This window comes from Gobio gobio, assembly GCF_949357685.1.
Source record: "Gobio gobio genome assembly, chromosome: 9".
Classification (NCBI taxonomy): domain Eukaryota; kingdom Metazoa; phylum Chordata; class Actinopteri; order Cypriniformes; family Gobionidae; genus Gobio; species Gobio gobio.
Genome location: NC_137115.1, coordinates 43,103,091 through 43,156,171, shown reverse-complemented (window position 1 = coordinate 43,156,171; position 53,081 = coordinate 43,103,091). Strand labels below are relative to the sequence as shown.

The 53,081-nt window shown below is 37.5% G+C and overlaps 4 protein-coding genes across 6 annotated transcripts; 2 read left to right on the top strand and 2 right to left on the bottom strand.

Moving 5' to 3' along the window:
• The first annotated feature begins 7,342 nt into the window (after positions 1-7,342).
• On the top strand, positions 7,343-21,823 carry cUnh15orf39 (chromosome Un C15orf39 homolog). Its single transcript, XM_079826070.1, has 4 exons — positions 7,343-7,613; positions 9,257-12,190; positions 14,327-14,363; positions 19,694-21,823. The coding sequence occupies exons 2-4, from the start codon at positions 9,298-9,300 to the stop codon at positions 19,743-19,745; spliced, it is 2,982 nt and encodes a 993-aa protein (XP_079682196.1). The 5' UTR covers positions 7,343-7,613; positions 9,257-9,297; the 3' UTR covers positions 19,746-21,823.
• A 468-nt stretch (positions 21,824-22,291) lies between these two features.
• Positions 22,292-43,272, bottom strand: arih1 (ariadne ubiquitin-conjugating enzyme E2 binding protein homolog 1). Of its 2 annotated transcripts, none has more exons than XM_079825899.1 (14): positions 42,785-43,272; positions 40,891-40,958; positions 40,624-40,768; positions 37,207-37,299; positions 35,953-36,008; positions 35,365-35,431; positions 34,949-35,055; positions 34,571-34,613; positions 33,067-33,138; positions 32,845-32,975; positions 30,401-30,458; positions 30,040-30,300; positions 29,824-29,936; positions 22,292-24,754 (listed from the first exon to the last, which is right to left on the bottom strand). In XM_079825899.1, the coding sequence occupies exons 1-14, from the start codon at positions 43,067-43,069 to the stop codon at positions 24,670-24,672; spliced, it is 1,584 nt and encodes a 527-aa protein (XP_079682025.1). In that variant the 5' UTR covers positions 43,070-43,272; the 3' UTR covers positions 22,292-24,669. The 2 variants fall into 2 exon arrangements, with proteins under 2 accessions (XP_079682025.1, XP_079682024.1); XM_079825898.1 differs by having other exon boundaries at positions 30,392-30,458; positions 42,785-43,255.
• arl2bp (ADP-ribosylation factor-like 2 binding protein) lies at positions 42,525-48,449 on the top strand. Of its 2 annotated transcripts, none has more exons than XM_079825901.1 (8): positions 42,525-43,280; positions 44,149-44,288; positions 44,567-44,636; positions 44,717-44,778; positions 45,470-45,576; positions 45,668-45,753; positions 46,779-46,875; positions 47,136-48,449. In XM_079825901.1, exons 2-8 carry the CDS (start codon positions 44,168-44,170, stop codon positions 47,241-47,243), a joined length of 651 nt encoding a protein of 216 aa, XP_079682027.1. In that variant the 5' UTR covers positions 42,525-43,280; positions 44,149-44,167; the 3' UTR covers positions 47,244-48,449. The 2 variants fall into 2 exon arrangements, with proteins under 2 accessions (XP_079682027.1, XP_079682026.1); XM_079825900.1 differs by having other exon boundaries at positions 42,531-43,303.
• On the bottom strand, positions 47,673-52,797 carry pllp (plasmolipin). The gene is made up of 5 exons (XM_079825902.1): positions 52,747-52,797; positions 51,796-51,956; positions 50,228-50,401; positions 50,020-50,127; positions 47,673-48,783 (listed from the first exon to the last, which is right to left on the bottom strand). The coding sequence occupies exons 2-5, from the start codon at positions 51,925-51,927 to the stop codon at positions 48,676-48,678; spliced, it is 522 nt and encodes a 173-aa protein (XP_079682028.1). The 5' UTR covers positions 51,928-51,956; positions 52,747-52,797; the 3' UTR covers positions 47,673-48,675.
• Positions 52,798-53,081: the final 284 nt, after the last annotated feature.

Genomic DNA, 53,081 nt, shown 5'->3' with positions numbered 1-53,081 from the left:
TCTCCTATTCACAGATTCTCCATATCATATATTGATACATTTGTACCTCTCTTTATAATAAGAGTGTTGGGGGGATTTCGAGGCCCCTATTATTCTTACAATATCCTTCACAATTTTGAAATTTGTATTCACTTATTTCAGATGTGTCTTTTAAAGTGCTCTGTAGTAAAATTATCATGTGTGATAAAACATTGTTGAAGTAAATGGATAACTGATGTGCCTTGTTTATGTGTGTGAGGTAAATGAATTAAAGCAACTTTGTCCTTCCAAGCAATGTTTACTTTCGCTTATCTGGGTCAAATGCTTACAAGACATCATTCTATGATTACAGAGAGCAATTTTCATAAGGATATTTATAATTAGAGGAAGTGCTGCAGAAGTTATTGAGCATTCATATTTGCGCTCAACCAGGATGATACAATATATTTGATACTGGCACGCATATTGACAACAAAGCTCTTGACCTTTGCAAGGACAAGGAGGTAATGGAACATACTGCGTGAAGGCTGGGAATTTACCTTCCATGGCAGTTCTAACAATCACTGCAAAAGTATTTATATATATATTTCAAATTCTGTACATTAATTCATATATTTCTGGAATCATTATGAAAGGAGGTGTGTATCGAGTATTTTCAGCAGATCTCTTGTAGATCTACAGTACATGGATTTGAAGTGCACAAACATGTAAAACTCATGCTCCAAAAAGCATTTTGCACCTCACAAGAAACAGTATCCATACATTGTTGACATAAACAGTTAAAACAAATTTCAGTGTCTTATTATGTTCCGTAGAAGAAAGTCATATCAGCTTGGAATGACATGAAGGTAAGTAAATAATGACATTTTTGGGTAACCCATTTCGAGTTATTGGATTATGATGTATATATACAATTGTAACTGAGTCAAAAATAAGGCTACAAAAAATATTTAAAGTCACCATGAAATCAAAATTCAGATGCAAGGAGGAGATCCAGTCAGATGAAGGAATGCTGATGAAATCAATTTATTTCTTATAAATGAAATGAAAATGAAGTCGAAATTTAATAAAGAAAGATACATAAACAGTTAAACAACACTTCTAATATCTCAAAGTAAAAATCTATGTAAAATATGATTGTATATTTGAGTAAAAATATAAGTAGAAATCTGAGGAACATATACTTCCTGCCTAGGAAAAAAAGTGAAGTGGTCGAGAGCTCTCTTGCAGTAAGCCACAGTGCTAAAAGAAAAGGTTGAAGTCAAGACAGTGAATGACTTGACAAGGAGATCTGTCATCCTTTATACTTGTTAAAATCAGATAAACAAGGCCAAGTTCCTCTTTTGTAATGAACTCATACAATGTGACCCCGGGGCCAAATGCAAAATTAGATATCTAGCAATAGTGGTTTCGACACATTTGGGGTAAAAGTACAGTTGAGTTTATCATATGTCAATAGACCATAAGTGAAGGACATTTGTTGGATATAGACATAGACACATTGCACCTATGCAAATTAGTATCTAAAAGAAGAGGTTCTTGGCTCTTTGCTCTACAATGCATGTTTTCTCTGTAGACATGGTGCTTAAATTATACCGTAACACTTGGTTTAGGGAAAACCTTTAAAAACTGTTGCTCATACAAAAACACCAACATTTTGAAGCCTAAACGCAGTCACCAGAAGTAAAAGGCTAAAGGTAGGCTTTTAACGGATTACACCACTGTCCCACAAATTCAACGTCACCATAAGCTTTCTTATCTCTGTCAGTTTTTCTCAAAACATTTTCCCATTTTGTTCGAGAAGCTGAGAAGCATACGCATATAATAATAATAAAATGTGAGCACTGAGATTTACATACAGTGCAGTTTCAAAATGTTCTGAATTCTTCTACGCACATTTTAGGAGAGGATGTCTATTTTAAAACCATGGATACATGAAACCATGCTGGGGAAGATTACATGCTCAACACTTGGTACTGCTTTTCTTCAATAAACATTGGTTTATTTAATGCACGCACACATGCACACACAATACCCTTTCATAGAGGCACTTTTTCTTGAGTATTATTAATAAGAATGCTTATTAAATTTCATACTCTAATCAGTCTGGCTAAACCTTCCCTTTTTTCTCTAGCTGCAACTTCCCGATAAGCAAGAACCCTTCAGTGTAAACACTGAATGGTATTATCATTCCTAAAGGCAATGTTTGGACTACCTATCAGCACTGTTATGAGTCCTAACAGGGGGTGATGGTAACTTTGTGGAGGAGCACATGAGCAGTAAGTCTCAGTAATAAGTTACAACTTCTCTAATTTATGGTGCCCGACGATTTAACCTTTCGGTTGTGTCGGTTTGAAGAACAGTCTCTAAGGCATAGTTGTGTCACTCCTGGTCATGGGAGAATCATGACGGCTGATTTCCTGTTTCATTTTCGTATCTTTTTAGGTCAACGTGATCTATTGTCCTGAAATTGTGTTAGGGTAAGCATGATGACTGGAAACATCTGCGTCTCAGGATAGATAAAGGGAAGTATTTAATTCCTCTAGACAGGCATGTGGAAAGATGCCAGTGCTCTGAGGAGTATAGAATGTGTTTTCAGATCACTTCTAGGTGTGGGACGAAAGACAAAAACCTGTTAGTAAAAAAAATGTTGCATCAGTGCCTTTGTTCTGCCACTGATACTGTATATTCCTCTGTATTTTCTCTTTTCTTCTGAATATTGACTTGCATCAGGAGTAGTTTATTGAGCAAACACAAATCCAGCAGAGCAGATGAATTATCAGGTAAATAATGTCATGAGTTTAGTCACCATTCCATACTAGAGTAAATATACTGAACACATTACCAGTTGGGCTAATGAGTCGTGGTGAACTTTACATATATCAAACAACAGCCTTAAACTGAATAGCAAACAAACACACCTCTTCATACTTATTATGGGCTTATAATTATAATTTCACACAGTAAGTATATTACTCACTGCATTTGTCATACAAACTCTTGCTTGTCATAGCACTTTCTAACCAAAATATTAGAGAAAGTCGTTTGTACACAATTGCAATCATTTTTAAATCAATATGGTTTGCAAGAAGTGTTTCAATCTGGTTTTAAATCACTTCATCATAGCACAGAAACAGCCATGTTAAAAGTTTTGAATGACCTGTTACTTGCCACTGACTGATTATGATTATTCTGATCCTATTTTGAACCCTTAGCATTTGATCCTGTAGACCATAACATCCTTATTTCCTGTTTAGAGCAATGTGTTGGCATTAAGGGTACTGCGTTGGAGTGGTTTAGATCTTATCTGTCCGACAGAAGTATTTCGGTCCATCTTGGGGATTTTGTGTCATCGTCGGCATCTCTCTCGTGTGGAGTCCCTCAGGGTTCCATTCTTGGGCCTATTCTATTTTCATTATACTACCTCTAGGGCAGGGGTGTCCAAAGGGGTGTCCTCTAGGGCAGGGGTGTCCAAGACTTTCCTGGAGGGCCACTGTCCTGCAGAGTTTAGCTGGAGCTCTAGGGTCTATATTCTAGGAAATATGGCATCTTGTGTCATTGTTACGCAGATGAAATACAAATTTATCTGCCTTTGAAACGGAAAGATGCAAACTCAGCACCACTGTTGGACTGCCATGAGGATGTTAAAGCCTGGATGGCCTTAATTGTTTTAAGTTCAACGAAGGGAAAACTCAAATCATGGTATTTGGACCTGGCAACGCCTGTGAACCAGCTCTGGATCTGGGTGCTTTAAAATCATACGTGAAGCCCAGTGCTAAAAACCTGAGTGTTATGGACAGTGACTTTAAAATGGATTAAAAAATCGTATGCAGTAATTAAATCCAGCTTTTTCCAGTTGAGGCAATTATCCAAAGTCAAGTCTTTTCTGTCATTTAATGATTTTGAAAGGGTCATACATGTCTTTATCTCGACCCGCCTTGACTACTGTAATGGCCTTTATGTAGGTATCAATCAGAACTCCCTTAAACATTTGCAGATACAGAATGCTGCTGCTCGTCTGCTCGTCTGTTAACGCGCAAGCGAGAACATATTACACCCATACTGGCCTCCCTTCGCTGGCTTCCTGTTGGTTTTAGAATCGATTTTAAGGTTCTAGTTTTAGTATTTAAGTCATTAAAAGGACTAACACCAAGCTATCTGTCTGATTTAATACAGCCGCATTGATAACCACTAAGCTCTCAACTTCCCCGTCCGTTGTAGAAATGGAATGGTCAGAGGTGTTTATCAGTTTCTATGTCCATCCTGACTGGTACTTTGACATTTTCCATGAATGAAATAATGGCATGACGAAACTTGACAAAGAAGCCCAGTCTGTCTAAGCATGCCTACATTTCCATTTTCAATCCTTGTAAGAAAAGCCATTCAGTTAGCCGAGCCAAACAAAAACAAGGTTTTGCTGTTATGAGTTTATCTTCTTCGTGCCATCTTAAACTGACAGTTGGTGATTTTCCACGCAGAGGTGTGTGAATAGACATGTCAAACTTCACAAACCACATATAGGCCTGCAGGATATGCGTGTTCTTGCTCATGAGGCACTGTTTGATAGTAACGTCCTTTTTTTCAATTAGTCTTCTGTAAACCCGAATAAGCTGGCAAAACTCCAAAAATAACACTTGAACATTTACTGTCTCTTTTGAGTGTCATGGCAAAGCATGCTGGGAAATAGAAATCCCAGGTCGCAAGTTTCAGATAAATTTAAAGGATTAGTTCACTTTTAAATAAACGTTTTCTTATAATTTACTCACCCCCATCTCATCCAAGATGTCCATATGTCTTTCTTTCATGTCTTTTCTGCAGTCAAAAATAAATTAAGGTTTTTGATGAAAACATTCCAGGATTTTTCTCCATATAATGGACTTCAATGGGCTCCAAATGGTTCAAGGTCCAAATGACAGTTTCAGTACAGCTACAAAGGGCTTTAAACGATACCAAACAATACCAGACGATGAATAAGGGTCTTATCTAGCGAAACGATAAGTTTCTGCAAGAAATTGAGCAGTTTTTATGTTATTATTTTACCTCCTAACAGACAAACGTGATCATCTCTGAGCTCCGCCATAACTTCCGCTAAGTGAGGTCAAAATACGAGCCTGGTCATAGATGTATACGTAGATGCCTCATTAGCACCTATACGGATCAGTAGAATGAGGCATCTACGATCGATATATATGACCACGCTCGTATTTTGACCTCACTTAGCGGAAGTTATGGCTGAGCTCAGAGATGATCACGTTCGTCTGATAAGAGGTAAAATAATAGCATAAATACTGCTCAATTTCTCGCAGAAATGTATCGTTTCGCTAGATAAGACCCTTATTCGTTGTTTGGTATCGTTTAAAGCCCTTTGAAGCTGTACTGAAACTGTAATTTGGACCTTGAAAGGCCATTATATGGAGAAAAACCCTGGAATGTTTTCATCCAAAACCTTAATTTATTTTCGACTGCAGAAAGAAAGACATGGACATCTTGGATGACATGGGGGTGAGTAAATTATCAGCAAAAGTTTATTTAAAAGTGAACTAATCCTTTAAGTTTGTCTAAGGTCCTGTCCACACGAACACAGGTATTTTCAAAACCGCAACCTTTTCTATGCGGTTTGGCCGTTCGTCCACATGCAAACATATCCGGACACTGAAACCGAACTTTTCTGAAAACTCCTGCCAGGGTGAACATTTTCATAAACTCTGTTTGCAGTGTAGTCGTGTGGATAGTGAAACCGGAGATTTTGGCTTGTTACGTCAAAACCGGAACCGGCAATAACTTTTTTCCATGCTTCTGATTGGCCAACATGACTTTAAGATTAGGGTTATATTGCCACCTGTTGGTTTGGAATGCTCTTGATAGCGCTTCATATCGTGTTTTTGCGTTTTCATCTGGATACGTTTTGTTTTTTTTTTTAAACGGAGGAAAAACTTTTTAAAAATGTATAAAAATACCCGTGTAAGTGTGGACAAGGCCTAAATTAAAATAAACAAGTTCATAAAACTCAAATCAATGAAACAATTCAGGTTATTTCAAATCTGTCCGTTTTGAGAACTCAAAAGAAAAGGAAAGTCCTAAATACTCATAAAAGTTTAATTGATTTAACTAATTTGTTTAATTTGAGTTGGCTCTACTCAAACCAATTAATTATTTTTAGTGTTAGGGTTTACAGTGTGTTTCCTATTAAAACTAATGTTGCTTTACAGTTTTATTGAGTTTTTTTGTGACTTTTAAGGGCAATAAATATGCTGCCTCACTTATACGTCACAATGTAGCAAGAAATATACTGTTGAATCCATAAACCTAATTTGTATTATTATTTAAACCTGAAAAATATAAAACTGTGGGGATTTTTAATCATGTAAGATGTAAACATGTAAAATGAAGAAATAATATTTCACTTTTTTTCTAGGTCACATTTGTGACATTGACCATGTGACCATCCTTATACATATGGTCAGATGTTTTTTGCGCAAGATGCTCTTTGGATCATTCTCAAATCATGCAGAACATCATCATCAGGTTTGTTTGTCACAAACTGAACTGTGGAGTTCATTTCGAGGTGGATCCTTGTGGATTTTTCCTGAAACACTTGATCACCTATTCTTTTACTGTGTGTGAGGTTATAAATGTTGGTTCGATATACATAGCTGGTTGTCAGTAAAAATCGAGTCAACTCCTCCTATAACCTAACAAGATGTCATCTTTTTTAATTGTGATGTAAAGTAACCATTCTCTGATGTTATAAAAAAAATGTTTATTGATGGATAAAAATCATATCAAGCTTACTTGTAAATGGAAAAAATGTATCCTTAATATATTTGTGAGGTTGTTCAAATATTTTAGAGCTTGAAATGCCTCAAAAAACATAACAGAAAGTCTGAAACTCTATATTTCTCTTTGTCAATTTATTGTTTATTATTTTAGTATGTTTTTCTTTGATGTCTTTATCAGCTAAATGTTTGTTCTCAGCCTTGCTCCTCACACTTTTTTTTCTATTCTTTTGTTTGTTTTTGTTTATTCCTTCTCAATTTAAAACTCTGTGTTTTGTCCCAATGGAAGTGTCTCACATTGTTGTTTGTTCCCTGTCTTGTTATGTACATTATGCAATAAAATAAAAAAAAGGAAAAGGAAAAGGAAAAGAAAAAACACTCAAGCAGTTTCAGTGCTGCTTTCATTAAAACTAAGAGTGACAACGAATACCAGGCATTCTGCAGTGTTTTCCAGTTAAACTTTGCACTCAATTTGTTTGGCTGATCATTCACTAAATATAAAAAAATGGTAAATAACGGGTTAAGGCGTTGTTGTTTTAAGTTGAAATGTTCCATGTTCTTGTAGCCTAACCATCCAGCCTACCACCACTCACGCATGATTTAACTGCTGCCGCCTGTGCTTTGAAACCCCGCCCTCTTTTTGTATTGTCACCGTTCGATTGGCTATGCGTGCTGCCACCGACATACTTCGACTGCTTGTGCCAAATAACCTTTTGGAAAATAAGTGCCGACGTTAAAGCATGCTTCTCTGCTCTCCTGTACAATACTTCATCCGCTCCCAAAACATTTGGGTTATACTTTGGGGTATTTCGGTTGTCATGGATTTGTTGCGGACGGATAGGAATTTCAGTTCACGAGGTAAGTTTTGCTATATAAACAAAAGTTGGTTTTAGGGATTATTACAACGTAAACTTGTTGGCGAACATTATCAATACACAGACGAATGTTGATAACTGTATTTGGCACGGGTTTAAAGTTTGTCATTGGACTGTGAGACCGCTTTTCAGCTTATTGTGTTGATGATCAACATTATCAAAATTATCCGAAGTAAAAACGGTGTAGTATGTTAAAAACATAGAATTTACAGTTTATTTAAATGTACGTTGAATTACGATGAATCGTCCACGTATGGACGGCTAAGAAAGGTTTTGTAGCTTTCGTTTTACCGGTTTACAGAAGTGTCTAATACAAGTATTTAGCTCATGTAAATGTTGACGGAAGTTTACCAAAACACCCCAAACGTGCCAAATGGTGTCTTTTCTAAATGTGGATTTGCATGAATGAATTTGCATGTTCGCCTCGCGCCCACAATAGACTATTGTCCTCAATTTGTCAATGTGCTATAAGGTTGTGTACGTTACACAGTATAATTTTAATGTATGCTCTCATATTAACATTTTGTAACTGTTTCGAAGTTGCAGTTCTTCACATTATTTTGGCTTCATATGCACATGCAGCATATTTGGATATTATGGGCGCGTCCAGAATGCTGCACGCGCCTATGATGCTCACAAGTGCTGACTACGAAGGCAACTCACTAGGTTTTTACACACAGCCACAGTATGCTGAAAGATGTTGGGGTTTATTTCATCACTTTGAAACCTCTGGGTGGCCTCACCTTGGGACTCCCTGTCTCCACCACTGATAAACCACTTAAATCCCCTTCACTGCCACTGTCAAGCCTAGTGTTACCCTCCTGTGAGCATCATTATGCTCTCTTTGCACATTAGGGAACATCACTGAAGGGAATGAGTGCATCTCCCCTCTATGTGAACACACTTCAAATGGTAGCTATTGAGTTTTATAAATATTACGTTTTTAAAAATATTATAAAAGACTGATTCAAACGTTTTACATTATAAAAATATAAGGGTATGTAAAGAAAATATGGCTATGAATATGACATATGTACAAGTATGAAATGTCAATGCATAATTCTATTTTTTTTTTTTTAAATCATTCACTAGATACAAAACCACTTTATTGATAGTTAGAGGAAGTAAAATGTGTGTGTACTGTGTATACATGCATATCTAGATCTTAAATGATGTTATTATTTCCTCTGTCCTAACTGAACTCAAAATGCATGTGACAGGTGGAACATTTGTGCATATTCGCACATAATTAACTTTGATATATTTGCCAAAACTGCAAGATGCTCTTGCATGCAAAGGAAGTAAGGGGCACCCCCTGTTCCGAAGCATAAACGTGCCTGTTTTTTTTTCTTGTTGTGGTTACCGCTCAAACTTTTCTTCCTAATGTTTGGAGGAACATGTCACGTGACATTTGTCAAAATAGAATTGACAGAAATGTTTTTACCAAACCACAGAAAGGAAGGTATTGCTAAGACGATAAATAAACCATAGAAGTGAAGCTGGGTGACTGTTTGTATAAATATCTCACTCTTGTCAGGGTACTTATTCCAATGATTGTACAACATTGATAATGCTAATTTAACATGTAAACTCAAAATGTTTTTTTCCTTTTTTTTTCTTGTATAGATATGATTTAGCTGGGTCCAGCCAGAGCCTGGGAATCCAAGATGAGCAGTAAGCAGGGACGAAGCTGCATCAACCCTCGTGTTCAAAGTAATATGGAAGGTGCCGTGGGCACCTTAGTCCCCGTGGGGCCCCCTAAAGCCGACAGCCTACCACACTATTCCCATCACAAAGCTCTACCAATCAGCAGGGCTTACTTCCCTTACCCTCTCAGTGGACAAGACACTCTTGACTTTCCTTCTCCATGGGGCAATTCAAAAACCTGTGTGAGAAATGGGCAGAGCCCAGGGATTAATTCATCAGCCACTGAGGGGTCAATTACAATTCCAGCTGTTTACAGGCCTGATAAAGCGTCTTTCCCTGTGGATGCCGGTGGTGGCCGGTGTGCTCTACCGCAAGAGTTGGCAGCGAAGCAAAGATTGGCCTATTATGCCAGCAGTCCCAGACAGCACAGTCCCAGAGCAGCTGGGGTCATCTCACCAGTGGCAGTTCCTAAGGGTCACATTAGAGGGTCAGATGCAGAAAGCTGTGTTGGGCTGGCTATTCCAAAACCTGTATATAGTCATAGCCCCTGCTGCACTGAGCGTGGATGCACCGCAGGGCAAAACTACGGCATGGAACATGGGCCTCATAGGATGTCCCCTCACATATATGATGACGAATGGGCTGCTCATTTCAGCCGTCTTGCTTACCTGCATAAAAAGGGCCAGGAAGCATTGGCGCAACAGAGGGCTTTACAGTTAGAGCATGGCGTGGAGGCTATAAAGGATGGGAAGACAGAGGGCTACCATGGTATCGGATCAAACGGGCCCAGGAGATCTCTTCCTTTAATGGAACCGAGCTATACTTACAACACTGGACGTCCATTTATGGGCGCCACACCAGAGTACTGCCAGCGTGCCCCAGTTCGTGCACCACTGCACACAGGTCTTCACTATACTTATGACCCAAGGACTATGGCACACCGCGGAGTTCCTTCAAAAGTATATCAGAATCATCCACACATATCTAAATACACGCAGATGCCTCCGTGTCCCAATGTCTATTACCCTCAGAGTCACCCTGAGGCTTACCGAACCGATCCCAATGTTATTACAGATGAGCATGGTCAACATCATCATATGGATCAGTTCCATTCCCCTCGAGCTGACTTGATGTCGCCGTCCTGCTCTGTTGCCCCCCCACACCATTCTCTGATCTCAAAATATCCAACTTATCATCCTTATGGAGTGCATTTAAATAATAACCAAGCACCCATGCATGAGCAGCCACGTCCCCCTTTCCCAATGCATCAATCAGAGCGACCACTTGATTTTTCAATACGAAGGGTGCAGACACCCGACTCCCCTCGGGAGCTTTGTAGACAGTCTGGAACTTCTGGGGCTTTCCATCCTACTCCAGCCCACTACAGACGTCACAGTAACACCACTACTCTTGAACACTCGGAGAAGTCTGAAACTGGGTTTCTTGTTGGCGGCTCCAAAGAATTTCCCATTAGGTCCTCTGAAGAGGTATTTAAGAACAGGCATCATGTTTCAGATCCACCTGACAAAGATGTATTAGATAAAAGACCCAGAGAGGAATTTGAAACGGACCTGGCCAGTAAAAAGCAAAAGATTGACTTAACCCAGGAGTTGTCAGATAATGAGCTTCAGTCACCGTCCTCCCCACCAATGCCAGTTATTAATAAAGTTTTTAGCTTGGCTCCTTATAAAGTCTATTTTGAAGCTACTGGCATGTTGTCTTCACTAGGAGATTCAAAAAGTCCAAAGCCACAGCCTGAGGTGACACGTCTTAAACAAGAGCCGGAAATTAAAAACTGTGATCTAGAACCAAATTCAGGTGAAAGTGGTTCACTCAGGTTAAAACAAGAAGCCCAAATGTCACCAGCTAGCAGTGACGGTCAAGTTGAAATGCCACATACTGTAAAGATCAAAAAAGAAAAATTGGATCCAGATGACGAAGCTTATCAGTCAGAAATTAAAGTGAGCATTGCTGAGGAGATGAATCATCAGGCTCATGATTCTGTGGTCAAAGAAGAGCAAAGGGAGTCAGACACAAGTATGCCTGGCTCTCTTCCTTGTCATGTTGTAGTAAAAAATGACTTTGAAGAAGAAAGCAATCCACGCTTAGTAGAAAAGTCTGAATCTTCAGCCACATGCAAGACTAAGAATGCTGTGAAAGATGACACGGAGTCCATTTCATTTACTACATTGCCCACAACACCTCCAGAGCCGCCTCCAGTGACTAAATTCTCTCTCACTAAAATCCCACCTCATTGCCTTAAATTGTCCAATTTTAAGATAATCATCCCTCCGGTCCTAAAAGCTCCAGCAACACAACCTGTTGAGGTTCCGCAGTCTGCAGTGGAGGACAAGCCAATTATGAACAGCAACAAACATGCCCGTCATCAGTTTATGGAGCTTCACCAGTCCCTCTGTAGACTCTTATACTGCTGTGTTACTCGACGCCCGTGTCAGGAGCTCAGGGACTGGTTATGCAAACTGGACCTTCGAGAGTCAGGCAAAGCTCAGAAAGTGTCCTGTCTCTTGGGGTTGAAAATGAGGGAGTTATGGCTGAAAGGTGAGGAAATGGAGGCGTCTCTTCAAAAGGTGGTCTACCAGCTTCAGAAGTACGTCGAAAGCCGCGAATGTCCCTTTCCTCATGTCATGAGGGCTGGTGCGGTGTTCATTCCCATGTTGGTGGTCAAAGAGGTGCTGTTTCCTCAGGTTCAAGGCACATTCATAGACCAGGTCCTGCAAGAGCATCGGTTGGAGCTCAGGCCCACCACCCTCTCAGAGGAGAGGCAGCTGACTCAACTCCACAGAAAGGCTTTCTCTTCGAAACTCCGGAGACTTCTGTCCCTTAAACATCTGCCAGATATATACCCGGATGTCCTCAACCTTCTCTACCATGCCAATGTCTGCAAGTTCCTTGGTGAGTGCTGGATGGTTGACCACTATTAGTAGCATAAGACCTCGTAATAGGTGTTGAACTGCAGTGTGAATTTTTAGCAATGCACAAAATGTTGGTACTGTGTCAGTTATTAACAGCCGTTATTACATTTATTGTTTGTTTATCATATCAGTTGATATTGGATATTTAATTTCCCCTTTTTTTCTCTATTTTTACATTTGTTATATATTTGTCAAGTAACGCTCACCTAAAGTTGATCATTCAAATTTAATAAATGTACATTTTAAAAATAATTAAATGTAATTTGATAAAATATCAAAATTATTATAAATGTTTCATACTGTGCATTATTCTTACATTTTTACATTTTATGTTGCTGCCTTATGTTTTTCCCCCCACATCAATCTACACTCCATACACCATAATGACAAAGGAAAAAAACTGATTTGCGACAACTTTGCAAATTGATTAAAAAATAAAAAAACTGAAATTGCATAAGTATTCGTATCTTTTACTGGGACACTTGAAATTTAGCTCAGGAGCATTCTAATTTCGCTTGTAGATGTTACTACACCTCGAGTGGAGTTAAAGGGATAGTTCACCCAAAAATGAAAATTCTGTCATAATTTACTAAGAAGATATTTTGAAGAATGTTTGTAACCAAGCCGAGAGAGCAACCATTGACTACCATAGTAGGCGAAAAAAATACTATGGTAGTCAATGGTTGCTCTATCTGGTTTGTTACAAACATTCTTCAAAATATCTTCTTTTGAAACTCATACAGGTTTGGAACAACTTGAGGGTGAGTAAATTATGACAGAATTTTCATTTTTGGGTGAACTATCCCTTTAACCTGTGGCAAATTCAAATTGAATGGGTATGATTTGGAAAGGCACACACCTCTCAATAAAAAGCTGAAAATGCATATAAGAGCAAAAACCACGCCATGAGGTCAAAAGAACTGCATGTAGAGCTCAGAGACAGGATTGTGTCCAGACAGATCTGGGGGAAGACTACACAATTCTGCTGCATTGAAGCTTCACAGAAGTTTTGAACAACCAGGGCTGCGTTTCTCAAAAGCATTGTGAGCTAAGTTGATCATGGAGACCAATTGTTCTTAAGGGTACAAATACTTATGCAATGTACTCATTTCAGTTATTCCTTTTTAATACATTTGCAAAATTGTCAAATATTTTATATATATTTTTGCTTTGTTATTATGGTGTATGGAGTGTAGATTGATGTAAAAAAAGAAGAAAAAAAAAGCCTTTTAAAGTAGTTTAACTTAAGGCAGCAACATTAAGGGGTACAAATACTTTTTCAAGGCACCATGTGTATATAATATATAATTATATATATATATATATATATAGATATATTTAAATGTTAATATCAACCATGAAACATTGTAGTATTGGTCAGAATTTGAATATTGATGTAACCCTAATAAAACTTTTTTGGCATCCTTAATAAATTTTATTCTGTAAATCATTGTTAATTTTTGGATCTGGCGCTATGGCGATGACGGTACTTTTATCTTTATTGCCTGAAACATACTGCGTCATATTCAGTTAAAGGATAATTTTATGGTTCCATTTTTTTTAGTTCTGTAACAGGTCTCTTTAAAAAAAAAAATACAAAAAAAAAAATATCACAAGCAATGAAGACAGTTTACCAACTTTTTTCCCAATATTCAGACATGTATTATTTTAGGGTTAAATTTCACAGTACAATTTTTGTCATATTAAATTTCGGTTCCACATTTTAAGTAAGCAGAACTATCTAATTGTGTTGTCTCTTGGATGTTAGTTTATTGTATTACACATTCTGGCTGAATTCTTACTCTTTAGATAAGAGGCTTAATATTATATAATCCCTCATATTATTAAGGTTTAGTCCTAGATATAATCTTTAAAATGCTAAATGATGATATATTTTATATATATTTTTAATATAAAAACCTATTTGATTTTGGTAGGTCGGTATTTGAATTATTTTCATATTGTACATTTATTTGAATGACTTTTTATATTAAGATCAGCCATACATGGCGCATACCTGTGGTGACATCTCTTTTATTGTTCCTGCTTTATGATTTATTTTTAATCATACGTTTTGGTCATACTTTTTTGATTTGATACACATTTGTTCTTGCAGATTCCACTGCTACAGATGGTGTCCAAAAAATGCCCAGGTACCTTCTTATTACTTTGTCCCCCAAAACTTCCTCTCCAGTCACAAACAGATCTTGTTGACAGTTGTAGAGCGCACTTTGTAAATATTTGAACTGCTCGTTTCTTACTGGTGCAGTTTTGTTGCAGGTGTTTTTTTTTATCAGATATAGTCTGGAACGGAACAGTGATAAAGGATATCTTTCAGTTTCAGATGGGTGCACTTCAGGGAAGGAAGTTAGTATTCTTTTTGAGGAATGCTAAGGCGGGTGGGGGATGGGAAGGGGTTTGCCAAATGCACTGGTGTAACCTTTCTCACCTGCAGTGCCATTACAGACCGTTAGGGGTTGACGGCTGTCTGTTATTAGTTACAGCATTCAGATGTTTTTTTTTCTCTCTTGTACATTTCAGTGCAAATTCAAAAACAGATTTAGTTAAAGCTGCAGTGTCCTGTTGATTGGTGGATGATTTTCGTGGGGGTGTGAGCACACGCGTTTCACATTGTGGATGTTTTATAGTGTTGCCACTTAATTTCCAATGTGGGCTCTGGGGAGACCCCGAACATCCAGATTGGAACGACTTCTTTTTTTGTCACACTAACATACAAACTGGAAGGTATTCCAAAAAGCAAGGTTAACTTATACCCCGAACTCCCGGTTGATTAACCCTAACCTTGCTTACTCAAGGTATGCTGTTTCCAAAAACGCATCCAGGAGTAAGTTCAGACAACCCAGAGTATGTTCCCGGTTGACACACAAGACATTCTCAGCAGAGCAACAAATCAATGATTCACCATGGAAACAGACACTAAGCCATTCTACTTCCTTCTCCTTTTGTTTAATGGCGATTTACATAACCTACTTAGTGCACATCTCCACCTATTTGGTAGTTGTGCAATCATTATTTCAATCTTTTGGTTTAATAAGTAATCTTTATTCACTGAGAATAAGGGTTATATTGTTTGTTTGATGCTAATTAATTGAATGCAGATCCATGTGTGAGATGATAATTCAATAAATAATAAATATATCTGAATTGAACTGTCATTTAAACATTACCTTGTTATAATAGTGCTTTACAGTTAATATATAATATTGTATATTATAACTATATGTAACTCTATAACACATTTAGTTATATTAATATAATATATTTATTATATACCAGTATCTGAATACCTCTTAAGCAAACTAACCCCTGGAACATGGCTACTTGCATACCCTGAAAGTTATCTATGTTTTTGGAACGGAAAGTTGAGGTTATCCGCTTACTTACCCTTAAACATACCCAGGTATGTCACATAACCTGCTTTCTGGAATACCCCCCTGATATCATTCCAGTTCATTTATTTATTTTTGTAGAGCTAGATGAAGAGACTTTTTTTTAATTTTATTTCAGCAACGTTTATTTCGGGTTGCCCCCAGACCCCAACAGCGCATAAGGGTTAAGAGATCATCCCTATTTTTCTTTTTCTTTGTTTCCATCTTTTTCTGCAGTGTTCTGTCACTTTTAGCCTTTTTTTAATCATTGCTCGGTCTAGGCATGTGCCGGTATCAAATTTTCATGTTGCGATTAATTGCTGAAGCTTTTATCACGGTATATGGTATTATCGCGAATATTGAAATAAGTTGCAAAAAAAAGTGTTGTCATACTATAACAGGTTTAATAACTTTCTTATAACAAAAGAACCAAACATTTAAATACAATTAAGCAATACACAAAAATGTATAAAGTAAACAAATATTTAAAACAGATTAAAGTGCAAAAGAATTATAAAGAGCAATAGGCAACACTTTACAACAAGGTCTCACTAGTTAATGCATTAACATTTAACAAAGAGCGAATAGCTAACTTTTTACAGTTATTCTTCTTTGATTACGTTAGTTAAAAAAAGCAACTGTCAGTGTTAGCTCAGGTCCATTAAATAATACAGTTACAACTTTTGATTTTAATAATGTGTTATTATTTTGGTGAAATTTGAAGTATTTTTCATTGTCAGTTTGTTAATGAATGAACTAATAGAGCCTTATTATAAAGTGTGTGACTGAACAACAATCAGAACATATTCAAACAATATTTAGGGCATGTAATGTAGTCCAGATTAAAATATAAAATGTTTAAGTTTGAAAATGAATAGCCTTAAGTCTTTAAGTATTAAGTATTTGGTTATGCGATGAGCACCGAGGGTTACCGGGGAAACTGCATTTCTGCTGTTTCGTCAGCGCCCTCTGCTGTCAGAGAGTGAATGTGCATATATTGATTCAGCGCGTCTCCCTCACTCGTTCCGCCATGTGCTAGTGTTTGTTTACGTCAGTGTGCGTTCCTATATGTTCATTTAAACGGTTGATGGGTAAAGTATCAAAATGCATTCTAAAAAATCTGAATAATTCGTAAGAAATAATTATTCAATTTCACGGTATTTTGAAGTGCCCACGATAACAATATTGTGCATGTTCATTATTGCGGTATATCGTATTACCGTATACGGCACATGTCTAGCTCGGTCAAAATTGCTCTGTCACCTATTCTGTTTCATTAAATGGCTTCTTTTTCTTATTGGTTTGGTTGAGTAATTTTGCTTCTATTAATGGTAACCTGTTTGATTACATTTTATATATGCTCCTATTGTGTTGCCTCGCCCTCAAGAATGCATGCAGAGGTTTTACTTGTGACCAAAAGATAATCAAGTATATCAGGTGTGTTCACACTGGATCAAAACAGTCTTGAGGCACTTTTTAAAAAATGTAACCGTTTATACCCAGATTATATAACTTAAAAATTCCACTGTAAGATAAAAGTAAAACTCTATCACTGAATAAGAGACAAACCAATTGTCTTTATAAATGGTTTATTCTTTTGCAAAAGAAGAGTGAACAGTCGTACAGTCATTGAGTGTGTTCCTGCAACCAAAACATTTTCTCTCTCTTATATACCGATCTCTAACCTTCAAGGTCAGCATTCTGCTCTTCAGTTATTTTTCCACAAATGGTAAACACTTGAAAAAATCCCCATATTTCATACTCTTTTACACCTGGACCCTCATATACAGGGGCATGGTGACCTCTTAGGTCACGGGTCATGACCCCCCACCCCTGATTCTCCTTCGTCACATCTGCATCACTTTTCCTGAGGCCCCACCATATCTTACTTTTTTCCTCTCCTAACTTCAAAGCAGTTCCCAGCATAGCAAACATAACACAATGTTCTTTTAAGTATATGAACACAGAAAAACACATGCACATCGATTAAATGAATTTTCTTCTACAAAGGCAACAGTCAAAGATCTCAAAGTTCAGTCTGTCTCATTTACACCAACAGCATGCAAGAGCGAGTCCTGTGTGATTGCCCTTTTACAAAAATCTAATTTATTTAATCATTTACTTACCCTCATGCCATTCCAAAACTGTATGATGACTTATGGAACACAAAAATATTCTCCTGGCTGTTGATTTCCAAAAACTGCACCATAAGGTCCATAAAAGTGGTCTGAAGTCATAGGATATTCAATATTTGCTGAAATTCTTGCCTTAGGCTTGCATACATTCAACTAGGCTCTGTCAAGTTGCATCGACTTTCTTTATTTAGAGAAGAGAACTACTGTCTATGTGTTATATGCACCTTTTGTTTGAGTTAATTTTTTCTCTCTAAGATGAATCAATTACAATTTATCATGCAGTCTTTGAAAATGCTAACGTATTTGGATATTTTACCCAAAAATGAAAATTCTGTGATTGTTCACTCTGCTTCATGTCATTCTAAATCTGTATTACTTTTTATTCTATGGAACATAAAAATATATTTGAAGGAATATTGGAACATTCATATATATATATTTCCATTTACTGGATTTATATTGAAACACTATAATGCCAAAAGTTTTGGGACGCCTGCCTTTAAATGCATGCACATAAACTTTAATGACATCCCATTCTTAATCCGTAGGGTTTAATATGGAGTTGGTCCACCCTTTGCAGCTAAAACAGCTTCAACTCTTCTGGGAAGGCTTTCCACAAGGTTTATGGGAATTTTTGGCCATTCTTCTAGAAGCGCATTTGTGAGGTCAGGCACTGATGTTGGACGAGAAGGCCTGGCTCTTAGTCTCTGCTCTAATTCATCCCAAAGGTGTTCTATCGGTTTGAGCTCAGGACCCTGTGCAGGCCAGTCAAGTTCCTCCACACCAAACTCGCTCATCCATGTCTTTATGGACCTTGCTTTGTGCCCTGGTGGGCAGTCATGTTGGATCAGGAAGGAGCCCTCCCTTCCCACAAAGTTGGGAGCATGAAATTGTCCAAAATGTCTTAGTATGCTGAAGCATTAAGAGTTCCTTTCACTGGAACTGAGGGGCCAAGCCCAACCCCTGAAAAACAACCCCCACACCATAATCCCCCCTCCACCAAACTTTACACTTGGCACAATGCAGTCAGGCAAGTACTGTTCTCCTGGCAACCACTAAACCTAGACTCGTACATCTGATTGGCAGACAGAGAAGCGTGATTCGTCACTCCAGAAAACGCGTCTCCGCTGCTCTAGTTCTTTACACCACTGCACCCGATGCTTTGCATTGGACTTGGTGATGTAAGGCTTGGATGCAGCTGCTCGGCCATGGAAACCCATTCCATGAAGCTCTCAACGCACTGTTCTTGAGCTAATCTGAAGGCCACATGAAATTTGGAGGTCTGTAGCTATTGACTCTGCAGAAAGTTGGTGACTTCTGAGCACTGTGCGCCTCAGCATGCGCTGACCCCGCTCTGTGATTTTTACATGGCCTACCACAGTTGCTTTTGTTCCCAATTGCTTCCACGTTATTATAATACATCTAACAGTTGACTGTGGAATATTTAGTAGTGAGGTAATTTCACAAATGGACTTATTGCACAGGTGGCAACCTATCACGGTACCACGCTTGAATTGACTGAGCTCCGGAGAGCAACCCATTCTTTCACAAATTTTTGTAGAAGCGTCTGCATGCCTAGTGCATGATTTTATACACCTGTGGCCATAGAAGTGATTGGAACACCTGAATTCAATGATTTGGAGGGATGTCCCAATACTTTTGGTAATATGGTGTATGTTTAAACTGAATTGGTGCCCATTGAGGGGAAAAAGAGAGGGAAAAAATAAAATAAAAATTATGTTTCTACAGAAGAAGGAAAGACATACCATTTTGGAATGACATGTGGCTGAGTAAATGATTACAAGTGTAATTGTTTGGGTGAACTGTCCCTTTTAGTTCAACATATGAGCCAGTATTAACCCATTCTAAGCCTGGTTATTCACATATTATAATAATATAAAATTATTCTTCTGATTTATAAATGCTGATACTAAATTCCTGTTTGTTTTCTTTCTACAGGAGTAGAAACCAGCTTAACCTTCAAGAGAGAGAGCACGGACAGCTCAGATGAATCGTCCGGCTGTGTGAATGGCACTGAAGGATTTTACCAGGAGTCCTCTAGACCACTCACACCGAAAACCACATGTGTGGACAAATACTGCCTGAAGACAAAGAAAAAGAAAGGGAGAGTAAAGAATTCCTCCAAGAGGACATTTTTAGATGAGACCAGTTCATCACAAGAGGATGAGTTTACTGAGGAACCGGCGAGGTGGAGCGTTGTCAGTTCCTTAGAGAGAGATAAATGGGAAGTGTCTCTTGTGACTTGCAATGACAGACCACATGTGGAGGTAAAGATTGAAGATGAAACCCAGGAAGATCCTGAGAACTCTGCCTGGGCGCGACCTTTGACCTCAGATGAGCTCTCCTCCAATAACACTGACGAAGAGACCGAAAGCACGTCCTCAATGTCTTTTCAGAGCCGCAGATCCAGCTACGCGGGCTTGTCCAAAGGGCGCTCCAGCATGGTCCTCAAGCTGAGGAAGGTCTTCTACAATGAGGGTCTCGGGGGCAGCGTCCCCCACTACCAGAAGGTCACAGATTCTTCCGAGGCTCCAGAAGGGTTCAGACACACAGACAGGGACCATTACAGAAAAAAGAAACACAAATCATCCCAGCAGCACAAAAGACGTCACGCAGACCGGGAGTTTTCTTTCAGTTCGTACTCTCAAAACCACCCCTACCTCTCCAAAAAACATGGTTCCAAGCACCAGCGCAGATGGGTCCTGCGCTCCGCTGTGCAGTCTGCCCTCCTGGCCATGGAGAACAGATATCCTGAACTGGTGGGGAAGAGGATATGGCACTTGTATGAGGAAAACGACAAAACAGAAGTGTGGTACAGAGGAGTGGTGCTGCGCATCCATGAGCCACATAGCAACCCACTGAAAACTGTGTTTGAGGTCAAATATGATAGTGAGCCCGAGTGGCAGTACTATCTTGAGCTGCTGTTAGACTATCAAAAAGGATGGTTGAAAGTTGAGGACTGAGTCTTGACGGTATTATTGTTTTTATTTCACACCTGAGAACTGAACTGATTCTAAAACTGTGAATATAAGTTGAATTGATGACCGATGAAGCAACAAACGATTATTCGACTTAAGTTTTTAATGAATTTTTACAACCAAAAACTTGACACATTTGAAGTTACGTGGTATGTAAGCAGTGTGTGTGTTCAGTTTCAACTCTTCTTTGTGTTTCTGGTGTCAATGTTTCAGTTCTCGCTGTGAAGTTGTTGGCAAACATTCCCAGCGGCTGACATGTTGGTAACTGCGTGTAAACATTCCATGTGATTGGGATGAATGGAAATACTGTAAAGCAAGATGTTTAACTGTGTACAGAATCATTTTTTATATTGGCTGTTTTTATGTTTTGTACCTGACTTTTAACCCCTTTTGAAAAAATTAAATCTATTTGGCTTGTTCCAATTCATGATGAAGTGCCTAATTTTTTTAATTAAGCATCCTTAAATTGACATTTATTGAGATTTCATTGACATTTAAAAGGGATCTTTAGTGAATGTTTACATGGTGAATTTATTGAAAGGTGTATGGAAACATGTTTCTACTAAGAGTTGAAAAAAGATAATTGCAACTTTATACGCTACCATTTAAAATGGAATTGTTTAAGTTATTTTCTCCAATGCTGCATTTATTTGATACAAAAATACAGTAAAAACAGTAATACTGTGAGAACTGTTAATGAAGAAGTTATTCCAGTGATGGCAAAGCTGAATTTTCAGCATCATCACTCCAGTTTTCTGTTGCATGATCTTTCAGAAATTGCTGCTCAAGAAGCATTTCTTATAAGTACTGTTGTACTTTTTAATCTTTTTGTCGAAATACATTTATCAGGATTTTTGATGGTTCTGAAGAACCGTATTTATTTGAAATAAAATAATATTGTGTAACATTGTCACTTTGGATCAGTTTAAAGCGTCCTTGCTGAATGAATAAATATATATAAATTCCAGACCCCAAACTTTTGAACATTGTGACTTTTCAGATAAAAATGTATTAGAATTCCATAAAGATGAATTTACAAATCAACATTTCTCCTGCAACAAACCCGTTTTAAGAAAATAAAGTCTTAAGAGAAATTTCATTGCGACTTTTTTCTATATCCCATTTGTCTCGTCGGTTAATTTAAATACGAAATAGCGTGATATATTCTACAAGTCTGGCGGTAAATGTTGCTAGCTCTCATAATGTTTCTCATGGGACACAAAGTTGAAGAGAAGGTAGAACAGATTAATAAATTAATCTCATACCTGAACAATGAGCAATATATTCCAGTTCCGGAGGCCATGTTTTACTATCGTCACATCAGCTAAGATTGGTCTCCCTCTGGTGGATATTTTCATCGTGTGAACATTGAAATTAAACTACTCTCCCTCTCAAATGTCTTCCATCTATGTGAAGCCACGCTATCCATGAGCTTTATTTGTGGACTGCATAATCCTTTGGATGCTTTATATAAAGCATAAAATGCTTGTGTTAATGACAAACAATCCAAGCCAGCACCAAACAAACTAGCTTGAAATAAAGACAAAAGCACACAAACTAAAGCAATGTCTGCAACATTTTGCACTTTAATATTTGTTTTCTTCAAAACGAACAACTAATTTCTTACACATTTGTACACTATGTATACAAGAAATCAAAAAAACAAATTAATCGCATAAAGAAAGAATACATGTAGAAAAGTATTAAAAGTTTTTGGATGTCTCAACAAAATGAGAGTAGCTGCTTTTTGTTACCTTGAATGTTAATTTTGGATGCTCTTGAACTACCAGACATGATCGAATAGGCGTAACTGAGAAGCAAACAGGCCAGAAGGAGACACAGACACACACACACACACACAGCTGCATACAGGGGCAGTAAAACCATTCCATGTTTTTGCAGATCACTCCGTGCATACCAATGTAATAGAAACTACAGGGACCTGCAAAATAAATATCCAAACTTGCCAGATTTCCCATTTATTATTTTGCAATATGCTTGCATGAAATGTCTAATTCTCATTTAATAGTCAAATGATATGTGTTAATACCTGGAAGACCATCTCAGCACTCAAAACTTAACATGAAAACAAACTGCAATCATTCCCAGCACACAAAGCAAAAAGATTAATAGGCGAACACAAGAGAATGATATTACTTTAAATGAAGAATGCATTTTAGGACATTTATTTTCATGGCGCACATTTGAAATATATAAAAAGAAAAGAAAAGCCGATATATGAATCACACTTCCAGCAGAAACGGAGGGAGGGGGGGTCACCAGTTTGAGACTGACACTTTGGTGTTGTCTGAATATGCCAACTTGATCTACGATGACACCGTCCCACCTGTGTCTATCCCGGAGCCCTGTACCCCTGAATAGAGGGTCTCAGTGCTTCAATGATGGTCACGGTGTGTCCACACGCACAATTTGTACATTTTTGCATGAACAAAGTGTACACAAATGCAACATCACAGTACGAAGGTTACATCACATATTCCCTGCAAACTATATCATGACTCAAACGGCCCTTTGGAAAACCATCCCGGGTGCAAACGTGTGATTATTTTACACTAAATTAAGTAAATCAGTGTGGAGATAACAGTGGCTTCTGACTGGTTCTGCGGTGTGCCAAAAAAAAAAATGGATCATGTGGAAAATGCCTAACCCTGTTTGTCAATGGCTCAGTCAGAACACTTGACAACAGAAATGTCAAGAAAGCAGCGCAACAGGCCCATCGGTACAATTTCATCTGCGTGCATGTTGGGCGGACAGAAAGAACCTCGAGCCGTCAGGTGCGAAGAATGAACTTCAGAGAGACAAAAAGAAAAAATATAAAAGGTTATATGAGTGAATGTCACTCAGTTTGGCTCTCAGAAATTATTCATATAACTCTTTAAAATCATACGATCCTAAATCTACCTAGGAGGAGGAGAAGGAGAATAACAGCAAAGGAGGCAGAGCAGAGGAAACCACTGCTCTGTTTGAAAACTCTTGGATAAAGCAGCGAACATTAAACTACCCCCATTTCCTCCAACTGTAAAGCCAGAAGCTCCCACAAGACTTCTAGTCGGCAGAAACGCGCCACCTTGGCATGATCTGCTCGATTTGGCAGAATATAGCCCTGCTCCGACCTTGTGGAGCAAAGGGGAGGAGCGGAGGGAGACACACGGACTCCCGATTTACGTCAAGCATATGTCAAGTCCAAACCTCTTTAGAGGGGCGATCCAAGATAGGAAAGACACTCAAATCTACACAGCAAATATACATTTTTTTTTAATATTTGTAAAGATAAATATCTTTTAAAAATGATGCAAACACATGCCACTCTTACTCTTTAACTTCCATGCATATGCATTATTTACAAATTGAAAAATACCGATTTTGTCTTTTTTTTTTTTGGTGTTTTTTGTGTCCTATACCACTAACATCTGTATGCCAAAAAGTCGTCTCCTTACAATCAACCAATCAACATTCAGCAACCCAAACACAGCTCTCGCCAGACATGGTCAGAATTAAAGCCATTTTCAAAACAAAGTCCATTTTCCACACACAAAAAGATTATATAAAATAAATTCAAACAGAACACGTCCACAAACATAACTGATAAGGAGGGAAAAGACTTCCGATGGCAAGATCTTACAATGCGAGCAAAAGGAAGATGCCTTTTTGCTGGATTTCTCAGTCTTGCGCTTCACGCTGCTAACAATACTGTCGAACATGTAATATTTTTATTTGTAATATTCTCTAACTTTCTCATTTAAATATAATTTACTCTTATGCTTTTCATGGAACAAAAATCTGGAAAAAATTATGCAATGCAGGGCGGTTTGCCAGGGAGGAGGCAGCAGAGGTCTGTGCTGCTCTCTTGTCATTGCATCAGCGCTCTAGTGGGTGGAGTTTCTCTCAGAGAGTCTGTGGTGTGGCGGTGTAGTCTCAATCCTCGATGTACTCCCACAGGTCCTTGTCATAGCCTTCATGTACGTGTTGCAGCAGCACTCTCCGTCTGCTCTCACAGTATCTGCACACAGGAGCATCAAAACGCGGATTGTTATAAAAGGAAAAGAGTGTGGTAGAGCAGGGCAAAACAACAAGGCCAGAGAACGAACACCTTGAAGGAAAAAACAAAAAAACATTGCCTTAGATCAGAGGTTTTCAAACTGGGGTCTAGGGAGCTAGAGGGTCTGTGAATTTTTTTTAAAGAGCACCTATCATGGCATTTAAAATGTTCCAAATATTGTTTTAGAAGTCCCCAACAACAGTTTTGCATGCATGCAATGACAAAAAAGACTTTAGTTTTCTTATAATATGCATTTATTTTTACCTGTTTTGACAGCGATTCTCAAATGATTCCTTTAGTGATTCACTTTTCAAAACCCCGCCTTTACGTGACGCTAATCTGCGGTGATTGGTCCGATGACCCAGTCAGTTGTGATTGGTATAGTCTGTGCAGATATTTTCGGAAACGGAACGCCCATCAAAGTCTTATAGTGACAGTAATTTGTTAATATGTGTCAGGAGTTATGAATATGAAAACCGATTCTGTACCGTTTGATTGTAATATGAGCCTCAGCTGATCTCATTCATAAAAAAAACTCCTCTATTCTCCTCACGAAGACTCGCGACAAATCAACATCCCTCAGGGCTTTTAGTTCAAAAGTGTGCAGATGAGGAGACATATTGATAGATTCTCATATGTCTGTGTCAAATTTCTAAACAGGAGTATTTTTTATTCAATACTTCCTCAAAATGCGCAGATATAGCCTAATCATGAGCGATTGAGTCTCTTATGTGTTGTTTTCAATTCATACTGGAAGCCAGAGGGCGCTCTGTGCACATGTAGTCCATGTACAGACAGACGAAGAAGATACCATGTGCCATAATAGAAGTCCATAATAAAAGCTTCCCGAGATCGCAAAACATACATTTGACGACTAATAAACACTCAATCGCGACGATGTATAGTTTGTCTTCAAGCCACTTAGTCTTCAAATGCTCATCGTTGGGCAGATGAAAAAAGTTTGCTTTTGAGTCACACTTCAGAACACAGCGTCTCGTCGCCATGATGTTTTCTAGTTTTCACTGGCGTCTTGGTGCGCAATAAGTGGGCGTATCGTATTCAAATAACTTGACAAGTTGACGTCATCTAGTCAGAGAAAAAGCTTCGGTCTTCTAACGATTCTTAAAAATGACTCAGAGTCGACTCTTACTTTTGAAAGAAAATAACTATATATACGGTGCACTGTCATATTTCAAACTATGCAGGATGTTTTTGTTCACTTAGATCTATGTTACACACTACATGAAAGGTAAATTTCAAAATTCCATGATAGGTGCTCTTTAAGTGAATGTTTTATTATTTCAAAATTTATTTTAGGGACATCAAAGTTAATATATATAATATATATATATTAGTACTATCAAATTGATTAATCGTGATTAAATCGCATCCAACATAAAAGTTTGTTTACATAATAATATGTATATATTATTATATTTATATACATTTACTCCACTAGACCCCTCAAGGTGTGCTGTGGTATCTGGCAACAAGATTTTAGCAGCAGATCCTTTAAGTCCTGTAAGTTGCGAGGTGGGGCCTCCATGGATCGGACTTATTTGTTCAGCACTGTTTGTTCATCCCACAAATGCTCGATTGGATTGAGATCTGTGGAATTTGGAGGCCAGTCAACACCTCAAACTCGTGGCTCCTCAAACCTTTCCTGAACCATTTTTGCTTTGTGGCGGGGCCCATTATCCTGCTGAAACAGGCCACAGCCACCATTTCCATGAAAGGGTGTACATGGTCTGCAACAATGCTTAGGTAGGTGGTACGGGTCAAAGTAACATCCACATGGATGGCAGGACACAAGGTTTCACAGCAGAACATTGCCCAAAGCATCACACTGCCTCCGCCGGCTTGCCTTCTTCCCATAGTGCATCCTGGAGCCATGTGCTCCCCAGGTAAGTCACGCACGCACACCCGGCCATCCACGTGATGTAAAAGAAAATGTGATTCAGACCAGGCCACCTTCTTCCATTACTCGGTGGTACAGCTCTGACGGCTTGCTCTTGGCGGTGGACAGGGGTCAGCCCTGACTGGTCTGCAGCTATGCAGCCCCATACGCAACAAACTGTGATGCACTGTGTATTCTGACACCTTTCTATCAGAATCAGCATTAACTTCTTGAGCAATTTGAACTACAGTAGCTTGTCTGTTTGATCAGACCACAAGGGCCGGCCGACCCAGTTGTCTAGCCATCACAATTTGGCCCTTGTCAAACTCGCTCAAATCCTTACGCTTGGGCATTTTTCCAGCTTCTAACACATCAACTTTGAGGACAAAATGTTCACTTGCTGCTTAATATATCCCAACCCACTAACAGGTCCAGTGATGAAGAGATAATCAGTGTTATTCACTTCACTTGTCAGTGGTCATATGCCTGATCGGTGTACATACATGTATGTGTACAATATATATATCAGGGTTTTTCCTGCATTGAAATTGAAATTGCAGCTGCCAAAACAAATTTTTGTCCCGCCAAAGCCTAATTTGATGAGTTATTGTGATTTATGAGTAGGGTTGGGCATCGAGAACCGGTTCCAACTTGGAACCGTTTAAAAAATTACGATGCCATTGGAATCATTTAGAAATGTTGTTTTCGATTCCGATCATCGGTTCCAAACGCGCAAGTTTTCGGAAGTGCTTGCCGCGCCCGTTTGTTCTGTTGCAGCCATGGAGCACGGTAAGCGGCAATCAAAAGTGTGACTTTATTTCACTTTTTAAAAAAAAGCCTGGGTCGGCACAGTGCAACACATATGACAAACTTATTTCTTGCACGGGAGGATGCACTACAAATATGTGGTGTATAAATTAACGAGTGTAGCGTGTTTGAAATGCTGCGCAGGTCTGTCCTCCTCGGGCAACCCTGCGCTAACCAACGTTATTAAAGGGATAGTTCACCCTGAAATGAAAATAAAGCCTTCTTTTACTTACCCTGATGTTGTCCCAGTGCCCTATGTCCTAAGACATTTAAAATACTGTTCCTGCACGCGCTCCTTCCTATTATGGCAGTGAATGGCGATCAGCTAAAACATTACAAAAAATAAACAAATGTATCACGCACTGATACAGGGAGACGCGCGCCATATGGAAAGTGTTCAGGGGGCACACTATAAGGTTTTGCGAGAAAGAAACCGTATTATTCAGTCAAAACACTGAGCTCGGCCGTTATTCTGAGCGCACTCCTCTGTGTGCACTATGAGCCGTCAGCAGCCGCCGGCGCTCATGCCTACTATAATAACTCGCACTGTTGTCATTGCACCCAGGATAAGCACACATGCACCATTTTGAGAAATCAAGCTCAATAGAAAAAATACGTCTTTTCTCGTCTTTTCTATAACGTATATGATAAGAAAAAATACTAATAATATAACCTCCTTAAGTGAATATTGTGTACCGGTTGTCATGACAATATTGCACGAGGCTACGGCAGCTTGGAGTGCGCACGCCACACACAGGAACACGCGCATTTGAACAACAGCTGGGTGAGTAAAAGATGGCTTTATTTTCATTTCAGGGTGAACTAACATTATCCCACCTCGTCATAATCAGGTAAGTGATTGCAGTGTAATAAAGCCCTTGACCAAATTGCGAATTGTGGTGAACAACAACGTTACTGAAATTATTTTCCCCCCTCGTAGATAAATGTAGCTATACGCAAATTGCCCACGCTAGTAGCAGTCCTAATATGACTGCTGTTAATGCTATTGTTAAACCGGGACTCGGTGTGAAACTCCATTCACCTTTGCAGCAAAGCAAGTGAAAATGCCAGCGGAGAAAGTCCCAAAACTAAAACTCATTATTGAATCAAAAAAAAATGTTCCTCTGTGAAATGAGCCTGTACATGTTTTGACTCCACCCCTCAAAGAATCGGAATCGAGAATCGAAAAGAACCATAATCGAAACTAAGAATCGGAATCAGAATCGTTCAAATCAAAACGATGCCCAACCCTATTTATGAGTGATGTAGAATAGATGACTGCTGCGCTTGTGACAGGGCGCATATAACTGAGTGACAGAGAGAACGATCAGAGAGCTTCTCCCCCACGCGCACTCTCTGGGTCTTCAAAATAAGCACTGTCTCTTTCTCATATTTCACATAATAAATCAAAATATCGGAAGACCGAATCCATGTTGCATGTGGCGCATTTCGGACAATTTTTTCCTTGAATTACCTCTGGGTGTGAATTGCACTCAAAAAACGTTGACTCTTCTCTGACCAGCTGACATAAAGCACCAATAAACGGGAAACAAATTATATCCATTTCTGAAGTGTTTTCTGTGTTGACAAATCGCGTCAGAGAACACAAGTGTGCTTACCCAATTTAGCAAGAGTAGTTAGTAAGAATTAGTTTTAATTATCGACCATATTTCAGCTTGTTTCTGTTGACAATGTGTAGTAAAATAAACAGCCTAAAATCATTTGAATCATCTGCATGAAATTCAGACCGGTCACACCAATACTAACAAAAATCCAGCAGAACACCCGTTCGCAATGTTCAGAGGATTAAACGGACTGAATGAGAGGAGGCGGGGGTGCGGGTCAACTCGCTGTCGGTCGGAGAGGAGAACGCAGCTGATATCGATACTGTAGAACATAAGTATTGTATCGTTTCAGATATTTCAGTATCGATACATAGCGAAATATGGATATTTTTGACAACACTAGTAGGCATACACACAGGTTCGAAGACTCGTTCTCTCGCCCCTTACAGTGCAATTCGGCTAGGTATACATCCGCGCTAGAATATCAAGGTGAAAGTCATCATAGCTTGCGTAGTATAGATCCAGCTCCCAACCCAACTTTGAGAATAGATTAACGGCGATATTTTTTTTATCGCCAGATAAGAGTCTCACGTTAACGCAGCACGTTAACGCTGATAACGGCCCACCACTAATATATATATATATATATATATATATATATATATATGCATGCACAGGATGTTTTAAATGAATCTTAAATTCTTGCTTGTCTTAATTAGACAAATGTAAGTGTTAAACAAAATTTCTATTTGTACACTTGCCTGTATTTATCTTGTACTTTCTGCTTAATGTCCTGCAGAGAATCTTGGGAGATGTCTCGCTCCAGATATCCAGACAGAACCTCAGTGGCATTCTCCAGATCTGCCTGGTTATTCTGTGCGCAGACACAAACCATCAAACATTTAAAATGACAGATTTTCCATCTTTTACAACACAATCCAATAAATTATATTACAAAATGACCATCTCCAGTTTACCTCGAAGATGATAGACTGGTTGTTCTTCTTGAGGTAGAACGCAAAGACGTAGGTGAACATGAGTGTGGAGCGGCACTGGCAAAGCACGTCCACGGCCTTCTTCAGAAACTGCACCTCGATCCATGACATGTTGTGCTGCTGCATCTCCTCCATCTTCTGTTTGACCTGGGCGTACAGCTTGTGCTCGAAGCGCAGGCTCTGCATGTGGTTCATGTAGCGGTTGCAGTAGAACAGGTACCTCTGCAGGGCTGCTCTGGAACGCTGCGCAACACATACAAACATGGGATTGGGAAATCTTTCGAGATTTAAGACCAAATATTGAATGTTCGAACACCAGCACGGATGGACTGACATTATTTACCTCTTGAGCATCCCGGGCCGCCTTGGCATCATCCTCGTTATAGCGATTGCAGTTATACCTATGGGTAAAAAACACATTCCAAGAATTAGTTCTATCAGCCACTAATGTAAGAATACAAATGTAAGATTCAACAAAAACAGTTTACAAACACATCATGAAACATTAAACTCTGAATTTCAGTGGTCATCAGCTGAATTAGTCACATGAGCTTTTCCTAAGTGATGTTTGCAAGTGATCTGTAAACAGATGACTGCATGGAACAAGGAGGAGGGGAAAGCTAGTCTCTGAGCTCTCGGGTTTAAGAGGGACCTATTGATCCCAGACGTGCATGTGTAAACGTTGCCTTGGGAAAAGGTAGAAAAGTAGCATTTCGGTTCATCTGAGAGAGTGTTCAGGGAGTTTTCACTTTCTTATTATTGGGGTGGGAAAAAAAGAGATTGAAAGTAGTACAATTTAGTGTTTATTTTTTGTTTAAATAATGTGACAAGAATTTCATAACATTAAAATACGAACATAACGAAAGACCTTTGCAGTGGATCACCAACGTTTTTCAGTTTTACAGTTCACCAAATCGGACTGAATCGTAAACGGTTCGCGTCTCGAGTCAGCGCTGATCCATAATTTACTAAAGTTACTAACTTTCTGACATGAGTGACAGCCCCTCCGACTAGAAATAAACGAATAACCTGAAGTATATTCTAGTAACAACAGTTCACCCTGAACTGAGACATGCTGAGAGAACTGATGAGAAGTGAACACAGGTCCATCGTCTCTGGCAGACTTGTGCCTGCTCGTGCCTCGTTAAACCACGCCCCCTCCGCTCATTTAAAATGCAAAGATATCAACCAATCACAACAGTCAGCGTTTTTACTGAAGTCTCACAGCAGACACGCCTCTTGTAACAGGGCCTTCAGCCACAGGGCAAACAGCAGTATAGAAAAAATGCCTTTTATTTCTAAATTATGACATTTTATGATGTAAAAATCATACTAACAATAAAAGTAATGCCATGCCAAAATGCCATGCCATGGGACCTTTAATGTTTATTGTTACAATAGATTGTTAGACTCAAACTGCAGTTAGATAACGTGAACAGCTACTATATCCAGATGCTATCGGTCATATTTCAACAGTTTTTAGTCTCTCTGAGATCTTTCTGTCGAATGCGTTTCTATGAAGTCAGCCCATTCAAGGAATAAGGTATAACACCTATGAATAATAAATATGAATAACGCCTGGAAAAAAAGAGTTTAATTAAATTGGTCGCCCTGTTTTTTTTAAACACTATTTAAAACTTCTTTCTTGGGTTAAATTCTGTATATGCTAGAATCCTTCATTTATCTTCACCTGTTGTGTATGCTTATGTGAGACATAAAATAACATTCGGACGTTAACAAAATTTAAATTATAAAATAAATTACCACTAACCAGTAGATGGGGGAAGAGGAACACTTATTGGCTCATTAGCAATTTTTTCTCTTTTTTTGGAATGATTTTTTATAGATCATCCAATCATTATTATAACATTAAAATATATATTTTTGTTACTTTATTTGTACTGAAGTGTTAAATATACAGGCTAATTGTAGGGAAAATCACAAAGTCTCAAAAAACTTCTGACTAAACTTAAATCTTTATTTAAATTGTCTCTGTGCTTTGTTTGTTATGATGAGATGATTTGTAGATAATGGGAAGATTCGTGTAAAACTTAAACTTGCATTAAAATTCATTCAGCGTTTAGAGACTGTATAAAACTTGTTTTAATCTATATGGATTCTCATTCCTGGTAAATTAAACATATGACTGGTCATTATTTTCAACAGAAATGCCCGTGATAGGCTACAACACTCAACGCTGTAAAATCATGCACTCACATGACCCAAATAAAATAACTAGATCACTCAAAAAAGACATTAACGTTATCTCTTCTTTATCTCTCCCCAGAATAAAATGCTACTGTAAAGCCTAGTCGAAGTCGATGCACATATTGTGTTAAAATTTACCAGAAATTGCTGCAAATATAGTGAAACGGCTGTCTGTCCTGCTTAATCCTATTCAAACAGATTGACAGCGCGGAGTAGTGGCGGCGAGATCAAAGAGTGTCGCAACTCTCTTTTCCTATGGCTCTGGCCATACATTAAGACACAAAATGTGATTGGCAAGTTTAGATACTATGTATCGAATCAATAAAAGTGATTATCAGCTGGTTGCGATCAGTAGCCGATAGTTTGGAGCATATACAGAAACTAAAGGTTTTTGCATCCATATTTGACCTCAAAGCTTATAAGTTCCAGTTTGGGAACCACTGCAATCCTTGCAGATATGTTCTTCATCCTAACAGTCTAAAAGGTATGAATATTGTGAAGTCTTTACTACCTTAAACAACCAAACAAATAAATAAAAAAATCATCACAAATTCTATATTTATAAATATCTGAACCTACCAAGCAGAGCCATGCGGCTCCCAGGGCCCCAGGCAAACCCAGCAGAATTCTGCTTTGCAGTTCTGGTTCCGACACACCATGTGGTTGCAGCCACCATCTTTCTCTATGGTGACGTGGCATTTCGGACATTCCTGCAACACAACAGCAAGACGGCTGTTATTCATCTGGGTCATCAGATGGCACAGAGAAAAATCCACCACATCAAAGTGAGGGTCCACTGACCTTTGTATTTGCTGCAATCCAGTTTGATGTCTCACTGTCATCATCACATTTTTTAATCCATTTCCTTAACCACTGGGATCGAGAGGTAAAATAACAGAGAACAATACAAGAATCAATTCACTGTAACAATTAGGACAACTAAAAAGTGAGCTATTCATGACACAGAATATTACATACAAACATGCACAAGAGCAGGGACTTGAAGGGTTAAATGTTCTCTCTCAATGGAAGATGATTGTAATCCCCATATGAGAAGCACAAGGGACTAGAAGATTCCTTTGTTTTTGCCAAGACTACCCCCACAATAACAAGACAAGTCTCTGAAGAGCCTCTTAATGCTGAGAGTAGGAGAGGTGGCAGGCTGCTAGCTTTCTTTGTTCAGATAGAAATAACTTGCCATTCCAAATTAACATTTTCCCTGCTTTCTACACTGTAAATGTGAATTACTTTTTTTTCCCCCAGTGCTCTCCTTTCAGAATGGATGTCTATTAAAAGGTAGGGTAGGCAATGTTTTTCATAAACACTTACTGGTTGAAACGCTCTTCACATCCTGATAGCAATCAATAATAGAAGTAGTCTAAATATTTTTTTTACATATATCTTCTGTGGAAGTCTCGGGACCAAAATATGTTCGTCCAATCATTGCATTCGGCCCGAATGCAATAATAGGATGTACTACCTGCCTGTTAACCTTTGTATTTGCATATCTCTGTGCACCCTGCTCAAGCAGACATGACACGTCATCAGCGCGTTCCATGAGGCTATGCAGAGTTGTAGACAGATGTCAGTCACTGAGCGCTGCAAACAAACAGCAGCCGCCTTTTACAGTTCCTCCTGAACCAAAACAACAAGCTTTTGCTGCGTTCACACCATAACTACCGTAATTAAGAGATGGCAACCCATGATGTTCTACTCTGAGCACGTCCTCAGATTCGTATTTATGCATTTCTATGGCAACACTATCAACGCAAAATTAAAGCCAGCACTTTTTAAGTTGTTTACGTTCATTAATATTGTAATGTTATACATTTTTGCAGACTCTACTCTGATCATGTTTTGGAGGAATTGTGGCTTTGGGGAGCGCTCTGAAAGGAGGGGGTGGGATCTTAGGATTTCAAAGCTAGCTTCTCCAAAATTGCATACTCTGCCTTTAATGGCAATGGAATTGTGCATTCTACTTATAAAACAATATATACTCATTTTGCCTCAGTTTTTAGACAGAGTGGGTTTTTTGCACATACAGGCTTTTGGTATTCACATCAATATAAAAATAACTAAATAAATAAACAGTGTGTATTTATAGAAAAGTATGATTCAGGTTTTTCAGCCAGAAATAACAGTAAATGTACTAAACTATGAAAAGAAGACATTGTTGAATATAAAAAAAGCTTGTCTCGACACAAAACCATGACTAGATATATTTATATATAAACACTGATAGCATTGTTGTGCAATTCTGGTTTATCTCAAGGATTTTTTAAAATACAATGTAGCCTCAACATACCTTACACTTCACTGGATCGTGCCAATTTTCTCCACAGTTGAAGCTGCAAATGAATTGAGAGCACATGAGCACTCTCTCATCTAGCACAAACATAAACATAAAAAACACAATCTCTTTTAGAAGTGTGTGTGTGTGTGTATATATATATATATATATATATATATATATATATATACCACATTTTCCTCTAATGGCTCTAATGAGTCTTTGCTTTGATGGCTGGTTAAGATTACCAGTGCCACCTAGGGAACATGTCTCCTGAGTTCTAGTGTCACTGGCTTGATCAGGTCTTCCCTGAGCTGTTGGAAGCCCTAAACCTGATCTGAGGTCACGTACCAAAAGTATTTGATCTCATTAGCAGTTCAGTCAGTGTCTTACCAAAACTGCCGACCACACTTGCACCGAACCGGTTTGGCATCTGGGTACTGTACTTTGACAACGTGATGACAGTCAGGTGCTGGACACCATTTTAACAGTCTGTTACACTGCAGAGAAAGAGACCAGAATAAACCTAAAATGTACAAGTCACAAGCGAAGCAATTTCCATATCTGATGATTCATGTTATCCAGCATTATTTGAGAAATGTCTGGTTTCAATAAAAGCAAGGAAACCTGACCTTTAGTACAAATTGTTCACATGGCCAATATCACAAGTTTGCTTACATTCAATGACCAAGAATAATTGCTTCACTGTATTTCACAACTTAAATTAGCCAACATCTTAAAGCTTTATTTAGGTTTTTTTTTTTTCAAATACAGATTACACTATAAAATAGAATGGAATGAAATCCCACCTCTACAAAACTATTGGTTATTAAATGCTGGTACTTCAACTTCACTTTCGAATCTGTAATCAGTCGCCTGTTGAAAGAATTGAGATATATTTAGATACAAAAACAGACATGCATGCTTCTACTTAATATACTTATTATCCACCAAGAACCACAAAGAGCATATAAAAAGGATCAGAGCCTTTACTTGCATCACAAAAGCAGCAGGGAGATCATATGTAGGTTAAGAGAGCTGTGCAGATCCAAAATAATCTAACTGAATCGACAGGAGGTGCCGTGTTGTGACTCACACCTCCAGCAAAACAGAGTGTCCTACTTCTGACTAGGAATAAACTCTCATATATAAATCAGCTCATGTAGGATAGCCATAATATACTTCAGAACAGACCATTAATAACGAATCCAATGAGGCTTTTATATATCATGAGCGATGGAGACGTGAGACAAAGAGAGAGGACATCGACTACCTTTTGAAACTATTTTAATATTGAGATTAAGATATTACTTTTATCTAACTGCCTACATAAAGATTATGTTACCAGAGAGGAAAGAGAGAGAAAAAAAATACTGATTTATTTCTCAAACACTTACATGACTGTGTTGTCATCCACCAGAATATCACAGCTATGAGCAGGACAAGAAATGGTCTAGAATGGAAACAAACAAGCTTGTGTTACAATAGGTCAGAGAAACAGAAAAAAATGTCAGTTGACAGAAAAAAAATCTGCTACAGCCAGTGTGAATAGCTAAATAGCTAAAAACAAAACCGCTGCAGTATTTACGTCAGCCTGTCAGAGTGATGGGCTGCTTTCTCGTGTGTATTTGTGTAAGCGCGAGTGCTCTCTGAAGAGAGTCTGCACCTAATGGTAATTTGGCTGCATGCATGAACTGTCTAATACACTTCATGGTCAAAATGTTATAAATATAGTCGGTTACATTCATATGAGAGACATAAACAGTCAGGACAAAAACAGTGTGTCAAAACATTTGATTTGTGCATTAGACCTTGCAGTGTAAATGCACTGTCAGTTATGTTTATAATATTAAGCAAGCAATATTCACATATGGTTAATTTGGTACTTGAAGGCTACACTACCATTCAAAAGTTGAATGGTAGATTTTTCTTGTAAAGAAATGTATTTTTATTCAGCAAGGATTCATTACATTGATCAAAAGTGACAGTAAAGACGTTTATAATGCTACAAAAAAGAAAATCACACAAATGCTGTTCTTTTGAAGTTTCTATTCATCAAAGAATCCTGCAAAAAATGTAGTGTGGCTTTCACAAAGATATCAGTTTTCAACATTGATATTAATAAGAAATGTTTCATGACCAGCAAATCAGGATATTAAGTGTGATTTCTGAAAGATGACACTAAGGACTGGCATAATAATGCTGAAAATTCAGCTTTGCCATCACAGGAATAAAATATTTTTTTAAATATTAGAATATAAAACATTTACTTAAAATGGAAATAATAATTTCACAAAATTACCGTTTTAACTGTATTTTTGATCAAATAAATGCATCATTTTGACACACTTTCTGTAAAGCTGCTTTGAAACAATGTGTATTGTGAAAAGCGCTATACAAATAAATTTGAATTGAATTGAATTGAATCATCGATGCAGAAACATTACAGATTTCTTTATCTTACCGACCTGAGACTTTTGAACTGTAATGTATATTATTCATCATCTTCAACTTTTTAAATAAAGGTGTTCCTATTAGTTTTGCTGTGGCATTAAGAGTCATGAAATTTCACTGGTTTGGTATCAACTACTGACATTTTGATATCATAAACCAATCTAAAGGCAATGTGTACTAAGAGCTGGAATATGTACCTGTCCCATTCCTTCCTCTATGATTTTGGTGGTTAAGTAATCGCCCCAGCACTGCATGCAGAACTTGTGCCCACATTCCAGACCGGTGAAGTACTGCAAAAGAACAGCCGACACCAAATCCACATAAATCCAAAGAGTTACAAATAATAACACAAGTTCTGAGAACAGTGTAAATGTTTAAATACAATTTCCATAGGGCTGGGTTTAAACTATAGATTTATCGACATTCCATTCTATGCAGTTGATGAATGCACAAAACATTGAAGCATGCCTCCCATCCTATACATCACAATAAGCATGGTTACTTTTGATATGAAACAAAGTCTCAGCTTTTGAATTCTGTCAATTTTATTATGAAATTCAAACAAATTCCGTTTAGGGGCTATTTAATGTGACGTGACAGATTGCTGTAGCTGCATCAGTTCAAATGGCACATGAACATCAGAAGGTATGTTGAAAGATATAGAACGACTTACTGAAACACAAATCATGTCTAATGCAGTCGCTCAAACAATGTTTCAACAGCAGAGATATCAATAAAACAGCTGGTACACAATATGTCAGGTAACATTTACCTCAGAAAAGCCATTCAGTGACCATAAACTCATTAGTCAGCAAGAAAAATTAACTCTAGAGTTCATTATAGAGTTCACTATATTGCATATTCATTGTATTTTTACTTAACCTGTTCGTCAATATTATGTTGGAATAAATTTGTCATGTTCAAGAATTTTCTCGTGGTGCCCCCCTCAGCACTTGGTGCCTTACGCGCAGCGCGTGGTGGGAGCGGCGGCACTGAGTAAGCTAGATCGATATCAGGCATGGTAAAACATGGTACTCTTGGTAAATCAAGAAAACAAGATTTAAACAATAAGACTGTGTTGAGCTATACAACAATGATTAGTTTTCTGTTGATTAATGTACCCAAACAGTTGCTCACCTGTCTAATAAAACACACAATATATTAAAGCATCTTTAAAATGTAACAAAATAAAAATCATTGATAGGCGACGCATGTCCTGGTTAAAATTGATGTGTTTCTCTGGATGTAAACATTCTCTGAAACATTTGGGAAATATGTCACAAGGCAACAAAACATAACATTGTTCTAATCGTTTTTGGATATTTTAATCCAAAAATCATACATATTGTGCCTTTAATTTTAACCTTTAATATTATATTAATGAACCAACTGGGGTTCCCTGCATACTTTACAACATTAGTTGAGAGGATTATTTTTTTCCCTAAAGAAAATTTGCCATATATATTACATGATACATACATATTGAATCGGAATTGGTACTGAATCGAAATGTGAGCTTGTGAATCGAAATCGAATTGTGAAATTTGTGTCAATACCCATCCAGCCCTAAATTTCATGACATGAAATAGCCTAAGAACTGAATGTCTTTCTTTCTTTTAGGGTGGATCTTGCAACAGAGACTCAATTGGAACTTTAATATACAATAATAGAAGTGACCTAAAAAGCAATTAAACAAATTCTAGCTAACAGCTAGCTATCCAGTGTTGTGTGCCCGTGAAATACAATGAGCCTTGTTCTCTTCAACAGATCGATACAACCAACAACACTGTTGTTTTGGCTCAGAAAGGGATCTTACGAAGCAGTTCTGACTGAACAGGTGACAGAAGAGTCAGCCATAGTGATTATCTACTGCTCCTACAAAGTATCCCGTTGTCATGCGTTTTATAGTCTCAGGCCCCCTGGTAGTAAATGCCTGGTTCTCTCTCTTGGGACAACAGACAATGCAGGCAAGAACAAATCAGCTTAATATTTGTGGTAGGACTGACGCAAGCAGAGTATTGCTTACAACAACATCACAAGTAGTTTAACAGCACTGTGCAGACGGCACTAATGGTATTTAGGGAACATCCCATGGGAGTAGAGTGGTGGTCAGCTTTATGAAGCAACACATAAACATTGTAATCTGAATTTGACTTTGGGTCAAATGAATCATCCTAATAAACTGATACACTTCAGAACTCAAGATATAAAACTGATGACAGTTACATTTCCTAAAGAAGTTCGCTGTATAATGTGACCCCCAACTGATCCTTTACTTCGAACAGACAAGCAGTTAGACAGGAAATGTCACTGGTTGCTATTCCAGTTAAATAGTCACGATTCAAAGCAATAAACATCACAGTTTCCAAATCCCTGCTGTTTAATCCAGAGTTTTCTTTCAGACAGCCGCTGTCTCTCATGACAAAGCTGATCAAAACAATACATGCATGCATGCCACACTAAATCTATCCTTTCTCTGACACACACACACAAGATTTCTCAAGGTTCCCTGCAAATCCAAAGACTCGCCTGGTCCTCTCCTCGGCTGCTTGCTTTATATACAATTTGATTTGAGTAATCCAGTGAAGAGATTACTGGCGAAAAGAGCTCATTAGAAATCCTTCCTGATGGCTGAGACACTATAGTGTGTCGCACAGAGTGGCAAACACAAGATATGTCCAAATAATACTGCATACCACCTTCACACAACCCACAATGCAACAGCATCCCATCCATGTGGTAAACAATCTGTTCACACTGCTAAGCGATTAAACAGATCCACTGAAATAAACAGCCACAGAAGGAATCTGCAGACATTGCATTTTATGCAATGATTTTGGAAGGAAATCTATGGATATAAATCTATTCTGTAGAATGGATTTAGATACAGTAAATACACAACTGTGCAAAAGTTTGGGGTCCAATTGCTTTTTTTAAATGAAAGTAATTACAAATTTATTTAGCAAAGACACATTAAATTGATCAAAAGTGACAGTAAAGTACACTGCTACAAAAACGATTTCAAATAAATGCTGTTCTTTTGAACTGTCTATTTAATCAAAGAATTCCAAATATTAAGCAGCACAAATATTAATGAGAATGTTAATATCAGTTGAAATTATATTAATAAGATAAATATATTTAATTATATTATTTATCATATAATTATCAATAAGAAATATTGCTTAAGCACCAAATCAGCATATTAGAATGACTTCTGAAGGATCATGTGAGTAATGACTGCTGAAAAATCTGCTTTGCCATCAAATTAATAAATTACATTTGAAAATATATTAAAACAGAAAACATTTTTCTAATGTATTTTTGATCAAATAAATGCAGTCTTGATGAGTATAAGAGACTTCTTTCAAACATTAAAAACCCAAAACCCAAACTTTTGAACAATAGTGCATGTTAAATGGGGCTGAGAGTACCACACCTTTTTGACTAAAAGTATAATCAAATTAGCCAAACCGTCTATCAAAGAACATTCCAGGGATGGATCCATTTCCAGACACAGATTCTGTGCAAGTCCGCTAATAAACTATCAGCACAGCAGCAGTGGAAATAGATTAATCAGATGCAACGAAAGTGACTGCGCTGGGGGTACTAACCGAGTTAGGATAGTTGAGATAGCAGATCTGACATGGCATGTCCTGTGCCGACGATCTTGTGTTCATGAGGCGTGTCCGAGACTTCTTGCTGGGGTTTATAACATGACACTCTGAAAACAGCTTGTCCAGGTTACCATCAAAGTACCTGCAAAGAGATAAACGTCAGATTTTTCTCAAACTTTGCTGGTTCAGTATTGAATAGAGGCAGGTGTTAGCTGATTAATAATCTGGTGGGAGGGAATAGAGTAGACCACAGAGAACAATTACCTTTCCATCAGCTTTTCTTTGTCCCAGTTGAAATGACTAAGTAATATTCTAGTGATTGTAGCAGGATTCTGTAACAAGAGACAAAGGCATACATTGTTTCATATACAGCAATTGTGTGTAGACAGATATAGTTATACAACAGTTTATATAAAGTATAGTTTGTTGTACGTAATACTTACAGATCAGTTATACTTTTGACGCAAGTCAAAAATGTTAATAAACTACACATTGATTTAATACTTAAATAATTGCTAAATTAATATTTTTTCAGGAAAACAACTGATATTGATTATTGACATGAATTATTGAATGTCCTCCATCTATTATAATATATGTATGAATGTATTTATACACACACATATATTATATAGATGTGTGTGTGTGTAATATATGTGTAATACATATACATATGTGTGTGTAAATACTTAATTACTAATGTCAAACACAGTGCTGATTGCCTACAGAACAATATAACAAATACTAACCCCTAAACCTACCATAACTTAAACTTAACCTGGTTTGAGAAAAACTATATCTATTGGATTCAATTCAGTATGTCATTGCGACACAGACTGCGAGGACATCTTGGGTTTGTGGCATGAAGGACAATGCTTCAAAGAGCAGCAATGATATGATTTTTTTTAAGACAACAGAATTCAGGGAGAAAAGCCTGTACTACAATGCTTGAAAAAGTTTATCAGAGTGTATATTGGCAGAAAGTCCAGAGGGATACGAGGAGACATAACCAGCTTAACCTTCTGAATTTCGCAACCACCCCAATTTGACGTTCCTGAAATAAAGCAGGGTCTTCATTGGGTTCAGTTGTGAAAGCTTGTACTGCACTGGGACAAACAAACAGAATAGACTGTAATAGATATACTATAACATGTAACCAAAAGTGAGCCACGGCATCAATCACTTCAACTTATCACAATAACAGCATAAAAAGGCGTTTGCTGACTGCATAGGAGGAGCAAATCTAATAAATTGGCGCAAAATCTGTAAATTAACCAGCATAAACAAAACAAATCAATCAAAACTGCGGTTAGCAGAGTGAAATGTCGAGCTTCACGAGACTCCAAACAGCCTGTGGCTGTGACTCTGCAGCAGAAAGCAGACTTCAATCATGACTCAAATTCACTTTGATGATCTATTTTTGTGCTGTTTAATCAAACATAACCAGCCATGATGAAGCATCGGCTCCGCCATGTTGTTGTCGGGAGCAACTAAGACTAGGTAACTCTCACATGCTAACGCCACCTAAGCCATATCCCAGTTAAACAGATGATAAAGGGGACACCTTCTTCTTCAGAATATCAACAACCAGCCCTCAATACATATGCCACATGTGAAGACATCGCAATGTAGTTTTTGAGATACTTAAACTGGGGCGGTTTGTTCGTGGTTAGCTTCCTAAGCTAGTGTGACCAGGAACAAGGGGGATCTAATAAAATGGAGAGATTTACAACATTATTATTTTCTTGACGTGACTTGGTTTATCATGTGCTCAGATGCAAACGTTCTGGCAATACAAATGTACTTTTGTTTAAACGAAGCACATTAAAGGGAGACATGTCAGCGGGATTTTATATGCAGGTGAACTAGAAGCTAGTTAAGCATCTTATGTCATTACTGGATGTGTTAAGGACAGGGAAATGACTGGGTTGACGCAAACCTGCTCCTTCATAACGATGGCCATGACCATATATGTGTCCTGTTGACGCAACGACACTGTGTTTTCATTCACTTTGGTTTTAAGGACAACTTGTGGCTTTTTCACGTCTCTTGTGCTGCCAACGGGGGGCAAAGTTTGCCAGAATGATGTAAAAATCTCCTCTTTTGCTATAACGGGTATTCCAGGGCTGAGCCCAGGGGGTGCCCTGAAAACACTTACCTGGATGACCTCGTTGACCTCCCTGATACACTCGACCATATGCTGCAGGATCTGCTCGGCGGTAAGAACTTCAAAGCGGTAGTCTTCCTCATCCTGCCCGGGCCCGAGGCCGCTGCCTCCCGTCTCCCCGCAGTCGTCTCGCTCCCCGCCGGCCACAACGGGATCAACCAACTCCACCTCGCCGAGCTCCAGGGTGTCGTCCGCTGTCTCATCTTCGCCGCTGTCTTCGCTGCATTCCTCTTCCTCGTCGTCGAATTCGTAATTGTAACCCTCGTCTGAGTCCATGACTGGGTTGCGTTTAATGTAGCGACAAGCCAAGTGAGAGAAGTTCGATGTGTATTATTTGGCAGATAGAGCAAACCAAAACGAGAATACTTATTTAGCTTGCTAGCATTCCAGTTTTTCCAGCAGCAGAGAAAACAACAACAGAGGAGCGACGCTGCTGCTGGGCCAACAAAGAGACGCAGCGTCATGGGCCGACGCTGAGTGACGTCATGTACGTGACACAAAACAAGGAAAGTCGTTAGGCAGCTGCATTCAAATGTTTTTTTGCGATCATACACTAAAGTTGAAAATACACAAAACTACACCAACATATTTTGAAGAACAAAAATTATTATCTTTGTATATTTTGTGTTACATTGAATATATTACACATTTACAGTTATACATAGTTGTTTTCCCATTGTTTCTCTTGAATATTGTTCCAGAAGAAATTGAAAACTATAATGTGTGGTAAGGATTACTGTATCTCATGTAACATTTTATTTTAAAGATTACATTTTGCATTGAAAATAAATATATAGTACAGCTAATAATTATATTCGATAAACAACATATACGAAATGTACCAAATTTCGTACGTTTTATAAATGAGAATCTTATAATTCCATTGCAGGGTGGTTATGTATCTTTCTGTGTTGTTGTGGCATTGTATTCTCTCATTTTTTATTATTTTGTTGTACATTTTTACATTTACATCTTTAAAAAAGAATATTTATATTTCTTTATTATAATATTTCCTTCTTTAAAATAATGTGCATTGGGATGTTGGGGAAAGGAACCAGTGTGTCGAAATAAGAAAGAAGGGCTATATCTAATAATGATTATATTATATGATATAGATAAATAAACGTGATTTCCTGTCTCTCCACAATAAAGCAGGTCATTATTAAAATTATGACAGATTTGACCTATTTTCTGAGTGGTGCCTCTTGGTATGATCTTGTCAAATGCGTTCAACTTGAAACACTTATCGCCTGACTTACTAAAAGATCATTAATTAGAAAAGGCAAAATGAACCACAACATGTATTTAACCTCTGTAATGGTCCGGAAATAGCATACCTTCTTTTCTTTTTTTAGGTCAAAGAGGCGGAACTAAATGAAAGTAAAGTTGTTTCTACCGGACACATTTCGAACAAGTACGCGTTCTCCCGTTGCCGTGGCAGCAGCGAATTCAGGAAGAACGTTCGGGCGATTTATGATGGATCCTCAAGAGACAGGTAACGTTAATTAATTGTTTTAAAATATCAAAAAATGTGCGAATAAAAAATAGTCGACTGTATCTCCTAGGTCACGAAACCAACCGTTTGATTATGCACTACCGTCCTGGTGTCTTTAAATCTCCAGTGCGTCAGCCATGCACCTGCACTACTACCAGCTAGCTTACTCAAATCTTGTCAGACTAGTTTCATGATTAAGATCATATCTGTCGCGGATATTTAAAATTCTATCTGTGCATTTTGTAACGTTATTTACACTTTTTTTCTCAACACAAAAGATCTACTGAGTGGCAACGAGAACATAGTTGAAATGCAGAATTTGGAAGAAGAGGACTTTGCTGTTTCAAAGTGAGTTATAAAGATATAAATATTGCATGTAACTTTATCAAATTTTCACTTCTTTTATCTATACTATTTTGTCTCTCCAGGTCATCAGATGCTGATGCAGAATTTGACATGGTAATAGGGAACATCGAGGATATTATAATGGGTATTAATCTATCTATTATTATTTTTAAATCACTTAAGTCACTTATGACCACAATTGTAAATAATGAATATAATCTAGTAGAATTTATTTTTAACAAGGGTGAATCTTACATATTCTGTCAAGGACATGTCCCAGTCAATTTTCGTGAGAAAATGTACTTAAGGGGATAGTTCACCCAAAAATGAAAATTAGCCCATGATTTACTCACCCTCAAGCCATCCTAGCTAGGTGTATATGACATTATTCTTTCAGACAAATACAATCAGGAGTTATATTAAAAAAAATCTTGGCTCTTCCAAGTTGTATAATGGCAGTGACTGGAAGGATGGATATTTTTCCACAAACCCATCATTTTACTTCAGAAGGCTTTTATTAACCTCCCAGAGCTGTGTGGAGCACTTTTTATAATGGATAGATGCACTTTTATGGACTTCAAAACAGAAACAGCCATTCATTGCCATTATAAAGCTTAGAAGAGCCAGGACATTTTCTGAATGTGTTCGTCTGAAAGAAGAATGTCATATACACCTAGAATGGCTTGAGGTTAAATCATGGTCTAATTTTCATTTTTGGGTGAACTATTCCTTTAATTAGTTTTAATTTGATAAAAAAAAAAATATTCTTTTTTTTCCTTATGGTTCTGGGTGAAATATGACCTAGTTATTACTAACACATGTAATTTTCTCCACAGAGGATGAATTCCAATATCTTCAGCAGTCTTTCATGGAGAAATATTACCTTGAGTTTGATGACTCTGAGGAGAATAAGCTCAGCTATACACCTATATTTAATGAATATGTATGTGATACTTTGAGCTTTTTTTAATCACGTTCATGACCCTTGTTGAGATGGAAATATTTAACTGTCATTTGTGATTTTTTTTTTTCAGATTGAAATCCTAGAAAAGCATCTGGAGCAGCAGTTGGTAGAGCGAATTCCTGGATTCAACATGGATTCCTTCACCCATTCACTTAAGTATGCCGAATTCATCAGCTTTTCTAAATCCGAGTATAGTGGCTGGACAGTGACTGTCAACACAATGTATCTCAAAATATGCAATACAGACAATAGCAACCCAGTCTAAGGCGTTTTCAGTCTTTTAGATGCCATGGGCCCCTAAATATGATCATGTAATGTTAGGGACCCCCATCCTTAAAAAAAAAATCAAGTATAAAGGCCCAGTTTATACTATTAAAAATTATATTATAAATATGTGTAAAATAATATTTGGAAAACATTTATTTTCTATTACATTACACTTTTTTTTATTCAGTATAGTACTGTATAGTGTGTTTTTTGTGATAATTTTTATTCTTTACTATTTTTTAAATCCATTATTATTTGTTTATTTTCTTTAATCTTTTTTATATTTATTTTGAGTTTTTCTCTAAACTAGAACTCCTTTGGGGCCTGGGGTGGGGCAAAATATCGATAGGGCAATATATCATTGTCCTTCTCTGTGCGATACGAGAATTGATACGCTGGTGCCAAATATCGATATTTTAATTAATAAAATAAGGCGCTCTAAATAGAGTTCCTTGTTTACTTCATGGCTCCTCGAGGTGGCACTCAACACAAGAATGAGGGAAACGTGAACATTAGTTAACTAGCCTTATAAAAAGAGGTTTTTCACGGGATGGCGGACAGCAGTGTGAGTAAGATGCCCAAGCCACTTTAAGTCCAAAGTTTGGAAAACCTGCACTTAACCGTTTCACAGGCATTTTGTTTTCATAGTTAGACAGATATCGTGATCATTATAGGATTGTCTAGCAATATATTGATTATCGCAGAATTGCTGTATCATGAGCCATGTGTTGTGTTGTATTGTATCGTGAGGTACCCTGTGATTCCCACCCCAATGGAACCCAGTTTAAAATGTCTTCTTACTGTAATACGCATCATTTACCACTAGATGGAGGTATTTACATATGATGGTATTTGCATAGAAAATTACTCCATAATGGTGACCATTACTTTTTTATGTTATTTTTTTCAATTAGACAGCACAAAGATGAAGTCTCAGGTGACATACTTGACATGCTGCTCACTTTCACTGACTTTATGGCCTTCAAAGAGATGTTCATTGATTACAGAGCAGTAAGTAAAAATATTTTTTTCCTTTAACCTTAGGATAGGATTTATAATGTAAAATAAGGTGTATTCCGATTCTTCTACAGTTTAGAGAAAGGCTGTTCTGCCTAGTTCAAATGTAATTATTGGCTATAATAAAATAATCTGAAACTTAATCACCTACTACAATGAAACATTGGCCTACTTTTATACTACCATGAACAAAAGCCATAAATGTGCCAGAAGTCTGTGGCAGAAACTCGTTTTCCCCAATCTTCTTTTTATAGGAAAAGGAGGGTAGAGGATTGGACCTTAGTACTGGACTGGTGGTGAAGTCATTAAATTCTGCTTCAACTTCACCTCTGACCTCCAGCATGGCCTCACAATCGAGCTGAACCAATGAAAATGGGGATTTCATGTAAATGAACTTGATCAACACAATGATAACTCCCATTTAAAAAGATGAATATTCATTGAAAATTCCTTTCCGACACATCCAAAACAATCATTGTTATACTAAACTGACAGAAGGGAATCTTTGTTTAATTTAGGTTAATGTTTAAACGTAAAATACAACGGTCAGCTCACTCGGTATGACTCTTCTAACAGTATTCACATGATCTGTCACTAAATCCAGACTGAGTCTGGATCAGTTCTTTTGTTTTGGCCTACAGTGCAGAAAAACACTATTGCCATTTCTGACCAAGTTGATGTAGAAAGTTGTAATGAGCCTCAACATCTCAAAGCTGCCACTTTATTGCATATTTTCATGCAAGAACCCCTCCATTTTATATCATTAGATACCTAAATAATTCCTTTCACTTGACAATCAAAAAGGACTTTTTTATTAAAAAAAAGTATTATACAATGTGCCTGATATGACAACAGTTCTAGAAGACCCTTTTTAACCATTCACGAGCCCAGGTGAAACATAACATCATTAAGAAAAATATATGTTTATACAATTACCAGAAACAATGCAAAAATCTCATACAGCTTTTCAAAATATGTTTTGTTGATGTATACAGTGCAAATTTCAGCCTTCTTTACATAGAATGTGTTGTTCTTACTAGATGAATGTTGCGTAATTGTGTATATTTGTTTATTTGTATATATAGACATTTGAGCCTGCGTATGGAATAAATAAATACAATTGTTCTTTAATGATTTTATCAAAAAAAAATTATGCTCAAAACAATGAATCAATTACATTCTTAAGAATAACTTTACAATAATGCAAGAATCTCACCACTTAAATACATATTTGCTCAAGTCAGTTTGTGTATCTTACAAAAATAGTACACTATTATTCAAATGTTTGGGGTTGGTAAGATTTTAATGTTTTTGAAGGAGTCTCTAATGCTCACTAAAGATGCATTTCTTTGATCAAAAATACAATAAAGACAGTAATATAGTGAAAAAAATTATAATTTTAAAATAGGATGTATTCCTGTGATGGCAAAGCTATTCTTTGATGAACAGAAAATTCAAAAGAACAGCATTTATTTGAAAAAATTGTCACATTTTAAATGTTATCACTTTTAATCAATACCTCCGTGTTGAAAAAGTAATAACTTCTTTAAAAGAAATATATATATATATAAAAAAAAAAAAATCTTACGGACTCCAAAAAGCTGCACGTGGAGGGTGACTCTCAGTACACATAATGTCCATGTTACAAACCATCTAACAATTATGTTGGCACCATTATACAGAAGTGTTGACGGATGTTCCTGAAGAGGATTTTCAGCAATACCAAATAATCAGAGTAATATCCTCTTGGAAGTGTCCTCACATGGGGTATGACAGTGTTAATCAGAGGATGGTCTACACAGGCACTGTACTCCCCGCTGCGTTTTGCCCTTCACCCTTCCAGCCAAAATAGGCAAAGTAGCAGCTAGTTGTATATAACAGGGTCACCACTATGGCAAAGAACTGCAAGAAAAAAAAGACGACGATTTGACAAATTGTACCAAGTATAAGACATACGCAGTTCACAAAAGAAGATGTTATAAAGAAAGAAAAAAAATCATCCATACAATGAAAGTTAATGGGGTCCAATGTTGTTTTGAGCAAAAACAGTTGAACATTCTTCAAAATATCTTCTTTTGTGTTCCACAGTAGAAAGAAACGCATACAGTTTGAACATCAGTATGAGTAAATGATAACATAATTTTCAATTTTGGGTGAACTATCCCTTTAAGGACTTTGAGTGAGCCATAATACAAGCTAACCCCCAGATAATGATTTCAGGGCACATAACTGTTTTACATGCAAGTATATACGCAGTCATTGAGCAGATATGTAGTTTTAAAGATGCTGTAATAATTTAGAGACTTAAGCTGTTGACCTTTACACAGGCAGGAGGTATACATTGTGATTACACTCCTCCACTGTAGAGCATTATAGGTTTGTCATGTGCTTGCTGCACAATTTAATCTGGACTCTGGCCGGTTAGGTTTTTAAAGCCCTATAAAACACGCATACAACTCTACAGAGTTTCACATTGTAACCATCTCCTAAAAGCCTTTTATTTGTTCTATGACACTATATTGTGTGTTCCAGTGAGTGAATAAACATGCTTTATACAGTTATAAGTGAAGGCTCTGCTTCAGATTAGATGCTTTGGCATAGCGACTTCTATTTTTAATCAATATAAACTTTAAGAAGGCCCTATCTACAGTACACTGAACGAGAGATTTCTTAATGTTTTTGAAAGAAGTCTCTCAGGCTCACCAAGGCTGCATTTATTTGATCAAAGTTAAATAGTAATATTTATAAAATATTGTATTTTTTTTAAATAAATGTTTTCTATTTTAATATATTTTGTAATGTAATTTATTCCTGTGATGGCAAAGCTGCATTTTCAGCAGCCATTATTCCAGTCTTCAGAGTCACATGATCCTTCAGAAGTGCTTTGGTGCTCAAGAAACATTTCTTGTTATCAGTGGTGATATTTTGTGGAAACCAGGGTACAATTTTTTAGGATTCTTTAATTATTAATTTCTTTAACCAAACTTGTGAACGGTAGTAATTTGTTAGGTCTTGAGTGTTGTTGACATCTGAATCACCTGACCTGTTATCAGATCAGCTTTACTTTAGTCAGACACACCTCTTTCAGCTCATAGTATGTAAACGTGTAGAGTGCGTTCAAGAGATGTTTTCACTCACTGCAGAAGTTCCCAGATGACCACGGTAAAACCCGCCTGGAACGGATGCAGCATTCGTCAAAAAGGCAGTTAGGTATAGAACAGCTGCGGCTAAGTAAAACACCATGAACTACAAGGAAGAAGGGGAGACAGGATTACAAACTTGATTTGACCGACAAAGCCTTGATTTAAATATGTTATCTACTCCATGAGACAAGTGAGAGTCTCACCACCAAAGGCCAGGGTATTGAGGATAGACTTTGATGAAACCTCAGCAATAGCACAACCAACAGGGCGATGCTCAAAAGCCACAGTGTCACGCTGACAAAAAGGACCCAGCCATAAGCAGAAAAAGAGGAGTATGGAGTACTGACGATCAGCGCCCACACCAGTAATCCAACAACCTAAACAGAGGATGGAGATGGTCATATGTTAAACGTCAATGAAAAAACAGTTACTTAAAGGGATAGTCCACCCAAAGATTCATCAGTTTTTGTCCATACAATCAAAGTCAGTGGAGACTAAAACAGTCTTTTCAAATGATCTTTTGTGTTTCACAGAAAAAAGAAAGCCATACAGGTTTCAAAAGGACACAAGGGTGACTAAATTAATACACAATTTTCATTTTTGGGAAAATGAATCCTTTAGTTTAAATCAAGAAAACCTTTTAGTTATCATTTTTAGGTGTAAGGGTGTTGAATTACTTTAGATGACACTATATATGCTCTGAAACACGTGAGCTTTAAAAAAAAGTGATGCAAGTGTGAATCATCCTGGTGATGTTCATTGGATATCTAATCCTGTCAGCAATTACTGATTTGAATTTAGCATCATCATATTTAGTATTGGAAGTATTGATGTATGTCCTAAGGAATGTTTTCAGTTATACATTTGAGAAATACAAGTACAGAAAATACATATACAAAAATACTATTTTTATATGAACAGGCTATGTCAATGGCATCCATTTGTATTTTGTACAATGAATATCAAAAGTTCATAATGTATTATTCATCTGATAAAGGTCTCAGCTTTCAGGCTATGTGTCTGACACAAGATACCTTCAAACAACAACTATGACTTGCTCCAGAGAATAAAGACTAAAAACAGACATCTCGGGTCCAATATTCAGTAAAGCTCAGTAATATTACGTATATTATTTACTGATTCAACACTGATTACATGAGTTATGTACTTGTATTGAGGGGAGCATTTTTAATTAGAGGTCCTGACCAAATAACCAATGAGAAGACAGATAAGAGGATCATCTTCATAAATACTAATAATCAGAAATGTTTATTGTAAGATTAGTTTAGTTTATGTTCATTTATGTTTGCTCATATAGTCAGATAATTATTTTTCTGTATGTTGTCTTGATAGTTGCTTGTTCATCAATACGTACAGCTGAATGATGTTTCTAAATAACTCAGAGATATAGACTTGGCTCAATGTAGAAATGCACCTAATTCAAGTACCACAATGTAAACATTACATCTACGTCTATGTAAACTCTATAAGCATGCCGTCTGTGGTAATAAATCTAACAATGGCATAATATCCTAGTTGTATGAACCATTATGACCATAATCCATAGTACATGGGCATGGTCAGTTTGTTTTATCAACTAACACCTACACAGTCTCAGTATTTCTCATACCGGCATTATTTTTGAAGAATAAAGAAATAGCATAGGAAAGTGGCTATGAGTATATGATGAAAGGAGAAATGAATAGTTTTCAAAAGCAAAAAATACTTTAACATATGATAAAGCATGGGAAATTACAGTTTTCCAACTTACAATCTCAGCCAAAAGTAGAATACCAGGAATGCTCTTGATGAAGTTCATGTCAACACTTGATGGGATTCCATAACTTCTTTGAGGTTCTTGTGAGCTGGTCTGAGTGTTGACCTTACCAGGAAAATCTGCCATTTCTTCTCAGTATAAATATGAAAATGTCACTTTAGAAAAAAAAGAAGGCATGCACCTGAGTGGAGACACACCAGAACAGGTAATGCAGGTGTTGTCGCTACCTAGAAACTCAGCCTGAACAAATTCTATCACGCCCTCTCTCTCTCTCTCTCTCTCTCTCTCTCTCTCTCTCTCTCTCTCTCTCTCTCTCTCTCTCTCTCTCTCTCTCTCCACCTTTGCACACCTACAATGTATTTAGTGTGATCATGTAGGTTAGGTGGATACATCTGTTTGACAAAGTAATAAATAACTTCTTCAGTAAGCATAATCAAGTGAGAACCCTCGCCCTTCCTATTGTAAAAAGGGAAACAGCAGAATAGCAGACAATAGAAGTAAAAATAAGGGTTAAAACTGTAAATTATCAGAATCATTGACAGAAGAGGACTTTACATGTACACAAGCATTACAAGTAAAATTAATTCACATATTGTATATTTATAACTATACTGTATATGCCTATGAGCCTATGATCTTGTTGGTGGACTTTGAATGTTAAAGCAATGCACACAAAATTTAACCTAGCTATTGTAGCTATTGAACCTTCCTGTAGCTATCTAACCTTATCACTTTATCAACACAGAAACAAGCGAAAACACTATCACTGTAAGTAATGTCTACTTTTAACATTCATAACATTCGTCATTAAATTATTAAGACTGTTGGTTGCAGAATACTCTTCCTGTATGCAATATGCATTGCATTCCTTGCTTTGAAACACTTACATTGTATAAAACAGTTAAAAAATAATTATTTAACGTCCGTCTTATATTATCCACTAACCTGCAGTCATTTTTGTATTGTGCTCAGTTCATCTTTAGCCCCTTTTCTGCTGGGGACAGATGTTTATTTTTGCTGATATCTCTGTGAGGTATAAAACGGACTTTGGTCCTTGGAGAACCATCCAGTTCACATTTTCAGCAAAAAAAAAAAAAGGGTTGTCAGAAGTGGGATTCGAACCCACGCCTCCAGAGGAGACTGCGACCTGAACGCAGCGCCTTAGACCGCTCGGCCATCCTGACACACAGACTTGTGGGTAATCTTTGGCCCTCTAGTGGTGGTGACTTTATTTTTCTTACTTATATTTTCAGTTTCCTTGATCTAAGTCAAAATCAACC

Bases quoted from the DNA above. Each gene is read 5' to 3' on its own strand.
- cUnh15orf39 (XM_079826070.1), top strand. From the start codon at position 9,298: ATGAGCAGTAAGCAGGGACGAAGCTGCATCAACCCTCGTGTTCAAAGT. The intron at 12,191-14,326 runs GTGAGTGCTGGA...TTGTTCTTGCAG, and splicing joins CAATGTCTGCAAGTTCCTTG to ATTCCACTGCTACAGATGGT. The intron at 14,364-19,693 runs GTACCTTCTTAT...TTCTTTCTACAG, and splicing joins GGTGTCCAAAAAATGCCCAG to GAGTAGAAACCAGCTTAACC.
- arih1 (XM_079825898.1), bottom strand. From the start codon at position 43,069: ATGGACTCAGACGAGGGTTACAATTACGAATTCGACGACGAGGAAGAG. The intron at 40,959-42,784 runs GTAAGTGTTTTC...CTCTTGTTACAG, and splicing joins AGGTCAACGAGGTCATCCAG to AATCCTGCTACAATCACTAG. The intron at 34,614-34,948 runs GTAAGACACTGA...ATTCATTTGCAG, and splicing joins AAGTGTGGTCGGCAGTTTTG to CTTCAACTGTGGAGAAAATT.
- arl2bp (XM_079825901.1), top strand. From the start codon at position 44,168: ATGAAAGTAAAGTTGTTTCTACCGGACACATTTCGAACAAGTACGCGT. The intron at 44,289-44,566 runs GTAACGTTAATT...TCAACACAAAAG, and splicing joins GATGGATCCTCAAGAGACAG to ATCTACTGAGTGGCAACGAG. The intron at 46,876-47,135 runs GTAAGTAAAAAT...TTCTTTTTATAG, and splicing joins TGTTCATTGATTACAGAGCA to GAAAAGGAGGGTAGAGGATT.
- pllp (XM_079825902.1), bottom strand. From the start codon at position 51,927: ATGGCAGATTTTCCTGGTAAGGTCAACACTCAGACCAGCTCACAAGAA. The intron at 50,402-51,795 runs GTAAGTTGGAAA...TCCTCTGTTTAG, and splicing joins TTCTACTTTTGGCTGAGATT to GTTGTTGGATTACTGGTGTG. The intron at 50,128-50,227 runs GTGAGACTCTCA...TCTTCCTTGTAG, and splicing joins CAATACCCTGGCCTTTGGTG to TTCATGGTGTTTTACTTAGC.